Raw genomic sequence first — 72089 nt, forward strand, 5'->3', positions numbered from 1 at the left:
GTCCATCATACCTCTTTCATCTCAGTCTTTAATTCAGACCACTCTTGGTTCTTAAAGACTTGCTTTCTCAAAAAAAATTAAAATTGAAGGTGTCAAAATTTCTGGCCTTAATGCTCTGGGAACAATTTCTCCCTCACATTATTTTCATTTCTTTTTATGTGACACCTTCCTCTAGAAAGTAGTTTTGCATTCACACAGTGACTTAAAATGTCCTAGATGGAGTGGGAGTGGTATTTTTAGTCTAAACAGCACCTTCTAGTTCACTCAATGAAGGTAGTCACTTAATCTGCCTATTTACACAGCCCTCTTTGACAGGGATCTTAAAGACCACAGGTTAGTGGTAGTCTTCTCTACTCTGTTCTGATTGTGTGTGGATGTGCTTTTTTTGAGAACTCAGTCAATAAAAACCTATATCTGCAACTATGTAAAAATCTGTCTATACATATATCCATATTTGCTTTGTAATATGAAAGAGAGTTTGAGGATGAGCTAACTATATAATGAGAGTCTTTGGAACCACAGCATCATCAAAAACACGTAGTAAGTAAAAGTAATTCTGTTTTGTCTGGTGTGACAAAATTGAGATCTTTATTTTTTAAACCACTTAAAAATTACATGGCTTTTTCCATTTCAAAATGGAAATTTCATCACCTTGGCATCAGACTATGACTCCAAAGCCAGTAACGACTATATAAGGAACTGGGATAATGAAAGAAATCAAAGTTAAACATAATTGCTTTAAAGAGGGTATGAAAATGAAAATCCATTAGCATATTATTTGACCATAGTGGAGCAGCTAATTTGCTGTATTTTCTAAGTCATAAACTAGAATACAAAAAAAATAAAAAAGTCCTCATAATGAAGCCAGTCTGTGGGAAGTAATTAAAATATTAGCAAATGTTCACTTTCTGCATAGTTCTTTGCTAAAGATGTTAAGTGAGTCATGTATTTAATCCACACAACAGTCATGTTATGTAAGTACTTATAGATCTCCATTTTAGAAATAAACAGAAATTCAGTGAAGTTGGAAGTCTGTGCCAAGTCCACAGCTAGCAAATGTTGGTGTGTAGATCTTTTTTGCTGTATTCCAGTATTTCTCATCAACCGTTGGTATGTAAACTGTTGTAATTTTTGGTGTGCCTGTGAGAGGAGTTAGGGTCAGAGTCTTCCTCCTCCACCATCTTGGTCATTCTCCAGGAAATCCTTTTTGAAGGGATAAATGCTCAACCCAGGCCTTTCATAATTCTCACAAAAGCCCTAGAAAATATGAGTTCAAAAAAAGAAAATTCACCATATGAAAGTGTAAGCCAAATCAAAGCAAACAAACATGGACATACAATTATTAAACATAGACTATAAATAACTATGTGATTCAAGTGTTTAAAACAGAAAAGATAAAAATGGATGAGAAATAAATAACAAAAGTATCAAATTGGTTTGACTTTAAAATAACCTTCTACTACTTTATCTCCACTAGAAGGGCTATAATTTTAAAAGAAAAGAAAAGAAAAGAAAATGGCAAGCGTGTTGGTGAACATGTAGAAAAATTGGAATCCTTATACATTTCCATTGGAAATGTAAAATTGTATAGTCATTGTGGGAAATATTTTGATGCTTCCTCAAAATGTTAAACAGGGAATTATGCAGTTGTGGGGGCTTGGAAGTCTCAGTTTTGTATGGCAAGCCAGCACATGGACAGGCTAGAAACTTAAGCAAGAGTTGATATTTCAATTTTGAGTTCACATTCTGTGTGGCAGCAGGCTAGAAACTCAGGCAGGATTTCTGTGTTATAATCTGGAGGCAGAATCCTTCTCCTTTAGAAAACTTCATTGTTGATTGAACAACTGGGCACCATAGTCTAACTAATTTGACACATAAAATTAACCATCACAGCCACTTTCTGGTAGGAGCTTTCAGTACCATAATCCATTGGCCAAATCCCTTTCCTTTGTGAGAATGATGGTAGAAACACATTTTGAGGCAGCACTTTTGTCAGTCCATTATCCTGACTACCAGATGCTGGGCATGTAGCACGAGTTAGAAATATCCACCATTGGTTACTTGGGGATTTTTATTACTGTAGTATAATCTAGCATCTCCTACATGACACAACAGTAGTGTGAGTGTGTGATAATCTGTATTCAAATTAAGAAAATATGCCTTAAAATGGTGGCATTTTAGGAAATGCAAAAAGGTCTGAATCTACAATATTGTAGCAAATCAATCATACTAAAGACATTTAAGTGGTATTACTAGTGACTCTTAAATTTTTGACATTGTCAATGACCTGAAACTCATCAGACTGTGACCAGTTACATTTAGTTGAGGAACGTCTGAAAGAATATTTATTGGATGCAACACCATCCTCTTTACTTGTATGAATTTGTATATCTAAAAACATCACTGTGATATGAAAGACTTATCATTGATTTTAAATATTTGGGTAGTGTTAACCTACAAAATGAAGAAACACAATATAAGTTGGGTATTTCCTGTAGGACTTAATTATTCATCTGTATTACTGGGAAGAAGCATAGCGGGAAAGTAAATTACATGCTCCTCTCCTGCATGAACTCAAAAATTATTCATCAATCAAATAGCAATGTTAAATATGTTTCTTTTCTCAGAAAGCACAATTCCTGATTAAAGATCTACCATAAAAATGGACTTCTCTTTGGCCAGCATCATTGGTGTTATAGTCTAAGCAGCATAACAAAGGTCCCTGCTTCCATTATTTTGAGAACTTTCTTATCTAATATATTATTTATAGTATAGTTAAAAGAAATCATGAAACTATCTGCACAGTGGTTGAGCAATAAAATATATTTGGTAGTAAGTCAGTTCAAAATAGCTCAAATTCAGCTTCCCTGGTGACACAGTGGTTAAGAATCTGCCTGCCAATGCAGGGGACATGGGTTCGAGCCCTGGTCTAGAAAGATCCCACATGCCACGGAGCAGCAAAGCCCATGTGCCACAACTACTGAGCCTGCACTCTAGAGCCTGCATACCACAACTACTGAGCCTGCGTGCCACAACTACTGAAGCCCATGTGCCTAGAGCCTATGCTCCACAACAAGAGAAGACACTGCAATGAGAAACCCACGTGTTGCAACAAAGCGTAGCTCCTGCTCACCTCAACTAGAGAAAACCCGCATGCAACAACAAAGACCCAACACCACCAATAAAAATAATAATAATAATAATAAATACATAAAATAAATAAATAAAAATAAATAAATTGAAAAAATACAGCTCGAATGCGTGTTGAAGGCAGCATCCATAAAGACAGTGGGATCAGAGATGTGATTTATTTTATGCCTTGGAACATGTTCACTGCATACTTAGTAATGTGCTTGTACTAGCTTTCTTCCTAATATAGGGAGATTATTTGTGACAAATTGTAGGTAATATGTAAGTCATGTCTTCCTTTCAGTATGTCTGACTCTTCAGACTTTTTCTGTGTGTAGAAGAAATAAAAATTTTCAATTAATATTTAAAAATTCAACATCTCCAGAAATAGAACTCAAAAATAAGGGATGTAGGGGCCTCCCTGGTGGCGCAAGTGGTTGAGAGTCCGCCTGCCGATGCAGGGGATACGGGTTCGTGCCCCGGTCTGGGAGGATCCCATATGCCGCGGAGCGGCTGGGCCCGTGAGCCATGGCCGCTGAGCCTGCGCGTCCGGAGCCTGCGCGTCCGGAGCCTGTGCTCCGCGACGGGGGAGGCCACAACAGTGAGAGGCCCGCATACCGAAAAAAAAAAAAAAAAAAAAAAAAAAAAAAAAAAAAAAAAAAAAAAAAAAAATAAGGGATGTAAAAATGTTTTACTTTTAAGATTGGTCAAGATGTTTTAAATTATAATTAATGGGGAATCTCATGCACTGCAGATAGTAAAATACTTCCTTCCAGAATACTTAAGAGAAATATAGGATGTAAAAAAATATGCACAAGTGTTGACTCAAAAATTCCACGCATAGTAAATTGTTCTGAAGAAAATATAATGGAGAATAATACATATATAAGGATGTATATCACTGTGGCTTTCAAAGTTGTGAAAAATGAGGCAAAATCTAAGTAGTTACTTGTAGATATTAAATAAAACATGGGTTAGCATTTGGATAGATAAAATTTTAGACATAACGTTGGTTATCTTTATGGAAAATATGTATATCATCCCATTTGTGAGGTAATCATTTAAGTTTTACAGAATATAATCATACAAACATGTCACATTGGATATCAATCAAAATATTGATAGTATTATATGCAGGCAGTGTGAGTACATGCTTATATATAATTAGATTGCTTGCTTAATTCATTTAATCTTTTTCGTTAAATGATCATGTACTATTTTCATAACAAAATAACATTCTTACACATATAAACTGAGTCATCTACAGGTGGTCTCTAAGTTAGGCTAGAGACTGCATACTTAAATCTAAGCAGCCTATTTTTTATTTATTTTTTTGTGGTGAAAAATATAACTTTATTCAAGAATGTAAACCAGTAAGCACAGTGGAACAAAGTTCAGGTGATTATGATATATAAAGTTATGTCATTTTGCTTATATATCTTTTCCCCTCATTCATGTGTCACATATAGAATTATTCCCATTTATTCCAATGAGGATAAGAATGATGAGGAGGGAGAAGGGGATGTCAGAGTAGGAGAAGGGTAATTATATCTTTTCTTTATTCCAGGTAATTTCTTGATATAGAAATCCATGGTTAAATAAATAAATAAATTAATTAATAAATATAAACATGAAGTACACTGTATTCTGCAATGGAATCACTTTTCAAGTACGTGGTTTTAAAAAATGCTAACTATAAGGATGACAGAAAACACAAAATTTTTAAATAGAACCTTATTTCCAAAGATTGCTCTGCAATTGAGATAAATGCACTCAGTGAACTAATGGTCTTTATTGCTCTTCTTAATCTTCTTAATTCTAGTAGGAAAAATAGCCCATGTATGCCTTTGGGGCTTAACCATTCTGAACATGACTGAAAATTAATTTAGCAACTGAATCGATTCATGGGTAATCTTTTAATTTCACAATCCCTCATTTTCAGTGATTTTGGATGGTATTATAAAATGCAAATTGTTGAAAGATTAGAATTACTATACAGATAATGGAGGTAGTACATTTTTGTAGCCTTAAGACATATTTGATGTGTGTGTTTTTTCCATGTATAAAATAGATTTAAAGGCCTATAGCAAAGGCTTTCAAACTATTCCATGCAGAAAAGAAAAGCTGAGAAAATAGACCTTAGGGCCCAGCCTCAAATTCAATGACAAAAGACTCAATTTTATCATTGGACAAAAAAAAAAAAAAAAAAAAAAAGTGAAAGGCGTTGAGACTCTACCTTTAGACTCCAGTGGGTAGAGGCTCATGATTTTTTACTATAGTTGCCCGTAGAAAAATATACAGTGGCAATGACATGATTATTCTCCAGGCAAAGATAATGTGAAAAGTAGCTTTAAACATGACAATACATTTTACACTCAAATTAATCCTATCCTCTTAAACAAAGTTCATTAATAATTAAATGTGGGCTTCCCTGGTGGCACAGTGGTTGAGAGTCCGCCTGCCGATGCAGGGGACACGGGTTCATGCCCCGGTCTGGGAGGATCCCACGTGCCGCGGAGCAGCTGGGCCCGTGAGCCATGGCCGTTGAGCCTGTGCGTCCGGAGCCTGTGCTCTGCAACGGGAGAGGCCACAACAGTGAGAGGCCCATGTAACGCAAAAATAAATAAATAAATAAATAATTAAATGTAATGTAACCCTTAGAAGAGTTTATTAAGTTCTTTAAGATTTTGATTAGATCATTTTCACCTCCATGTCCTCAAGGCAGTATGTTTCTAAGATAGCTCTCTTCTGACAGGATAATACCTGTCTTCATCTGTGTATCATCTTTACTTGCAGCATCTTTAAAGGGAAGGAACAACCTACTTTCAAATTCGGATATCTTAGTTTAAATCTCACCTGTGTTATTATCTATATAAATTTGAGCAAATCTGTTAACTTTGCCTAGTCTCAGTTTCTCAACACAAAATGTGAGTATCTATGTCACAGTTATTATACAAATTTACTGAGATGGTTTACTAACAAATTTGTTCAACAAACATATATTGTGAACCTACTATGTGCTAAACCTTTAGTAGGTGCCTGAGAGGCAGAGTTGAATCAATCAGAATGAGGTTACAGGCATATAGGGGAGAAATACTTTAATATGTCATGCAAATAGTGGTAGGCACTGCTAAGATTCCAAAAAAGAAAGTATGAGAAAGAATTAAATGGTGTATACTGTAAAGAAGAAGAAAAGCTTCTATAAGGCAATGATATATAAGCTGAGACCTGAACAATATTAAGAGACTTCCAGGCAAAAAATGAGAGGTAACATATCTGAGGCAGGCCAGATGGTAACTAAGGTGAGAAAAAAACTTTAAAGTCAAAATAAATATTCTTCTTCAATGCATTGATTAAAAAAATGAGCTATCAAACCACAAAAAGACATGTTTAGGTCTTAAATGTATATTGCTAAGTTGCAGAAGCCAGTCTGAAAGGATATATACAATATAATTCCAATTATATGACATTCTGGAAAAGACAAAACTATAGAAAGCATTAAAAATTTCAGTGGTTTCCAGAGAGTTTAGGGTTGGCTCACTAAATCACAGAGGATTGTTTAGGGTAGTGAACTACCCTGTATGATACTGTAATTGTGACTATATTACATTATTTATTTGTCAAAACCCATTGAACTTTATATAAAAAAAAGAGTGAATCTTAGTATATGCAAATTTAAAAATATTAAGGAGTTCAGTGGAAAAACCAGCATGTAATTAAGAATGTGAAAAAATAATCTGACTGTATTATTAACGTGTGAAACAACCTCCTTAAATGGGGAAAAAGCTGCAGACCTAAGTGACTTTGGAAAGTGGAATCTATAAAACTAAAGACAAAAGATATTTTTCACAAACACTGTACTCCAGTTGATAAACTTATGTCTCAAGGGGATATGAATTAACAATTCAGATGCTTTTATTCATGTATACTGGAAATGAAAAAATAAGTAAATGGTTGGAAATTGTGATAGGTAAGTTTTTCACTGTTGTAGTGGAAGGGTACAGATAAGCAAGTGGAGGAGGTTGTAAAAATCAAAGTGATGATAGATTAAAATTGGAGATATCAGTAAAAACTCATTTTTAGCTTAATATAGATGCATACTGCTATTACAGAAATACGTATGGATATAAGTGTGAGCATATACACAGGTATTTCTGTGCTCCGTCAGCTGACAGAGTCTAGAAGTAATGATATTCCAGTAGTAATGAGTACATCTGACACCAGGTTTTGGTTTCTAATAGCATTCTGTAATAAATGGAACCAGAGGTTCTTGGAGAAATTGCTGGTTCTAGGACAGGGACAATAAATAAATAAGATCAACTTAGAGCATCTTGTAAAGCAAAGAAGTAAGGAAATGCACAGAAAAACAAATCAAAAGCAAAACCCCTCAATAATGGGAATATGTCAAAAGGAAACAGGAGCCAACAATAAAAAAACTACTAATAGCCAAAGCTGGAGGAATTTGGCCAACAAAATAAAGTAACACTGGATTAAAACTCAAAGTATAAACTAAATATCCAGAGTGTGTATTGACACAAATACATGCTATACATACCTAAATACATTACATGAATTGATAACTGGGGGGAAAGAGACAAAACTCCCAGTCAGAAGAATTCCAAATAATGTTTATATATACTCTTCCCTGAAGGAAGTGGAACACAATTCCTCACTCTTTAAGTGTGGGTTGTGTGGAGTAATTTCTTTCCAAAGAGGATAATTAAAAAAGTGAAAAAGAAGAGTAAATTTATGGTGGAGAACCCTGACAAACACTACTTTAGCCAGGTTATCAAGGTCAACATCATCAGTGATGAGTATTTTTGAAAGTAGATAAGCTTGATATAATGTGATCAGAAGAATATTTTCTCTCTGTGATCTTTCTCCCCCAAACCCTAATCTCAAGTGTGATCATGAAAAAAGAAAATCAGACAAATCCTAATAGAGGTCCATTTTACAAAATCCCCAACCAGTATCCCTCAAACTCTTCAAGGTTATCATAAATAAGGTAAGTCTGAGAAACTTTCACAGTTATGAGGAGCCTAAGAAAACATGATGACTAATATTTTTTTCTTTTCTTTATTTTTTTTTATTTTTACTGGAGTGTAGTTGATTTAAATGTTGTATTGGTTTCAAGTGAACGGAAAAATGAAGCAGTTATATATATATATATATATATATATATATATATATATATATATATATATATATATATATATATTTTTTTTTTTTCCTTTTTTAAGATAACAAAATAATGCCATTTGCAGCAACATGGATAGACCTAGAGACTGTCATACTGAGTGAATTAAGTCAGATACAGAATGATAAATATCAGATTATATCACTTATATGTGGAATCTAAAAAATAAGTCAGGGTACAAATGAACTTATTTACATGATGACTAATTTTAATGTAGCATCCTGGATGGAATCCTGCAGCAGAAAAAGGGTCATTTAGTAAAAACTAAGGAAATACTATCAAGGCATGAACTTTGATTATTAATAATATATCAGGATTAGGTCAGTAATTATAACAAATATACCATATTAATATAAGATGTTAACATTAGTGAAAAATGGCTGTGGGGTTTATGGGAACATTCATACTTCTCTCAGTTTTTACATAAATGTAAAACTGTTTTAAAAACTAGAGTTTATTTTTTAAAAACTGAAAGAAAGAAATTGGGAACATGGAAAGCTAGGTAAGGGTCAGGTCACACAGGGCTTTGTAGTCCATCAAAAGGTGTTTGGAATTTCTTCTCAGTGCAATGGGAAGCAATTGGACAATTTAAATCTGGTGCATGATACGATTCATTTATGATTTAAAATAATAATAAAATTCTAGCAGTAGTGAAGAATGGATTGTAATTGGAAGTAGGGAGGACAAGGACGTAAGGATTAAAAGAGGGGCAGCACAAAGGAAGTTCCTGTAATAGTACAAGATAAAGATGGGCGTAGCTGAGAAGATTTGGATGGAAGTACATGAATTGGAAATACATTTTGGATATAAAATGGAAAAACTTGGTTATAGATTGAATGTTGAGTTGAGGTAGAATGAATAATAACATAGATTTCTAGCATTCTGGTAGGAGAAAATTTACAGAGATATATACAACTATAGGAGAAAGTTGGGAGGAAAACATCCAGAATTTTGTTTTGGATATGTTAAGTGTGCAAAGTTTTGAGTCATGTAACTAAAGTTATCAAGCAGTCATTGAGTATGCTCAGAAGAAAGGTCACAATAAGAAATAAAATTTGGTAGTTAAGACATTGTAGATGATAGTCACAGATATGGAAATGAATGAAGTCATCTAGAAAGAGAGACTACAAAGCAAAAAGATGGAACCAGGAAGAACTGAAGCATTTGGATAGCACAGTAGGAGTTAGTAGGGAAAATAAAGAGAGATTGATAATCTGGGTACATGGAAACGTGTTTCAAGAGGGGGAAATGCTCAACTCTATTATATGCTGCTGTGAGTTCCAAAAAGATGAGAACAGAAAATGCTCTTTTGGAGGCCTGAATATAGTGTTCATTTTCATATTTTAAGAGCAGCTTTCACATAATAGTCTGCACAGGAATCATGCACTGAAGAGTGAATGGAAGGTGTGAGTGTTGATACAGTAGATGCTGAAAGGTTTCTTTCAGAAAGCTTGAGTGTGTTGTGGAAGAAGAAATAAGGCAGTAGCTGGGAGGATATATGAAATAAATGTGGAATGTTTTCAGATAGAATTACTGTTAGATATTTGAGAATACTGTGTTTCTTGAGAAAATGAGAGGTGACGAAATCGGAACACAGGTGAAAACTTTTGCATTTCATAAAAAGAAGAACACTTCCTTCACGGTAATGAGGTAAAAGGAAGTGAATGGAAGGAGAAGACAATGATTGATGCAGAAAAGAATACTTTAAAAAATGTTTGGTGGTGGAAGAATGGGAGATTTCCTATCTTAATTGTTTCTATTTTCTCAGTGCAGTGTTAAGGCATATTAATTAGCTGAAAATGAAAGCAGAGGGAGATATATGTTATTTTGGTATTTTGACTCAGGTATGCAATAGGTATTTTTTAGAGTCAACATACTAGAGAAATATAATCAACCATCTTGCACTGCCAAGTACTCTTTCAAAAAGGTAATTGTGACATTATAGAGACAATAACATTCAGGGGGTTTGGTGAAGAACAGAGAATGCAGTTGGTTTATTGCATCTCTGGTAAAGGTTTTGACAGAAGTAGAAAAGCCAAGTAGAGATGCGTGAATTAATAAAATGTTAAATATAAATATTGGTCATAAAATACCAGCTGGATGAAGTGGAAAGTAGAGGCAGAAAAAGTGTGTTAAATACTACATAAAATGTTAAGGGTCAATTGATTATAAATGACAGCAGATTGTATTAGTTGGGTTAATTAACAGTGGTTGCCACAACAAACAAACCCTCAGATTCTCATTGACAACACAACAAAATGTAGTTTATCTGACAAGAAAGGTTTGAAATGTACTAGTAAGGACTTTATTCCATCTAGCAACTGGTTGGTTTAGAGTCTCTAAATTTAGTGGTGCTATCATCTCAATACATGTCTTCCAAAGTCATTTAAGTAGAATAGGTAAGGAGTAGAAGATGCACATCCTCTCTTTACTGTCAATACTTTAAACAGAATTAACCACATGAACTGAATTGTTCTAAGGGAGTTTGTTGTATGGGATATTTGACAAACGCTTTCTAGGTTGCAGAGGGCAAAAGTTGCTTTCAATGCCAAAGTAAATTAGATAAGCTGGAAATATAGAAAACTATAGAATATTTGAATTCATTGTGTTGGTAATTTGAAGTGTTTGTTAACAACAAAAAATGTCCCTGGGACTGTGTGGCTGAGATAGAGGGGATGAAAAGGACTTTGGAGATAAGGTTGTTAGTAACTAAGCACAGATGAAAATTTAAATGAAGAATGTAGATTTCAGCAATCAGATAGGGAAGAGTAGGTTATAGGTTTTGAATAAACTTGAAAACAGCTGAGAATCTTAGAAAATGAAGAAATTTATGACCTAGAAGAGACACTAAGGGGATGAAAATGAAGACATTCCCACTCTCCACCATGAGATACTTTGGGTGTGAGAGGATGCAAAGTATCCTCTGAAGCAGGGATTTGATGACACATCAGAAGACAGTCAGATTTTAGTTAAGGCAAAATGATTGGGGAAATGTTCCAGAAAAAATATCTGAGAATACTAGGGAGCTTGTATAAACACAAGCCAGCATAGAGGTAGAATTTGGGAGGAAAAGGTGTAGTGAGATCAGCTGAAGAGATAGGGTGTGTGTAGGCCATTATGTGGCTGACATTTCAGGGAATAATGAATAATAAAAAAGATCTGAACTCTGTAACTGAAGTTGCCGTCTTAAATACTATAAAAACATATGAAAGAAGGAAAACTATGTTGAAAATAAATTGTATAAGAAATAAAATATAAATTTATTCTGTGATCACTTTTTGTGTTATTTCAACTTTTAATTCCTTTTTGCCTCTCCAAATAGTCTGCAAATTTTCCCAAAGAAGAGATCATATGAATTTCCTTATTTTTTTCTTAGCAATTATTGAATATTTTTGACATATTATGTATGTTCTCCTTGCTAAAATTAACTTAACAAAATAGTCATAGCTTAGATTTACCAGGCCATCCTTGGATTAATAGACCTTTTCAGTGACTAAAGTAACAATATAAAGGAAAGTCAATGTGATTATTTGAAGTCTATAATTTTCCTGAATAACTGAAGTGTTTATTCTGTTTTATTTTTCCCTCTTATCTCTCTCTCTCTCTCTCTCTCTCTCTATCTATCTATCTATCTCACACACACACACACACACACACACACACACACTTGTTTTCTATACACAGCCTTAGACAAACAAAACTTAAGGATTTGGTGTTTGTTATAGAAAAGGGGTATGTATAAACTTGATTGAAATTCTTTCCTCTCAAAATGAAATTATATTTGATTACTCAAATAAGGCATTCAAACTTCAAATCAGTTGATCTACTACTCTACAAAAATCATTTCTGCATTATAGCTCTCTTCTTCAAAAAGCAGGGGTAGTGGTGAAAAATAGGAAACTGTCAAAAATTGGGTGGAACCTAGGACATGTTCCAGTATGCTGTATAAGAAATGAGCTACATCAAACTGAAGATAATTATGGAATATAGAGGAGCCTAAATATTTCTGAAAATGAAAAAAACAAAAACAAAAGCCCAAAATTCTTTCATGTTCATAAACCAAGAAAATTTATGAGCAACATCTATCCAATTTTAACAGGCTCTCTATGCCACATTTATACTCACCTCCCAATCCATCATTGTCAAGGGTACCATGTTTACTGTTGGAAAATAGAAGGAAACACGTTTCCATGAAATTGAGAAATATAGCTAAAGCTGTTCAACAGTAGAATGGACTGTTTATACCAATAGAGAGGTCTCCAATCCTAGAAATGGTGAGGTCCACATCACCATGTATTAGAATGTAGTGGTGAATCGTTCACAGATTGATGGACCTAAGTGTCTTCTATTACAAAAAAATGTATTCAATAACTCGACTACAAATGCATGGCATTTCTGCTGGTTTTACAAGCCTCAAGTACAAGTTTAACTGAATAATGTGTGATTGACATTTTCATTGATTTGTTGTCAGCACAACATATGTTCAGAGAGCTCTTCTTCCTGTCTGAACTTAGAAGACTCCATGTTGAAGGTTTGCTTTGATCTTGGTTCCTCTGAAATTCATGCAGCTTCAAATCAATGTCTGCCTACTTAGAGGCTCAATCAAACCCAGGACTGCCGCTGATTGCTAAAGGGAAGAAAAAGGCTCCATAAAGAGAATCTCATGTACCCCTGCCCCAGCAGCCCTTCTCCTGTTTCTATGGAAACATTCACTAGACAGCAGCATGCTGTACTGTGCAAGTGAATAAGAAGGTATGTTCCATTCATCACCACATCTCCTAGAGTGCAACCACTTCTTAGAATGAAAGAATGTGGTGCATACAATTCTTTGTTCTGATAGATAAATTTTTCAGGAGAATGGTGAGTTCTCTTTAGAAATTCTGTAGTGTTAACTTTTTTTTTTCCCTCTCTCCCTTGAGCCTTTCCTTCAGAACAATTTATATAAGATTGGGGAAATGAGGAAGGAAAATAAGCCACATTTAAAAAGTGCCTACTGTGCACTAGACACTTTGCACATGTTTATTTTTAACATCTCCCCAGGAGGAAATGGAGATTTAGAATTTACATGCCTTGCTTAAAATGGCACAACTTTCAAAATGGAAAGCCAAGACTAACATCAGTCTAGGTCTGATTGTGAAGTGCAATGTGTTCTTTGTTCCTCTGGCAGAAATGAAAGCCTCTGGGAGCTAGGCAGGCAGATAGCGGGGAAAGGGCACAGGTCCAGGACCCAAAAGGCATGTTTTAGTCCTTTGCAGACAACCATCACTCATTCTGGGGTATAATAGAGGAATACCAAGCAAAACATATCATTTTATTAATACTAAGTGCTGTTCACTTTAAGGAAAAGCGCTTTGGAGAAAGGTTGACCTAATACATGGCCTCAGTATATCTTACCAAATCTATATAGTTCTATCAACATACTCAAATATTCTGAGATAAAAAGTGGTGATTGGGTAAATTCCTTATATTAGCTGCCTCTTTGTGAAATGTCCAAAGTGATGCATCACACTCCATTCTTGCCGTTGCTGATGTCTTTATAGGTGTTCAATCTCTTTTCTGGGTACCACAGCCTTAGTAGCCCAACCCTGTCCTGGATTTCTCATGCCCACTGGAAGAGAGGGATCTCTGGGTTCCTCCTACACTTCACTCAATTTACCTCACATGGTCTGCTCCAAGGAAGAGTCAGAATAGAGTTATGAAAAATGATTAGATCATGATTACTACTACTGCTTCAGGTTTCTTTGCCTATCAAAGCAGAAAATCTGCTTCTAACACCTGCATATCTTCTTCTTCTGAATGTGTGGGCTTGCCCTCTAACTCCAACCCTCTTCCCTTCTTTTAGTAAACTTCTGATCTCTTCTTCCCATTCATCACATATTCTCATTAGCCATTTTTCCATCTTTTCAGCTAAACTGTAAATTCTTTAAAGCCAAGGACTTTGTCTCATTCATATTTATATTACCAGTATGTATCAGAGTGTATGATATGCTACAGATCTTTTTAACTGTTTGTGAATTGAGTAGCACCATCCATGTTATTGGATCTTATATTTCACGCTGGATCCTCATAAACAACTCTAATCCTTTTCCACATGACAATTTTTGAAATGCGTAAGACACATAGAATGCAATCCATAATTAATCATTTGTTTTTTGATCCTTACATCTCCTGTTATTTCACCCATTTTTCTTATAGCATAGTTTTGAGTTTGTTCATCATTTTGATGGCCTTGTTTTCAGTGTTTCTTAAAACTATGGCAACTCCATGAGGAAGGTGAGCTGGGGAGGATGTGTCACAAGGCAAATTCTCATTCTCTTTCTGTTTGACTGTAGTCCTATTTATGGATAGCTATTTCTCAAAGGCAGATTAAAAAGCTGAAAATCTTGATGAGAAGGAGTGTCCTGTTTCTTTCACTTTGTCTCTACTGAGCTATTTTCTTATGGATTTCAAATTTCTTCCCCTTTAAGATATATTTATCTTTTGGTACCTGTGTCCTCCGTTTATGCCAATTTCCAGTTTCTCAGTTCCAACAAGAGCTTTTCATTTCAAATGCTGATATGCATGAGTTTTGTCAAGGTTAGATAATGCCTATTATTTATTTACACCTCTTCTTTTGATCAGACTACAGACAGCAAGCAAAAGGAATGCAATCTTCACTTAAGAAGTATAGCCCAAAAAATTCAGCTTTACATTAAAGGTTTTCTATCATCTTTACCTAAGGAATTTCTCTATCCTATATTCAAATCTAAATCTGTCGCCCCTCCATATGCACCACACTGTAGCCAGAAGTGCTTTATCTGTCTTCCAGCATGTGCATTTCCATCCATTTGATATGCTTATAATCATTTTCTCTAGAACAAATTAAAATATGCTCGATAAAACCTTATCAAAATTGTTTTCTTCATTTTGTCTATTCTCACTTTTTGGTGTTTTCAAAAGGCACCAAATTATATATATATATATATATATATATATATATATATTTTTTTTTTTTTTTCTCACAAGGTTACAATCCAAATGTTGGGGTTGAGTCATCTCAAAGTATCTGCTTCCAGGAGCACATAGTTATTAGCAGAATTTAGCCCATAAAGAGCTGTTGGACTAGAGGTGGCCCACAGCTCTACTTGGACCATGTGGGCCTCTCCAACTTGGCAGTTTGCTTATCAAAGTGTATAAACCAAGACAGTAGAGAAAGAGTTCTAGTAAGAGTCACTATCATTCTTAACCTAATCATGGAAGTGACAATGCATGACCCCTTGACAATTTCTGTTAGTTAAAAGTGAATCACTTGTTCCAGCCCACGTGGAATAGGACAAGATTAAATACCAGATGGTATCATTGGGGGCCATCTTAGAAGTCAGCCTACCATGAAGGCCTTGGGTGGGATCCTATATCTGGTTAAACTAATAGTGTTAAATATATGCTCGTTGAATTGAATTGATGTACTTTTTCACATTTTTCTCTTAGTGGATGATAATTTAAAGTGTGAAACTTTCAAGGTCATATTCATTAAAAGAAAAAATGCTTAAAGACAGCAAATCTTAAAACTATAAAAGTAGGAGGTCACTTACTTGTTGCACATTAATTCTATCTCATATTTGTTTCCATCAGTCTCTTTCCAACCATGCTAAAATTTCTATGTCTTTCTACTCTTCTTGATCGCCAATAATTCCCATCACCGCTGTAAAATAAAGGCATAAAAATGGAGTCTGTGCCAAATCCTTTTTGACCTATATGTGTTGCTGTTATCAATTCTGATTACTCTTTTTATTTTATTTTTGTTTTAATTTTTATTTATTTATTTTTAATTTGTTTTATTATTTATTTTTATGGTATGCAGGCCTCTCACTGTTGTGGCTTCTCCCGTTGTGGAGCACAGGCTCTGGACACACAGGTTCAGCAGCCATTGCTCACAGGCCTATCCGCTCTGTGGCATGTAGGATCTTCCCAGTCCAGGGCACGAACCCGTGTCCCCTGCATCGGCAGGCAGACTTTCAAACACTGCGCCACCAGGGAAGTCCCCTGATTACTCTTTTACATGTTCAATTTCTATTGTTTTATTTGCCTTAATGAATACTGCTAAAATGGTAGTAAAACCAAATTGAATTGAAATTCAGTGATAATAATACAGCATAACACTTTTCTCATTAAGGTTTCTCATACTAATATGAACTCCTGCATCTTTCAATTTACATGCAACTGCTTCCTATGCTAACTTAAAATAAAACTTGTTACAGGCATTATACAATGTTTGGTTATTCTGTATCTGAATATCTTAAAAGTCATAAAATGATGCCCAAGGTGTAATGACCTACTTGGACTTTGCATGCCCAGTTACTCATATCCACATTACTAAGCCACTTAACCTCTATTGGGAGGTTTATTTATGTTCTGTCTCAAAGTCCTGAGCCAGAACTGGTACTCAAGAAGGATTCTAAGGAGTTGTATGGTTTAAGCTTAAGAGTTTATTATTAAGCCTTGTAACATGGTATCTCAGTCTACACTGGGTATTGTTATAATCCCCATTTTTTTTTTAGTACATTTGTTCTGTGGGCCTCTCCCATAGAGAGAACTGCTGCCTTACACTCTGCCATTTTTGCTTCTAACCTGTAAGCTAAACTCTCTCAATGGCTGGTTTTCTTCCACTGAACAACAGTTTCCCTGTGACTAGATATCCAACATCAATTTCTCTCTCACTTTTAAATGTTCTTTTATACTGGATAAGTACCAAATTTTCTTGGCTAGGCTATTACCTCAAATATAGCAATACATTTGTATTTTTGATGATTTATTGATTTGTAACTTGGGAAGTTCATATTTCACTTTAATTATTTTAACATATACTCCTTTTCCTCAAAGCAGTAGAATCTTTTTGCTTTTAATTTGAAGTCTCTGATTTTAGGATGTGCCTTAACTCCAAGTTCTGCACTTTCTTTTCAGCCTCTGCCTGTTCAAACTTCAGCCAGTGGCCAACAATGAAAGCCTGGTCTCTAAGGCTCAGCCCTTTGTCCTGAGACATTGAAAACCAAGCCTAGCATTATACTGAGACATTTCCTTCCACTGATCAGTGGAATCAGGTAATACTTTACATACTGGAGCCCAGTTACAGACTGTCTGGGATGGATAGAGCCCTTGGACAGTATATTTATTACTTACAGATTGTGCTCTGCTTCATATCATAGATAATTCAAATAATAGTGATAAATTGAAATTTTTTTTATTTTTATATTACTCAAAGTCTTCATACAAGTGGTTGCTGACATTGATTCAGTGACAGGGAAACAGAGCTGAAGTCTGAGTGTTTCTTGGACTTTTTTTCTATTGTATCAAGATGGTCATTCCTGCTTTACTCATCACAGAAAGAAGAAAGGACTAGATTACAAAAGTGTTTATAGCAATTCTTCTATTTCTTCTTTATTAAGAGAACTCTGAGTTTGTTGGGAGCAGCAATGTGCCCAACTTAAAATAAACAGATAAACAAACAAATAATTAAAAACAAACAGAAAACAATCCTATATTTCCTACACTCTCTTGCAGCTGGATTTTGTGATGTAACAAAATTTTACATATGAGATACATACAGAAGTCACAAAGTAGGTTTTTTGGAAAAAAATAAGGATGAGTGTTGATTCAGTTAACACATACGCTTTTGTTATTTTCCTTTCCTCTTCCTCTTCCTTACTGCCAGAAACATTGGTATAAAAATTGAATTGCAGCCAAAGCTCATATTCAGCTGCCGTATCCTAGTTCAACTGTGCTGGTTGTTTATGCCCAGAAACCATTTTGACTGGCCAGGTATCTATTCTTATTAGTTCTATGGCCATGCCATACTGGTAGTTGTGAATATTGAATACCATGTGTGTTTTTGCCACATCTCTTGAATAGTCATCAAAAGAAGTCTCATGAGAATTGCAATCATCTCAGCACTTATACACTTGAGCCAATATACAATTTCTGTGCTATTTACTTACCAAATATTTTGTTATCTGAGTATAAGATGACAACACTTTTATCTTGTTTAAGTCTATGATGTTTGCAGTTTCTATTATAAGCTGAATATAAATGTTGACTGATAGTTACTTAAACATTGACTTACAGCCTCTTCACAGAACTCTCTTTGAGTATACACACAGTCTGTTTAATATACATATTACCTGGAGTGCTTTCATTCTAAATACCTTCAGAGATTAGAATCTGACTCCGAACCTGAGTCTAACCAGCTGTGTAACCCTAATCCCAATGTCAGATTCTTTATATATATATATATCTATATATATATATCTATATATATATATATGTATATATATATATATTACTGAAGCATAGTTGATTTACAGTGTTGTGTTAATTTCTACTGTACAGCAAAGTGACTCAGTTATACATATATATATATATTCTTTTTCATATTATTTTCCATTATGGTTTATCACAGGATATTGAATATAGTTCCCTGTGCTATACAGTGGGGCATTATGGTTTATCCATCCTATATATACTAGTTTGAATCTGCTAATCCCAACCTCCCAATCTTTTCCTCCCCCACCCCTCTCTCCCTTGGCAATCGCAAGTCTGTTCTCTGTCTGTGAGTCTGTTTCTGTTTTGCAGATATGTTCATTTTTGTAGTATTTTATATTCCATATATAAATGATATCATATGGTATTTGTCTTTCTCTTTCTGACTTACCTTGCTTAGTATGATAATCTCTAGGTCTATCCATGTTGTTGCAAATGGCATTATTTCATTCGTTTATATGACTGAGTAGTATTCCATTGTATATATATACCACATCTTCTTTATCCATTCATCTGTTGATGGACATTTAGGCTGTTTCCATGTCTTGGTTATTGTAAATAGTGTTGCTATGAATATAGGGGTTCAGGTATCTTTTTGAATTGTAGTTTTGTCTGGGTATGTGCCCAGGAGTGGGATTGCTGGATCAGATGGTAACTCTATTTTTAGATTTTGTGGAACCTCCATACTATTTTCCATACTGGCTGCACCAATTTACAATTCCACCAACAGTGTAGGAGGGTTTTCTTTTCTCCACACCCTCTCCAATATTTATTATTTGTAGAATTGTTAATGATGGACATTCTGAGTGTTGTGAGGTGTCAACTTTTTGATGTCTGCATTTTACCTAATTCCTTCTGGACAATAAGTTCTTTCTTCAACTTAAATATTTGATTTTGCTGTTTTTCTGAAGTCAAATATTTTCCTGCTCTGGAGCTCCTGCCAGTACATGTTTAGATACTTCGGGTGCTGAAGGTAAATTATACTATAGTCAGTAGTTTGTTAACTGAACACCTGGCTTATGTAATTTTCAGGTTTGATCCATAGTTAGCAGACCTAGAGGCTGTAAAGCATGACTTTGCATTTATAGATAATGCTTTTTCAAATATTTTGTTTCTATCCTGATGTTATCTCAATTATTCTCTTTTGCATAGCTCTGATGTAAGTTGGGTAGTTTGTATTATTTATTTTATTTAAAGGAGGAGGAAATAGAAACTTAGATGGCTGGTAGAAATCTTGTCAAATATAACATTATTAACCAATGGCAGAGCTAGATTAAAATTGTGGAAACCATCTAATAAACTAGCATATGTTTACATTGATGCATTTTGCATAATAGTAAAAAATAATAGCTGTAAGACTATAAATAATTGGATACATTTATTTAATAGGAACTCTAAGGTATGTATGATATCTCTCTTTTAATTTCTTATTATTTTAAAATAAGGAGATGAAATAGACATACTGGTTTTTGTTCTGACTCAAAGAAGATATATTTTCTGTTTGTAAGTTAGATATTTGGCAAATCATTAATGATAATTTCTTGCACATAAAAGTAATCCTCATATACTTCAGTACATAGTTAATATTACTTATTTTCTACAAGACATGCTTTTCAAAATGTGGTGTAACCATGATGTTAACAATGGAATGTATAAAAATTCATCATCTCCAAATTGGAAGATTTTTGCTATCACCATCCACAAGGGGTCCTATGCCAGAAACCTAGGGGTTAAGTTCTGTTTCTTCTTTCTCCTTACATATTCCTTTTAAGAGTAGTCACCAGATCCAGTGGTTTTTATTAAATATTGCTCCTGATAACTTTTTTCATGCTGTTCCTACTTTTTTCACTATTATTCTGATCTTCATCACATGGACCCACTTGAAAATATCCCCTAAATTTTGTTCTGCCTTGAGTTTTTTCCTCTTTTATTCTGTTCTCCACTGAACTGTATGAGTTAATTTAATTAACCACAAATCAAATACCTTTCTCCAAAACTTAAAGTACTTGAATGGGATATTTCACTACTAAGTAGAGTCTGTGCACACTTTCCATTATCTAAAAAAATGTCTTCTTCAACTCTCTATCTGTTTTTCCAAAGCTTCTTTCTATCTTTGAGTTTTAACCTTGAGCCACATCTAAATACATAGTACTTTCCAAAGACAACATACTGCCTTTTCTATTTTTCTTATTTTAACTCATATTCCTTGGGCTCCTCTTCCTCCTTTTAACTGTGTGCTCTTTGAATGTGGCTTCATCCACTAGGAAAGCCTGTCCATGTCTATTTTTGTTAAAAGATGTATTTCTCCAAAACTCTGCTCAACTGTTGCTTTTATTGACAAGATTTTTCTGACTTAGGAAAAATAAACACTCTTCCCTTTGTCGAATTCATGTGTCTCATGCATACTTTATGATATGTGTCACTGTGAATCCTATGTTGATGTTACATTTTAATCTAGTCCCCTTCTTCCTCCTGCTGTTTGAACTAACTCTACCAAACCAGTACTTACTTAAGCAATGTCTGATGCATGGCTAGTATGCTCCCAACAGCTAGTAAACATATGGAATGATAGAAAGATGAAAGGAAATAATTAAGTGGAGAAAAAAATTGCATAGCTCTCTTTTAACAGGGAATATTTAAAACAAAGTTGCTTACCAAAAGTGCAGATCAAGTCTATGTAAGTACAGCTACAGTTAAACTTTTATCTACCCAAGAAATTATTCTATTTATCACAAACTTCTTTATTTTGGGTGGGTAATATAGTTGAAAATTGATAGGCTCCATGATGATTTTAGTACATTTCTGGACAACATAGCGTCATTTTTTTTTTCAATTTTGTGATCAAAGATATTTTGTTAAGTAAAAAAGAAAATCAAGGTTCAGAATAGGAACTATAGTGTACTATTATTTACACAAAGTGAAACAAAATATGTGTCTTCATATGTGTGCATGTGTTAATTTGTTTATTAAAAAAATAGCTCAGAAGAGTTGTTACCTTTGATGAGAATACTATGTGGACAAGGACAAGAATGGGAGGAAGATTTAATTTTCACAGTTTTCACAGTGTACATTTTTAAGTTGTTTGTTTTATTCCATATAAATATGTGCATAATTAAACATTTAGTACTTGTGATATAGTCAGTCAAATTATGTTGAAAATAGAAAAAAAAAGGAATCAAATGAAGAGATAAGTTTTCAGATTATTTTTTTGAGCAGAACCACCCAAAGATTTACATCCATTACCAAGAATTATAGATGTCTTCAGGTTTAGTTTTTAACAGGACCACTAGACCTCCTAAACAGACCAAATAGATCTGTTTTGCTGACATTTCCCTCTGTAAATTAACTAAATTCACTCATTTGACAAATTGTTCTATCATCACATACATAGAGTTCAAACTTTCATCTCTAGGAACAATAAAGCAAAGTCACTGGTTCATTTAATCTGTAGAGACACTTTTCATGGATAAGTCACACAAACCTAGATGATGATTTCTTTTTTTCTCCATGACATTCATTACCTAAGCTCTTGCTTTTCTCAAGTTCTTGTTCTACTTGGTGAAATTAAACCAAATAAGATTGTGGGAAATGTCAAAAAGAAGGAAGATTATCGGCCAAAGATGGAAAAAAATGCTTTGTGTTAACTCTTCTATCAGTGGCAGATTTTTCCCAGCAGAGGCGTATTTCAGCATGAACTCAAAAGTTAACTTTTCTCTTTCTGACTTAGTTCACTCTGTGTGACAGACTCTAGGTCCATTCACTTCACTACAAATAACTCAATTTCATTTATTTTTATGTATGAATAATATTCCATTGTATATATGTGCCACATCTTCATTATCCATTCATCTGTCGATAGACACTTAGGTTGCTTCCATGTTCTGGCTATTGTAAATAGAGCTGCAATGAACATTGTGGTACATGACTCTTTTTGAATTATGGTTTCTCTGGGTATGCTAAAAAACACATATATATGGAATCTTAAAAAAAAAAAAAGGTTCTGATGAACCTAGGGGAAGGACAGGAATAAAGACGCAGATGTATAGAATGGGTTTGAGGACACAGGGAGGGAGAAGTGTAAACTGGGATGAAGTGAGAGAGTGACACGGACGTATATGCACTACCAAATGTAAATAGATAGCTAGTGGGAAGCAACCACATAGCACCGAGACATCAGCTCGGTGCTTTGTGACCACATAGAGGGGTGGGATAGGGAGGGTGGGAGGGAGACACAAGAGGGAGGAGATATGAGGATATATGTATACGTATAGCTGATTAACCTTGTTATAGAGCAGAAACTAGCACACCATTGTGAAACAATTATACTCCAATAAAGATGTTAAAAAAAAAGAAAATAAATAGTGAGAGTACTACATGTATATCCTAAAGGATAAAATAAACACCCATTAAAAAAGTTAACTTTTGATATGAGTTATAAAGCAGAGGTAGGTCATAGCTATCCAAAGTAAATCCATTGAGAAACATTGGCAAAGCAACCATTTCCTACCCCTTCATCACATCGTGGTGCATAAATGGGAATATATGCTTCTCAAGAGGACACTATCAGACTGAACTGCTGGTCTTTTGAATGGAGTTATAGCTTTGCTGGTGTGAACTCATTCTCCACAATGGTTTGCTAACAGCTATGAATCTCTATTCACTTCAGGGAAGCTGTAGTTCATGAAAAACTAGGCACTGCATATGAATGGATTGCTATTGACAACAAATCTTTAGCAAAGAAAGAAAGAAAACTCTCCTAGTCATAATACCTGCAGCTTAACCGAAGTATGACATTGCAATCAGTATACAAGGCTGAGTAGTTGGGCTCCTTACCACTCCCTTCCAGAAAGAATAAAGTCAATGATACTTCTTGGGTGAAACTTTCTTTTATTCCTCACACTTCTCCTTTGGTATAGGCTTCCCCCATGAATCTGGCTATAAACTGATTCCTTATGTCTCAGAGCAGCTCCAAATCCCAGATACAACATGATTTCTAACTCTTAGCAAAGCCTGACCTCTAATTACCGACTAAACTTAAAACATGGTCACAGGCTATTTGGTAATGCCCTCTTGAAACCAAGCAGAACCCTATGCCTCCCCGCCTAAATAAAAAGCCTCCTCTGTGTCCCCTGCCTCTTGCTTGTAGGAAAGCTGAAATCTCCCATGCCTCCCTAAGTCACAAAAGAGCAAGTTCAAGTAGTTAATGACTAGGACAATAGAGTCACAGACTCAATGTTTGATGCACATTCCTGAGTCATTTTACAGACACTATAACTTCACCAGAGGAAAAAAGCTAACTGCATGATGACCAGACTGCAGCCATGACATAAGCCAATCCATCTTGAGCAGTACTGAATCTATGGCTAGCACAATTCCAAGAACTGGCCTGAAGAGAACAGGATTAACATTATTGCTCATAATATTCTATATCTTTGCAGGCATCAAAATAAGCGTAGCTTTCTCTGCCCATGTATGTAATCAGGCAACTAAAATTATCAACATAGAGATGCTACAGACCCATGTTGGTATCTTCCACTCTAAAAATATGGTGCCCTATGTTAGCTTGAAGAATTTACAGAAGACAAATAGTGACCTATAGTCCCATAGAAATGGAATGATGTTCTGACAAGTGGGGATTTGTAAGCAGCTTTTGGCAGAAAGTGCTCTTTGCAGGAAGAGTTCTTTTTTTATTATTATTAATTTATTTATCTTATTTATTTATTTTTGGCTGTGGTGGGTCTTCATTGCTGTATGCAGATTTTCTCTAGTTGTGGTGAACGGGGGCTACTCTTCGTTGTAGTGTGTGGATTCCTCATTGTGGTGGCTTCTCTTGTTGCAGAGCATGGGTTTTAGGCACGTGGGCTTCCGTAGTTTTGGATCACGGGCTCTAGAACGCAGGCTCAGTAGTCGTGGCGCACGGGCTTCATTGCTCTGCGGCATGTGGGAACTTCCAGGACCAGTGCTCGAACCTGAGTCCCCTGCATTGGCAAGTGGACTCAACCACTGCGCCACCAAAAGCTCTCTGCAGGTGGTCCCTTTTGTCTTGTCACTTTAGCAAAGCAATATTGTAACTAACCTTAAACCAGGCACCATGCTCTACTCATCTCTGGCTCAGGCACACCTTTCAAATGTTTTGATCACCCAATACCTTGCCTAAACTGTTGGTTCTTTCCATAGATCTAAGAAGTGGAAATGAATAATAAGTAATTAACAGATGACCAGATCTCTTCCCTAGCTTTCCCTTCAGTAATCTCGTGAATAAATGTTGTGAACGAGATAGCATCTAAAGAAAGATCATGTGGAGTCTGCAAGCCTGCACACAAGCCTGCACACAGTGGGAGCTGTCGATGAGTCTGACTCCCTATCTCAGTGATTAACTGAGATTACTTCCCTTTTTCCCTTTAAAAACTTTCATGGCTGGGCAGAATCTTTAGTTGGTTTGGGGACACAAGTCTGCCTTCTCACCAGATTGCTGGTTTTCCAATTAAAAACAATTTTTCCCGTTTCTACCAACACTTGCTTCTCAAGTATTATTTTTTCAAGTGGCGAGCAGGCAGATCTGAGTTTGGCAACATGCTCACATATTTGAAAACTGTGGTCAAATAGTAAATGTTTAGGAATCCCTCCAACACTACCCATTCACATTCGCAGAAAAGACCCTAAAAGACCAGGACCATGTTACAAAGCAGATATTAAGATATAACTTCACATGTGTTATTTTAGAATATTCAGAAGAATATATCCTGTTCTTTGTGAAATAAGATATGATCTATAGTATCTAGGAACACCTACCCAGTTTAAAACACTTTTACATTTACTTCCTCCTTGAATCTTCACAACAACCTCAGTGACAAGTCAGGTTTTCCAAAAGCAACTCTGAAGCAGAGGTTAATAGACAGAAGTTAATATGATAAATACATCTCAGAGGAGAGGAGGCAGCAAGACAGGGAAAAAGAGAAGCCCAGCTGCATAGAGGCCCAAACAACCACTTAGACCAACTCCACGGTAGCTCTGAAGCAACAATGTCCCGTCAGAGTTACCTCATACTGGCCTGAAATGGCCAGGCCTGTTTCTAACCATTACTCATGTGACCTGTCCCTAGAAGGACCTGGCCTCAGGTAAGTGGCAGCTGAGGCGATCTTTGAAGAGGTGGCCAGCTGAAGGTTGTCTGCAGATACCACTATCAGCACCCAGGGCATTAAATCTTTCTTTGAAGGAGAATCTGGACAGCATGTTTCTATGTTCATTATAACCTCCTTTTTAAAATAGAAGACAGATTAAAAGAAGTTAATGTGTGTAAGATCTCTTTGCAAGTGGTGGATCCAGAAATCACAAAAGGGCTTGTGGATTCTAAGTTCACAGCTCTTGCCAGTAGGCCAGGTTTCCTCTTCAGAACTTAAAAAGCTGGGAACTCTTTAACAGCATGCTTTTTAAAACCACTTGTAACATCCTCCTTAAAAACCACCTTCCCTTCTTTCTATCTCAGCATTTCTCAAAGTAGTCATCATATTGACTGTTTTCCTTGTCTCAGAATAATCAGCTTCACTTCTATTTGAAAAATCCATTACCTGAATATTTCATTTACCCTATCTCTTCCTCAGTATATCTGAAAACTTGTGCCATCCATTATTCTTCCCATCTAGTCTTCCATTTCCCCCTCATGGCTTACTTTTCTCATCATATTTAACATACATCCAAGGTTTCCCACTTCTGAGAGAGAACTTCCTCTATGGTGTTCCTCAACCAACTGCCTCTACTTGTATCTACTTGAGGCCAATTTCTAGAATCTTTGAAATTTAGCTTTATCCTCACTGTATATATTCAAACTGTTTCTCACAGTACACTTATAATATCAAAATTTGCAAATGAAATTCTCTTATTTTTCCCCTTTTGTCTTCTTTCTGAAAAAGCAATCTTTTTTTTTAACCTTGCTTTTCACATCTTTGCATCTTTCATTGCCCCTCTCACCTTCTCCTCAATTCTCTGGCCACTTCTCTGAAGATTAAAATTCCCCACACTTCTCTTCTGGTCTCCTACTTCTTACCAGTGTTGCTCTAGTGGTGAGTACATTTTCATCTACATCTCAAGATATGATTACATTTTGTAGTTCATGACAGGGATTTACAGCTCTATTGTTATACATATGGAGTTAATTTTCAAATGATAGTGAAGTAATCTTACTATGCATTGAAAAAAACAATGCACTTTAATTGTTTAATATCTTTAAGTTCATTGAGTCCTTTCCCAATATTTTATTTTCCACCTATCATCCTAATTGTTCTTTAAGACACTGCAAAATCTCAGATAACTTGTTTTATTCACATATTTTAATTTAGTGTGTATGTAATGATCTTATAAGTTCCTTGAAAACTCATCATCTTGTAACCATCAGTGTATAGGATATAAAAGGTATTTAAAATCTTTGTTCAATGATTTAGATAAACAAAATATCATTGATTAAGGGGCTATATGGAAATGTTCCTTGACTGACATGAAATTAAGCATTTAACAAATATTTCTAGAGTGCCTATTATGTGCCAGGCACTGAGCAAGTTGTAGAGGACACAGAAAAGCAAGGAGATTTCTGTACCTCAGGAATACATGAATAGTGTGAATATAGACATAAATAATATATTATAATGGGGTTCTATGGTAGAACACTAAAGATACATATCTTATATGCCAAATTGTGTAATCATCAAAACTGCTAATTGTTCAAAGGTTAAAAGTGTACTATATTTCTTTCTATTTTCCCATTGTGTTTTGATTTTTATTTTATGCCCTCACTAATTTTTATTTTATGCCCCCAGTTTTATTCAAGATATTTCTCTGTATATATAATGTACAGCACACATAAAAACACATACATACACAACATATACACACACCCATTTAAGATATATGTTGTTCATAAAAATAATTGGATGGTGTTTGAACATGTATTGTACAATACAAATAAGCAGGTCAAATAAGTCATTGATTATAAGCACAGAGAATTATTGTATTAAACTCTTCTGCCAGCATTTTCTGCATACTACTGAATAGTTAAAAGTAGTATAAAGACTGGTTTATTAAATGAGTAAAATGATTGAATGAATATTATTTTAAAAATGAAAATGCTCAATAAGCAAATTCTCAAAATTGTTGAGAAGTATAAAATTATTAATTATAACAATATATTATACACACTGTTGATCTAAAACAAATAGACTGCTAGTTATTTCTCCAGCAAAAATGGGATTATTGTGGGCTTCCCTGGTGACACAGTGGTTGAGAGTCCACCTGCCGATGCAAGGAACAGGGGTTCGTGCCCCGGTTCGGGAAGATCCCACATGCCGTGGAGCAGCTGGGCCCATGAGCCATGGTCACTGAGCCTGTGCATCCAGAGCCTGTGCTCTGCAACGGGAGAGGCCACAACAGTGAGAGGCCCATGTAACGGAAAAAAAAAAAGAAAAGGATTTTTGGGGGTCAGCAAAGAATTGCATTTGGAGTCTGCAACCATGATGAGCCACGTGAAAGTCCCCAGAAAAATAGAAAGAAGAACTCTTCTGTGGGGGAAAAGGAATTTGAGAGGATGATAGTATACAGAGTATGTGACTTTTCATTGACTGAGTCCTGACAGTCTCTGGAAGAGCTCCTACCTGGAATGAAGAGAAAGTCTTTCCTCTTCCTGTTATGCTCTGCTATCACTTTAGGACATGAAAGCTCCCCTTTCTGGTCTCCCAAATTTATTTAATTGAGATTTCTGTCTATTAATTTTTTTACAACACATGCACACACACACATACACAATGGTTATTTTCATGATTATTTCTGGCTCAGTTTGCTATCTATGTAAAAATTAAAATATGTGTTTATTTTGTCAGTGAAAAAATGTTGCCTGCCATGTTGGTAAATAAAGGATGTTGCAGCCATCAAGCCATCACATTACAGCCACCTCCCAATGGTGAGCCCTGAGTAAACTCAGGATGGAAACAGGATACCTGCCATCCAGCAGTCAGTCACTGCAGCTATCCTTCAGCAGTGCACCCCGAGGAGACTCAGGATGAAAAGCACAGGATTCTGGCACCAGATAGTTGAGGTGCATATTGAGGGAATGATTTCAGTGAGCCCAGACTCTTGCATTTTCCCATACATACAAAAATGTTAAGTTTTTAAACTTGAGTTGTCTGGTTTTCTTTAATTAACAGTAATCTTTTAAAGTTCCAACTATTTGGTGTTTGTTGCAAAAAGTCCTACATATTCTGGCTCCTCCCTTTCCTCCTTGGAGCAGTCTCTGAGAGCTATCTGAGAGGCTGCATCATGGGCAGTTCTCAGTTTTGTCCACCAAATAAAACATCATTCTCATCTTTTAGGTTGTGCTTTTTTTTTTTCAGTGACAATTTCCTCCAGTGGTGAAATATAAATAACACTATCTTATTTTTAAACACTGTATCTCAACTAAGGGACAGAGCTTCATAGTGGGAGAACTAGTTCCACTAGAACTCAGGTGGTCAGAAATGAAAGATGGATGTCATTATGACAGAAAGGTATTCAGAAACATATCTTGTATTTAGGAACAAATCTTATGTGGCAGCATTGTGCTAGAACTGACATGCATGAGAACCAATAGTAAAGTAGTGGGAGCAATAATATATGAGAAGTGAACACTGCTCTTAATAAATTTACAATTCATTGGAAATACAAGACTAACAGCAAACAAATAAGCAGCCTTCAATTGTATTTAGTGTTTTTTGAGTGTTCACTGCAGTGCTTCTCAAATTTTTTCACCAAATTACCAATGATGACAAAGAAAGATAGCACATAACATCAGGGTGGTGCATATGTGTTGTGTTAGGGGCAGAAAAGAGAGAAAGAAAGAGAAGGAGAAAATGAGAGAGAAAGGGAACAGAAAAATTATTATTTTTTTTCGAGCAACATAGCTAAAAGAGTGCCAGGAGACACAGGTTGAAAAGAATGGACATTAGCTTTATATCCTATTCACACTTCCTATGTTATAACTCCTAAATCCTCTGCTTCACCAACCACCAGTAGTTAGATATGAATTCATTAAATAAGAATATCCTGCTTGATGACCTTCAGCATTAGCAAAGAAATAGGAATTAACACTGAGGAAAGGTGGCGTATGAAGATAAGTTTTATAATTTGCAGCCATGTTGGGATGGAATGAAATCCCTCAGAGAAGAGATCGAAGGTAGATGTTAGAGAATAAAATAAAATAGATTTAATAAAACTCTATCTTTATGCCCAAGAAATGAGGTTGAGAAGTATATCAAAGTAAGCTTGTTGGAGAATATTAATCACAAAAACCACCTCAACTTAAGTGATAGCATCTGTAGTTTGAGAGAGGATCAACAAAGAAAAGAGAAACAATGAGGGAGAATGGAGGAGATTAGTGGAGTCTCTTTATTTTGATCATATTGTTTCGTGTCTTCTGTGAGGATTCATTATAACACCTTAAGCATAGTCACCTCCACTACATTAAGTTTTCCTGGATCAAATGCAGATCTTGAAGTAATTCTCCCAATTCTTCAAAATATATATCTGTAGTTGTCAAATTGGCTTTAGAATTATTTGAGAGCTTTTAAAAATACAGACATCTGGGGCCAAACCCAAGGACTTAGTTCAGTAGTTATGGGATAAGACCTGAGAATTTGTATTTCTAACATATTCTCATGTGATACTGATGCTACTGCTCTTGGAACATCACTTGAAGAACAACTGCTACAGGGTCACTGTTGCCACTATAAAATAGACATATACCACTCCTGGGTCCAACTGAAAGTTACATTTCCAAAGAAGACTCTATTTGTCCAGCTGCACAAACCAGTATGCATTTTAGAATGCAAACTCACAGCACACAAATCTCTTAGCTAGAATACTTTAGAAGTTAAAAATTATTCAATCCTGGACCATTGTCTTCACAAATAAGCAATAAATTGATTCCAATAACCAGCTGCAATTACCTGTCCTTGCTCGTGCTCATACCCTAGGCCCAAATGAGAAAGTAATGAGGCCAAGATGGAGATCTCTTTTAAAGAAATCAACCAAATCACTTATGACAGTATAAGACTGAATTCTATTTATGTAACAGAAACATTCCCAAAATAGAAGGGCAAAGGTCACAAAGAATACCAATACTTGCCTTGAGCTGCATTTTCTCTATGACACAAAACATGCTATATTTCCTGTGAGCATCTCAACGTTATCTCCTCTTGCTTTTGCCATCTTCTCAGTATTGCAGAGGCTGGCAACCTGGAAAACATTTCCCAGACTCCCTTTCTCTGCAGGGCACTTGTTTATATTGTACCAGTGAGAGGCTCTTGCATAAGCCTTGAAAGAAGGAAATTCATTACTGCTCCTACAGTGGCAGCCAGGTGTCTGGCCCACTGAGAATAGGCATGGGGGCATTGGTGGAAGGCACGTGTGTGCACTTTGATGGAGGAAAGCTTCAAGATTTTACCAGTGATTTCCTATTTTCACTCAATTTGATGCTTCAGGCAGGTAAGATCACTGTTGGGTGTTCTATGCAGGTCCAGCATTTCCTTAATTCCTGTATGTGGGCAGAGTCATCCATACATTCTAGTGTATCTACCATTTTTTGACCTTCCAGATTTTTTGTCATACATTTGACTGTAGAGTCTATTGCAAATAATAAATTAATGGAGTCTCCTTACTTATATCTTAATACCAATGAAAGGCAGCTATATACACATAAAATAGTATCAAATAAGTTTGATTTTACTAATGTTTAAAGCTCATTGTGATCCTGGTGACATAAATAATAAATTATTACTATTCTTTTGTTTTCAAGACTTTGGCGAAAAATAACTTGTACCTGACTTTGGTGACAAATAACTTGTACCTGACTAAGATGCTTTCTAATTTACAACTATGTTTCCAATTTAAAAATTTTCTCTCTACCAGCTCAGCTTAATTCATCTACGTACTTGTAGATGAATGAACTAGAGATAAAACGTGGGGATCTTTCCAGTCCTAGAATCCTGAATCACACTTACTGTTGATGTTCCTTCACTTCCCAACATTAACAGTGCCAGCCTTTTTCACCACAGAATCATTATTTCATTCTTGAGAGAAAGTAGTGATTAGTCCTTTGTTATGAATCTCACAGTTTCAGAATGTATATTTCCAAAAAAGTTTCGCTTAAAAATACATCTAATAACTGCATAACCCACGTCCCCTGCATCAGCAGGCAGACTCTCAACCACTGCGCCACCAGGGAAGCCCCATGTACAATTTTTTTGAGATTTACAATCTTGATTGGTATTTTTTATTGCCCAAAATTACATCTATCTAAGACCCTTGAAATATTTTCTAAATCTAACATCATGGATAGAGTAAGATAGTACATATTCTGAGATTACAAATCATAGATTGTTTATCTCAGACTCAAGAGCTAGACTCTAAACTTTGCTGTCTTAGGGTCTCAATTTCTTGGGTTACATAACCCTTGTAAAACCACAATGCCTAGACTAAAACTTTGGCTTGACAGACATTTCCTGAAGCCAGTCCATCATTAAAATTTATACAAATGACCAAGTTCCAAGTCTGGTTTATCCATGCATTCTAGCCAGCACAAATAGCATGGGCACAGACTGCTCTGGAGAAGAGATTTTGAGACAAGATTCTAGCCCCAAGTGTTTCAGTAATGAGCTGTATTTCCTGGGCAATGTGATTAACTGCAGCTTCATTTGGTCTCAGTGTTCTGTTCTGCAAAACAAAACAGCTCTTTAACAATAGATGGAAAGTTCCAATACAATTATAGTATTTTACAACACCTATAATGATTTCATAATATTCACTTGGTATGGCTTCATTTACTTTTAAAATCAGTTTTTAAAAAAAGTCTTGAATGTGATACAATTTCACTGGAACAAACTTGTGCTGTTATGCACTTATTCTATTTTATAATTACAAGTAAGACTGATATTCAATCAAGGATACTTTGTTGTAAGCAAAAACCATACTCCTACATGGCAATTAGTTCACAGTGGTCCCTCTATAATGATAACCTAGGCTAGTGATTAATCACTTTCAAATAAATACTGCCTCTATTTAAAGTACATATAACTGGCTTTCACAAAAGCTGTGCAATTCAAGATACTGACTTACATTTACCATGACAGTTGGATTTGGATTAATTGTCACATTTCACCAGATATGTGTTGGAAATAGCTGCAGAATCTCCTAAAACATTCTTGTACACCTAGGACCAATACAACCAGTAAGCTATCATCCAGGCACTCTACAATTAGTGCTTGACACCCTGCATTAGACAACAGAGAAACACTGTCACTCAACCCAGGACTAACTTTCTTCTTGAGGGTGACCTTTTCCTTTAAGACAAGTTCCTTGATGGTTCCTGACATTTGGAACAAAAATTTAAAAAATAATAATAATAAAATAAAATCTAAAAAGGTCAAAAGTTTTCTAAAATTATGTTGTGTAAAATGTTTATATCTTGCTAAGCGACAGCTGAAGGGCTCTAGGTATTGTAAAATGCAAACACTCCTTTGCATTAATGCAACACTAACTTGGTTCCAGCTTAAAAGTCAGGAACACAAAGAGATTTTGTTCCCATAGCAGCAACTATATTTTTCATTCTCTGTAGATGATTTGTGAGATTAGTAACCTGCCAGCTAAAAATAAATTCAAGTATCCAAAGGATTGTGAAAGGAGAACTGATATTGTTGTGAAAATCTAAGCCCTAAGCATCACCTATGTGAAGCAAGGAATCATTTTAGTTCAATTAAACTAAAGGAGATGAATAAATTTGAGAGATCCACAATACAACACTGTACCAACAGTTAGTGATATTGTATTGTACACTTGAAAATTTTGTTAAGAGAGTAGATCTCATGTTAAGTGTTCTTACCACAATTAAAAATATATATATAAAACAGAAGAAATTTCTGTTTGAGCATCTGTCACTCAGTATTTACCAATCCCAAGTACAACAAGAGGAAATACATTTCTCCTGAGTTTATAGTGGGGATCATTCTCCATAAAACTACTATAATTCCTATCTTCAATACAAAATCACAAAAAAGGGATTGATAAATTTATCAACTAGTCTATAAAGTAAACAACACATTTGGTTTACATTTCCTTCCCATCTGGGAAGCCAATCAGTTCAGCAAAATCAAATGAATTTTCTAACAGACATTGCATTCATTTGTCCATTCATTTGCTGGATACTTAAACATTGGATGCTTAAAAGATGAAATGATAAGTAAAAGGATGAATGCCCCAAAAGGAAAGATAGGAAGAGCATAGATTATACACCATATAACACCATATATATTTAAAGTAGCCTCTGGCCATCCTCTACAACACCTTTAGCAAAGCACACTATATACCCTCATCCTGCTTAGACCAAAGGACTCCTGCCCTAGGCCTCTAAGGCAGAGCATTATGCGTGTAAGGGAGGCATCTGAATCTGAGGTGTGTGATTCAGGAGAAGCACAGAATTCCAGTAATGAAATAAAACATAGGGATTACAGGTGAGGAAACTGAGGCTCAGAGATAAGATTCAGCTGATACAAAGTCAGAATTGGCAGTAGGAAAAAATCTTTTTGAATTCAGGCAATAGATAAGAAAGAAAAAATAAATCGGGTTGGGGGACAATGGGATAAGAAGTTATGTTTGGATGATATGCCAAAATATTGAGCTGGGTTGGAGGGAATGTGTGATTGACCTATTTATTTTCAAGGCCATTTTTTTTAATGAAAATGATGATATGTAGTGTAATAAAAGAGAGAATATGAAAAGAGAGAATTTAAATGAGAGAAGAGTTCATTAGGCATAAAAGAAAGCAAGAAATAAGAAAGGAAATAACACCCATTGTAAGCAGACTACACCTAAAAGAAGTGATGGCATTGGATATGAAATATTTTATTCAGAGTTATGTGAAATAATCTATTAAGGGCATTTTTGCTTTGTTTATATATATATATATATATATATATATATATATATAGTTTATCATTTATTTCTTGTTTGCTTCTAAGCTAAAAGAAATGGAATGCAAACAAAATCCTCAAGGAGAGATGAAGGGAAAGAAAGAAAGACTTTTTTTTTCTTTTTATTGTGACTCTTGATTCTATTTCTAAGGCTAATTTAATTCTTCATTTATCAGAGCTGAGTAATATGGCTTTTTATTAGCCATTCCCTCTATGCAGCCATTCATGTATTTTTAAAGAATCAAGAGGGACTTCCAAGCTTTTACAGACAAATTTAGAAAGGTTCAAAATAAATAACTCTCGATGGGAGTAATTTTGGTTATTGGAGGAACAGTTTCTTAGAATTACCTGCTGGGATTTTTTTTTTTAATTTATATAGCATCTCTCCTCTGACAAATCCTGAGAGCTTCCTCCCCATCAGCCCCTCCCCTTGTCAGTGACTCTCACTTGCCTGATGATCTACTGTTACCTATGGAATTAGAAAAGACCTTTAGGTATATAAGGGAAGGAAAAAAGTACTTAAAACCTAGATGAATTATAAAGTAAGAGTTGAAGTTTTGTTTTTTCTGAATTCAACATTAAAACTAACAAACAAATGAAAAACCAACAAAATTATAAAACTTCAAAATACTTTGATTGATTTTTTTAATTGAATATTTAAATTTTTAATTGAATATTTTTAATTGAATATTTTTCATTATCAATGTATTTGTAAGACTAGCTTAAAGAGTTTTAAAAAGAATGAAATGAAGATACTTTTTATTAAATGATGCACAAACCATCTCATTCTGCCTGGTATGAAAACAAATAACATAGAAACAATTTGTTATTGTTAACAATTTGAATAACACAAGTGAGTCAAGAGGGACAAATTTAGGAGATGATCAAAAATGGAGATAAATGGGTCCAATGGTGAATGCATCCTGAATTGGATGGGATTTCTAAGTTCCAGCCGCTTTTTCCATGTCAAAATTTGAGTCTACCATTATTAAAAATAAGCCCACAATACAGGTTTAAATGTAAAATCTTACATTTAAAAATAATGACAATTAAAACACAGCTTTAAAACTACTATGGTATTATACAAAGTACACCTCTGGGCCAAGTGAGTACTGTAGGCTACCAGTTCTTAACCTCTGTGTTAAGAAAATAAAACAGTTTTGCTTTATTTTTGTCTCACCTTGGCTCTTTCAAGTGGCTACCTAATTTGAGTTAGGTATACATAGTAATAGGTATGTAGAGAACCCAGGATGATACCTTTCCAAGCTGACTGAAGGAGAAAAAGATGTACTTGCTTTGGTCTAAATGAGGGAGTCCTGAGTTTGTTTGTTTGTTTTTTTTTTTTAGTTGCTGCAAGTTCATTTATTTATTTTATTTTTTTTAATTTTTTTATTAGTTTCTGCTTTATAACAAAGTGAATCAGTCATACATATACATCTGTTCCCACATCCCTTCCCTCATGCATCTCCCTCCCTCCCACCCTCCCCATCCCACCCCTGCAGGCGGTCACAAAGCACCGAGCTGATCTCCCTGTGCTCTGCGGCTGCTTCCCACTATCTATCTACCTTACGTTTGGTAGTGTATATATGTCCATGCTTCTCTTTCGCTTTGTCACAGCTTACCCTTTAGTTTTTCTTTTTTTTTTAACAATGCAAAAATTTTCACAATAAATTTCGAGGACTTGGCAATGTCAAGAATATTAAAACAAAACAAAAACTAATTAAAATGCCATATGCAATTACCATAATTAAATAAAAGGGTCTAAACACCTTTCATTAAAAAATGAGCTGTCCTTTTAATTTAAAATCAGGGATTATTAACGATGATCACAACAAAAACTTCTTCCAAACTTTTCCTCATTTTTTTTCCCCTCATATTCTTGCCACAGACAAGTGACAATTTAGACACCATAACTGTTTAGAAAGTGTTTTGAAATTTCTGAAGAACTCACTCTACATTAGTAATTCTCAGTCAGGAACAATTTTGCATTTCCCCCTTCCAATGAAATTTGGCAAGGGAGGAAGGGAGTGGTTGCTATTGACATCTACCTGTAATAGGGTAGCCACCAGAGATTCTGCTAAATTTACTACATTTCACAGAACACTCCCCTTAACCAAAGAATTATTGAGCCTAAATGAACAACAGTGCTGAGGTTGAAAAACTGCTTGTGCATAATTGGTCCTCTATTGACAGGAAAGGTTAAAGTCAGTGCAGATTAAAGGAATAGTCAGCTGCTGGCACTTGTTCCCTTACCCACCCATGTCAGTAATCACCAGCCACTCCACTACATCACCTTCCCTATCTACACACAATTCTCTTACTTTCAATGGGCTTATGACAGAATTATTCCACTGACATCCAAACCAAGAAAACACTGCAACTGTAAGTTTAGGAATAAACTGATACAGATTCTTTTCAAATATCAAATGTGTATACAAATTATCTTTTTAAATTATAAATCTACAATTAATGAGTCATTGAAACAATTATTGAATAACTGAAATAATGAAACATAATTGTTGAGTACTTTTTTCATTATTGAAATGAAATTCACATAACAAAAGGTAACCATTTAAAAAAGTGAACAATTTAGTAGTATATAATAAATTAACAATATTAGGCTAACATTACTTTATTTTCAAAACATTTATCATCCCCAAAGCAGAACGTACTCAGTTAAGAAGTTACTCCCCGTGTCCTCTTCCCCCTCCATCAGACCCAGGTAACATCAATGTGCATATTCTGGCTATTTCATATATACAGAATCATACAATATGTGATCTTCTCCCTATGGCTTCCTTGTTACCATGTTTTTTAGGTTTATTTACATTGTCACATATGTCAGTATATCATTCTTTATTATACCTGGATAATATTATACTTTATGGATATACCACAAGTTGTCCATTCATCCATTGATAGCAAATTGGGCTGCTTACACTTTTTGGCTATTGTGAATCACACTGCTATGAACATGTGTGTATATGTATTTTTGAGAATTTGTTTTTGATTTGATTTTTTTTTCGTTATATCCTAAGGTGTGAAATTATTTAGTCATATGATAAATTTACACTTAACTTTCTGAGAAAATGCCAAATTTTTCTACAGGGGCAACACCATTCATCTCCACCAGCAAGTTTTGAGGGTTCCAATTTTCCACATCCTTGCTAACACATTTTTTTTTGTTTTGTTTTGTTTTGTTGGGTCTTTGTTTCTGTGCGAGGGCTTTCTTCAGTTGCGGTGAGTAGAGGCCACTCTTCATCGCAGTGCATGGGCCTCTCACTGTCACAGCCTCTCCCGTTGTGGAGCACAGGGTCCAGACGAACAGGCTCAGTAGTTTGGCTCAATGGGCTTAGTTGCTCTGCGGCATGTGGGATCTTCCCAGACCAGGGGTCGAACCCGTGTCCCCTGCATTGGCAGGCAGATTCTTAACCACTGCACCACCAGGGAAGCCCCTTGCTAACACTTTTAATTTTCTGTTATTTTGACTGTACCCATTCTGGTGGATATACCTCATTGTCTTTTGATTTGTATTTTTCTAATGACTAATTATGTTGAACAGCTTTTCATGTGCTTGCTGACCGTTTGTATATCTTCTTTAGATAAATGTTTATTCAAGTCCTTTGTTCATTTTTAAGTTTGTCTTTTCATTCTTGAGTTTTTAAGTGTTCTTTTTATATTCTGGATATTATACATTTATCAGATATATAATTTGCAAATATGTTCTGCTCTTATGTAGGTTGTTTATTCACTTTATAACAACCTTTGATAAATATATATATATTATTTTGATGAAGCCCAATTCATCTATTTTTCCTTTCATTGCTCACGCTTTTGGTATCATATCAAAGAATCCATCACCAAACCCAACGACATGATCATATACCCCTATGTGTCTTTACAAGAGTTTTATAGTTTTAGATCTTATATTTAGGCCCTTTATCCATCTTTGTTTAATTTTGTATATGGTATCAGGTAGAGGTCCAACTTCATCCTTTTGCATATGGATATGTAGCTTTCCAGCAGTTGAAGAGGTTATTCTTTCCTCATTGAATAAATGGCACTTTTGTCAAAATTAAATTGGCCAGAGATGTAGGGGTTAGTTTCTGGATTCTGAATTCTACTCCATAGATCTGTATTCTACCTTATGCCACTACCACACTGTTTTTGTTATTATAGATTTATAGTAAATTTTGAAATCAGGGAGTATGAAGTGAGCACCTTTATATGCAGGGCACTGTGTGAGGTATAATGTAAAAGTTAAAAGAAATGAAAGCCTAATATCTGTCTTTTTGGGGATACTATAAAAATAAATTTAAAATATAAATGCAAGATACCATAGAGCTAAATACCAAAGTGTGTTGTTCATACATTCAAAATTATAAAGTCAAATAATAGAAAGAGACACAGTAAGCCAAAATGGTTCAATGTATTATGGGTGAAGTGGGAACTCGTATCCACCTTTAAGGAAAGGTTAGAATTTAGATGATGAAAGAGAGGAACCTGGATTTAAATGTTTGTAAATGTTTACATTTCACTTTCTCCATATCTTTTCTAGCTCATAATGATCTGATATTACTCTGGCTTTTATGAAGTAGGAATCTGACAAATAAGTAAGATCAGGAAAACTAGCTTCTTTTGAACTATGCAGACAATTGAGTAGTGCAGAATTTTAGATGCTAAAGATCAATGAATATTGTCAATATTAGTGGTATAAAGAAGAATACCTTCCCATCAGACCCTGATTCACTTTTCAACACCCCCATTCTTCTCTGGTTTTGCTGGAAAACTCAATGTTCCTCAAGTTTTCTTCTGTAATTATTCTTCTTCCTTGCTTGGCAGGACTTCATTTTTTTCAAGCCCTCTTATTCTAACATATCGTAGTAAGGGAGTAAATGTTGACTCATGTAAGCTAAAAGTGGTCCATGAATTTGTTTTTTTAAAAGAAGGTGACCAGCAAGTTCAGCCTTTCCCAATTTTTGCTTTTACTTCCCAATATGTGGTTAAATTATGGCTGGTTTCTTCTGTTATCTTTGATTATAATTAACTTCCTTCCTTCCTTCCCTCCCTCTCTTCTTTCTTTCTCTTTCTTTCTTCCTTCCTTCCTTCCTTCCTTCCTTTGTCTTTCTTTCTTTCTTTCTTTCTTTCTCTTTTTCTCCCTTTCTTTCTTCCTCTCCTCCTTCTTCTTCTGCTCCTTCTTCTTTCTTCCCCCCCATTCTCTCTCTTCTCCCCACCAATCTCCTTCCTCCCTCCTTTCCTTCCTTCCTCCCTCCCTGGCTTCCTGCTGCTGTCTTGCCTTCCTTCTTCTCTCTTTATTTTTGGAATTCACTTGCTTCTCCATGTATCTCCTTGCTTCTACCACAACTCTGGGACTTTTCTCACTCACATAGGAGTGGTTAAAACACAGATTTCAAATAATACTTTCTTCCCTGTACTTTCTGAGAATGTAATTAGAAAAGGTGGGTTAATGTGTCAGTTGTGACATGTTATGCTCAAATAATTTTCACTTTAGTCTATATCAAAGTCTCCATCTTCTCTTCTAAAAGGTGATGGAGAAAACCATTGATGTCACTATTGTCCTAACTCTGCATCATCCCCGAGAGAAAGTATGTTTCTTAAATTGATTCTGCGGCTCATAGAACCAAAGAAATTTTTGAGCTAGATAAGACAGGCTCTCTCACACTCAAAACAAACAAACAAACAAAAATAAAAAGAAGAAAATACAGAAAGGATTTAGTCAATGGACTTATGGCTGCCTACTCTTTGAAGTAAAGTTTGGAAAATCAATCACCAAACTTGGTGAGTCTTTTTTTTTAAGTTCTAAATATTTTCCTATTAATAGATACTACGAGTCTATTTTCTGTCTCGAGGGAGAAATATATATGCATAAGTGTGTGTATATGTGTGTGTGGGGTGAATACATCTGTGTATGGTATACCTATTAAATTAAATGTCTCTGAGGTGAGCTTTTTCAAACAAACCACTAAAGTGGCTAGGTTAATAAAAATGTGAGTTCCAAAAGAAATGGTTTTGAGTAAGACTCAGATAATTGAAGGGAGAGTATCCCCAAGGAATGTATTTTTAAAAATCCATTCTGGCATTTACTTGAATTTGTATGATAATAGTTACCAAACAGAATTGGTCTTCTCTTACTTGACAAATAGCCTTATGAATTTCCAAAGACATTCTCATAACCATGAGCTATGTAAAAGCATGTACATTTAGAATGAGTTATAAACATCTTGGGCAGCTTTGGGCCTTAGAGGCCATGGAGGGTTGATGGAACAGAAAGGGAGCACTAATTTACTGTAATGTTAAATAGTATACCGAGGTGTCTGTGACCCAGCTCAGGAAATACAGAGCTAATCTAAGGCAGAGACTCCTGAGGATTGTACTCTAACTGCAAGTGTAGACAGAATGTTTGATGCCACTTTGTTTTCTATAATTCCCTCATCCACACATAACTGAATAGCATGCTGGGGTTGTAGACACACAAAGGCAGCCCCTCCATGCACCATAGCAGCAGGTGATGTTAGGTGTTTTGCAACTGCATTGGTACATCTTAGTAAATCCATCTGTGCCTTAGTCCTCTGTGGAGCAGAGTACCTCTCTGGGTTAGTTTCTCTCCATTGTAACTTACTCTTTTTTATTTGGACTATCTGTGTAGTTTTGACAAAGTTGCTAAACCTTTCTGAATCATAGGTTGCTGAGCTGTAAACTGAGAAACTTCACCATGATGCTATTTAAAGCTAAAACACAGGTAAAATCCTGTGTAACTGTTCTATGACCAGGGAAATGAGCTAATGCTTGTGTTTCAATTAATTTAATTAAAATTTAGTTCAAAACTTACTGCTGAGAATGAATAGCAAGGTCTTTTGGCATAATTTTCCCAGTATAGTGGAGCTGACTGCCTCAAAAAGATACTCTATCTCACTGTTGTGTCATAGAACTTTCTATATTGTTAAATAGATATTCTATATCCTTTCTGTGCAATACACTTGCCACTAGCACCTATAACTAGTAAGTCCTTGAAATGTGGCTAATGTGAATAAGAAACTAATTTTTTAATGTTAAATAATTAAATTGAAATTGAAATAGTCACATGTGGTCAGTGCCTACTGTGTTGGACAGCACAGATTCTAGCCTTTATCTCTTAAAAATCTTGATACTATATGCATTATGAAGCAACTGTTGTGTAGTATCTTCTCAACCATAGTTTAAAAAAAAAAGAAAAAAAAAACAAGAAACACTTAGTATCTTAGTTTCCCCAGTTTATCTTCTTACTGTTGTTTAGTATCTCTATGTACCAGGGGCTGTGGTTATGACTTGCTGTAGTATGTTATTTAAGACATGGTCTACGGTCCTCAGGTAGTGCATTGCCTGCTAAAAACAACAGGAATGTTTATTAAAGACCATATGACACTAATGTGTTGCTTGATACAGGAAAGTATGGGGTGCTACAGGAATACAGAGAAAGGCATTTACATCTGACTAAAATGAAATGCTTCCCCAAAGAGGTAACATTTGAATTGAGTTTGAGAAATAAAAAGAAGTAATGGGATACAATCAGTAGAAAAACTGCCAGCAATAAACACTTCGAATTTCTGGATAAAACATAACAAGATAGTTTTAATAGAATAACTATGTCTACAAGAGAAAAATAAATAAGAAAAGGAACTTCCTAGCTTTTGAAAAGGAAAGGAAACTGACAACTAGATTAGTAAATACATGTACTAACACTACAGCTGGACTATATTGACCCTGGAAGATATTGCTTTTTTTTTTTTTTTTCTTTTTTTAATGTTGAGCCTTCTTTTAATTTATTTATTTTTATTTGTGGCTGTGTTGGGTCTTCGTTTCTGTGTGAGGGCTTTTTCTATTTGTGGCAAGTGGGGGCCACTTCATTGCGGTGCATGGGCCTCTCACTGTCGTGGCCTCTCTTGTTGCGGAGTGCAGGCTCTAGACGCGCAGGCTCTGTAGTTGTGGCTCACAGGCCTAGTTGTTCCATGGCATGTGGGATCTTCCCAGACCAGGGCTCGAACCCGTGTCCCCTGCATTAGTAGGCAGATTCTCAACCACTGTGTCACCAGGGAAGCCCCCATGGAAGTTATTGCTTTTTGTAGTCTAGAGTCTTGGGATTTGAAATCTTCTTTGGATACTAGACAAGGTCATGGGAGTGGAAACAGAGACTCCATAAAACCAGCATCACATAGAAAAGGGCTGCACCCTCAGTGAAAGGACCCTGACCTTTCAGAGAGAGTCAACCGAGCACTCTCTCTAAGGCAGTGATTCTAGACTTGGCTTCACACTAGCATCACCTGGTGGGGTGGAAAAACAAACACACAACAAAGGAACCAAAAAAAGGGATGTTAAGGCTAGATCATGGGGACTAATTAAATAAGAATATCTGTGGGCATCCATATTTATTTAAAGCTCCATGGGCAACTCCAAAGTGCAGCCAAGTTTAAGAACTGCTGTTGGAGGTGATCTTCTCTGGGAATTTAGAACCCCAAATATCATGCAAAGTGGGGATTTAAATTTATTCTGATGCCTTGAGCATAAAATCGTAATCAGAAATGCTAGCAAGAATATCTTTATGGGCTTCCCTGGTGGCGCAGTGGTTGAGAGTCTGCCTGCCGATGCAAGGGACGCGGGTTCGTGCCCCAGTCCGGGAAGATCCCACATGCCAAGGAGCGGCTGGGCCCGTGAGCCATGGACGCTGAGCCTGTACATCCAGAGCCTGTGCTCCACAATGGGAGAGGCCACAACAGTGAGAGGGCTGTGTACTGCAAAAAAAAAAGAAAAATCCTAAATTGTTGATACTCCTAGGGCTTCTGGCAAAAGCACCCTGAAGAGATTCAACTTGGGATACAAGGACTTCCCCAGATAAAAGCAACTTTTCCAAAGCTGGAGTGAAAAAAAAAATACTAAAAAGAAAAACAAAACAAAAAGCACACACAAAATATCTCACCTTCATTCTTGTTTTTCCCCACACAACTTGGCAGAAAAATGTGTTTAACAAATATATATGGATATGGATATAACAATTGTTTTCTATCTCATAGGACTATGGACAGGATTTATGATCAGTCCCAGTGCCCTTTGAGTAGCCCTTTATTTCTCTGAGTTTCCTGGTACCAGGTTTTCTTTTTTGTTTAGTCCTTCAGTAAAGTCAAAATATTAAAGTCACACTTACCTTAGAACCACATTCAAAACAGTTCTTACATTGATTATAACTTTCCACATCCATGTTATCTACTGAGGGGATCAAAGCTGTCTTCACACTCTCAGGTAGAGGTGCTGGTTATATATTCCCAACTCCACCTGATTTCAGTGTCCCTTTAATAACCATCCCCACTAATCATGTTTATACTGACAGAGACAACCAAGAGAAAGTTGAGATATATATTTTAAAAAATCACAATAGAAGACTTACGTGTCTTACTTTCCAGGGTTGGTGGTGCATGGGTGGCACAGAACATAAGAAATTAATGGTAATCCTGCCTTCATGGTGGTTTCAAGTCATTTCTTTATACCAATCTTTACTTCAATGTTCTTAACTACTGTTCCTTCAGCATCAGCCTCCTCTGCAACTTTAATTTATTCTCTTTTGCACAAATTTGATCTTCCCATGAACATTTTTTCCCTCTTTCTTGCACATGACAACTATTATTAAGGAGTTTTGCATTCAACTCTGAGCAAGGAAAATTGGACTTTCCTTATAATAGCAGTAGGTCTAGACTCTTGAAGTTTACCCCAAAGAGTTTCCACAATGGTTTATCCCCATCTCTGTACATGACTTTTGTAATAAGTGTAACTTCCTTGCCTTGACAGTAGGGTAAGGAACCCAGTAAATTACTTTATTTTATTTTATTTTTTTAGCTAAAGGTGATAGAATACATTTTGACACTCCTAATGTTCCTTTCATACAGAAGAGTACAATGCATTTACTTATGTGTACTTCAATAATATGTTACACATCAAGAAAAAAAAAGAGTGAACTATGTGTTCTTTGCTTATAAAATGGATATATATCAAGGAATCAAATGCATAGTATTTTACAGATTGTTCTTCTCCTGGCTGTCTTAGAAAGTTTGTTGTCAGTCAACCAAGACAAAAATTATTCACTAGGTGCTTTTGACGTACAAGCCACTGAGAGGAACACAGAGACTCATATTCAATTAACATGAAATGATGTTTCATAGATCAGACACAGTATTAGATAATTCCCCAGAATATATACATATAAATATATATGTGTGTGTACATTTGAATGAACATAATTTATCATTTATAAAAACATGGAGAATTGTAAATATTGTTATTTAAATAATTCAAATCATAGGCATTTCATAGGCATCTTTAATATCAGTATATAAAAGCTTAATTTTTTTTGATTGAACTGTTGTTCAGTTGCAGATTGGTGTAATTCCATAAGCTTCAACCGTAGGTCTAATAATTTGAAAGAAATTTATATTATGAGCACCATAAGTCCATTCAGAGATTAGTTAACAGACAATTTTCCCTTATATAGTTAAGCATAAAAATGATTAAAAGTCATAAAATTATAAAAAGTGTATTAGAGTGGAGGACCTTCAAGATTGCAGAGGAGTAAGACATGGAGTTCACTTTCCTCTCTACAAATTCATAAAAAATATATCTACACATGGAACAATTCCTAGAGAACACCTACTGAGCACTGTCAGGAGACCTCAGTCTTCCTAAAAGGCAAGAAACTCCCCACGTACCTGAGTAGGGCAAAAGGAAAAAAAAAAAAAAAAAACAGAGACAAAATAATACGGATGGGACTGGCACCTTTGGGAAGGAGCTGTGAAGGAGGAAAAGTTTCCACACACAAGGAAGTGCCTTCACTGGCAGAGAAAGGGGGTGGGTGGAGGAGGAAGCTTTGGAGCCACAGAGGAGAGCACCTCAACAGAGATGCAGAGGGCAAAGCAGAGAGATTCCTGCACAGAGGATTGGTGCCAACCAGCACTCACCAGCCTGAGAGGCTTCTCTGTTCACCCATTGGGGCAGGTGGTGGCTGGGATCTGAGGCTTTGGCTTAGGATGTCAAATCCCAGGGAGAGGACTGGGGTTGGCGGCATGAACACAGCCTTATGTGGGCTAGTACACCACAGTTAGCTGGCAGGGAGTCTGGGAAAAGCTCTAGACCTGCCTAAGAGGCAAGAGACCATTGTTTCAGGGTGCATGAAGAGAGGAGGTTCAGAGCAACCCCTAAATGAGCTTCAGAGATCTGCACGAGCTGCAGATACCAGCTCAGACACCAGAGATGGGTGTGAAATGCTAAGGCTGCTGCTGCAGCCAGCAAGAACCCTGTGTGAAAGAACAGGTCAATATCCACACCTCCCTGGGAGTCTGTGAAGCCCGCCACTGCCAGGGTCTCACGATCCAGGGACAACTTTTCTGGGAGAACACATGGTGCACCTCAGGCTGTTGCAACATCATGCCTGATTCTGATGCCACAGTCTTGCCCCACATACCGTACCATTCCCTCCCTCCAACATGAAAGGTCCAAAGCCACCTACTCACCCGCTACTTTAACCCCATCATGTCTGGGCAAAGAACAGATGGCAGAGTCAGGGCCAAATCCAAAGCTGAACACCAGGAGCTGTGCAAACAAAGAAGAGAAATGGGAATTGCTCCGTGCAACCTCAGGAGAAGCAGATTAAATGTCCACAATCAACCTGATGTACCCTGCATCTGTGGAATACCAGAATAGACAACAAGTCATCCCAAAATTGAGGTGGTGGACTTTGGGAGCTACTGTAGACCTGGGGTTTGCTGTATGTGACTGACTACTTGCTTATTTATATGTTTGTCTTAGTTTAATTTTTAGTGCTTGTTATACTTAGTGGATAGGTTTATTGGTTTGGTTGCTCTCTTCTTTTATTTCAATTACATTTTTATTTTATATTTTAATAATATTTTAACTTTATTTTATTTTATTTTTCTTTCTCTTTTTTTACAGCTTTATTAGAGTATAATTACTTTACAATGGTGTGTTAGTTTCTGCTTTATAAAAAGTGAATCAGACCTTCCCTGGTGGCGCAGTGGTTGAGAATCCGCCTGTCAATGCAGGGGACACAGGTTCGTGCCCCGGTCTGGGAGGATCCCACATGCCATGGAGCAGCTGGGCCCATGAGCCATGGCCACTGAGCCTGCATGTCCGGAGCCTGTGCTCCACAACGGGAGAGGCCACAACAGTGAGAGGCCTGCATACTGCAAAAAACAAACAAACAAAAAACAAAAACAAAAAAACAAACAAGAAAAAGTGAATCAGTTGTACATACACATATGTTCCCATATCTCTTCCCTCTTGTGTCTCTCTCCCTCCCACTCTCACTATCCCACCCCTCTAGGTGGTCACAAAGCACAGAGCTGATCTCCCTGTGCTATGCAACTGCTTCCCACTAGCTATGTATTTTACGTTTGGTAGTGAATATATGTCCATGCCACTCTCTCACTTTGTCACAGCTTACACTTCTCCCCCCCATATCCTCAAGTCCATTCTCTAGTAGGTTTGTGTCTTTATTCTCGTTTGCCCCTATGTTCTTCATGACGATTATTATTTTTTCTTAGATTCCATATATATGTGTTAGCATATGGCATTTGTTTTTCTCTTTCTGACTTACTTCGCTCTGTATGACAGACTCTAGGTCCATCCACCTCACTACCAATAACTCAATTTCGTTTCTTTTCATGGCTGAGTAATATTCCATGGCATATATGTGCCACATCTTCTTTATCCATTCATCTGTTGATGGACACTTAGGTTGCTTCCATGTCTTGGCTATTGTAAATAGAGCAGCAATTAATATTTTGGTACATGACTCCTTTTGAATTATGTTTTTCTCAGTTTCTTTCTTTTTTATCTCACTTTTCTTCTGAGCCATGTGGCTGATAGGTTCTTTGTGCTCTGGTCAGGTGTCATGTCTGAGCCTCAGAGGTGGGAGAGCCAAGTTCAGACATTGGACCACCAGAGACCTCCTGAAACCATGTAATCAATGAGAAATCTCTACCTCAACACTAAGACCCAGATCGACTCAATGAACAGCAAGCTACAGTGCTGGACTCCCCATGCCAAACAACTAGCAAGACAGGAACACAAGACCACCATTAGCAGAGAGGCTGTTTAAAATCATAATATGTTTACAGACACCCCAATACAAACCATCAGAGGTGGCCCTGCCCACCAGAAAGACAAGATCCAGCCTCATCCACCAGAACACAGGCACTAGTCCCCTCCACCAGGAAACCACACAACCCACCGAACCAACCATTCCCACTGAGGACAAACCCCCCAAAAAGGGGAACTGCAAACCTGCAGCCTGAAAAAAGGAGACGCCAAAAACAGTAAGTTAAGCAAAATGAGAAGACAGAGAAATATGCAGCAGATGAAGGAGCAAGGTAAAAACTCACCAGATCAAACAAATGAAGAGGAAACAGGCAGTCTACCTGAAAAAGAATTCATGGTAATGATAGTAAAGATGATCCAAAAACTTGAATACAGAAGGAACAATAAAATAAATTATATTAAAAATTATTTACAAAGAATCAATAACAGAATAACTGGCAGAAGAACCAATAAGTGGCCTAGAAGATAAAAGAGTAGAAATAACTACTGTAGAGCAAAATAAAGAAAAAAGAATGAAAAGAATTGAGGACAGTCTTCAAGACCACTGGGACAACATTAAACACACCAACATTTGAATTATAGGGGTCCCAGAAGAAGAAGAGAAAAGAAAAGGAACTGAGAAAATATTTGAAGAGATTACAGTAGAAAACTTCCCTAATATGGTAAAGGAAATAATAAATCAAGTCCAGGAAGTGCAGAGAGACCCATACAGGATAAATCTAAGGATAAACACCCCAAGACACATATTAATAAAAATATCAAAAATTAAATAAAAAGAAAAACTATTAAAAGCAGCAAGGGAAAAGCAACAAATAACATACAGGGGAATCCCCATAGGTTAACAGCTGATCTTTCAGCAGAAACACTGCAAGCGAGAAGGGTGACAGGACATATTTAAAGTGATGAAAGGGAAAAAACTACAACCAAGATTACTCTATCCAGATCCCATTCAGATTTGACGGAGAAATTAAAAACTTTACAGACAAGCAAAAGCTAAGAGAATTCATCACCACCAAACCAACAAATGCTAAAGGAACTTTTCTAGGCAGGAAACACAAGAGAAGGAAAAGACCTACAAAAACAAATCCAAAACAGTTAAGAAAATGGTAATAGGAACATACATATTGATAATTATCTTAAATGTAATTGGATTAAATGTTCCAAATAAAAGACATAGACTGGTTAAATTAATAGAAAAATAAGTCTCATATATATGCTGTCTACAGGAGACTGACTTCACACCTAAGAACACATACAGATTGAAAGTGAAGGGATGGAAAAAGATATTCCATGCAAATGGAAATCAAAAGAAAGCTGGAGTAGCAAATCTCATATCAGACAAAATAGACTTTAAAATAAAGACTATTATAAGAGACAAAGAAAGACACTGTATAATGATCAGGGATCAAGCCAAGAAGAAGATATAACAATTGTAAGTATTTATGCACCTGATATAGGAGCACCACAATACATAAAGCAAATGCTAACAGCCAGAAAAGGGGAAATTGACAGTAACACACTCATAGTAGGGGACTTTAACACCCCAGTTTCAACAATGGACGAATCAATCAAAATGAAAATAAATAAGGAAACACAAGCTTTAAATGACACACTAATGAATATGGACTTGATACTTATAGGATATTCCATCCAAAAACAACAAAATACTCTTTCTTCTCAAGTTCTTATGGAATATTCTCCAGGATAGATCATATCTTGGGTCACAAATCAAGCCCTGATAGATTTAAGAAAATTGAAATCATATCAAGTAACTTTCCCAACCAGAAGCCTATGAAACTAAATATCAATTACAAGGAAAAAAAACAGTAGAGTGTACAAACACATGGAGGCTAGACAATACACTACTAAATAACCAAGAGATCACTGAAGAAATCAAAGAGGAAATCAAAATACACCTAGAAGCAAATGACAATGAAAACACGACTGCCCCAAACCTATAGGATGCAGCCAAAGAAGTTCTAAGAAGGAAGTATAGAGCAATACAGTCCTACATCAAGAAACAAGAAACATGTGAAATAAAAAAAACTAACCTTAGACTTAAAGCAATTAGAAAAAGAACAACAACAACAACAAAAAAACAAAGTTAGCAGAAGGAAATATCATATCATAAATATATGATAAAGATCATAAAGATATCATATAGATCAGATCAGAAATACATGAAAAAGAAATGAAGGAAATGATAGCAAAGATCTATAAAACTAAAAGTGGGTTCTTTGAGAAGATAAAAATAAATTGATAAACCATTAGCCAGATTCATCAAGAAAAAAGGGGAAAAGACAAATCAACAGAATTATAAATGAAAAAGAAATAACAAGTGACACTGCAGAAATACAAAGCATCATGAGAGTTTACTACAAGCAACTATATGCCAATAAAATGGACAACCTGGAAGAAAGGCACAAATTCTTAGAAAAGCACTACCTTCCGAGACTGAACCAGGAAGAAATAGAAAATATAACAGACTAATCACAAGCACTGAAAGTGAAACTGTGATTAAAAATCTTCCAACAAACCAAAGCCCACGACCAGATGGCTTCACAGGCAAATACTATCAAACATTTAGAGAAGAGCTAACACCTGTCTTTCTCAAACTCTTCAAAAATATAGCAGAGGGAGGAACACACCCAAACTCATTCTATGAGGCCACCATCACCCTGACACCAAAACAAGACAAAGGTGTCACAAAAAAAGAACTACAGGCCAATAACACTGATGAACGTAGATGTAAAAATCCTCAACAAAATATTAGCAAACAGAATCCAGCAACACATAAAAAGAATCATCCACCATGATCAAGTGGTGTTATCCCAGGAGCACAAGGATTCTTCAGTAAATGCAAATCAATCAATGTGATACAACATAATAAGAAACTGAAGGATAAAAAACATATGATAACCTCAATAGATGCAGAAAAAGCTTTCAACAAAATTCAACACCCATTTATGATAAAAACTCTCCAGAAAGTAGGCATAGAGGGAAAATACCTCAACATAATTAAGGCCATATATGACAAACCCACAAACAACTTCCACTAAGATCAGGAACAAGACAAGGATGCCCACTCTCACCACTATTATTAAACCTTGTTTTGGAAGTTTTAGCCACAACAATCAGAGACAAATAGAAATAACAAGAATCCAAATAAGAAAAGAAGAAGTAAAGCTGTCACTGTTTGCAGATGACATGATAATATACACAGAGAATCCTAAAAATGCTACCAGGAAACAACTAGACTAATCAATGAATTTGGTAAAGCAGGATACAAAGTTAATGCACAGAAATGTCTTGCATTTCTATACTTTAATGATTAAAAATTTGAAAGAGAAATTAAGGAAACACTCCCATTTACCACTGAAACAAAATTAATAAAATACCTAGGAATAAACCTACCTAAGGAGGAAAAAGGCCTGCATGTAGAAAAGTATAAGACACTGATGAAAGAAATTAAAGATGATACAAACAGATGGAGAGATATACCATGATCTTGGATTGGAAGAATCAATATTGTGAAAATGACTATACTACTCAAAGCAATCTACAGATTCAACACAATCCCTATCAAACTCCTACTGGCATTTTTCACAGAGAACAAATAATTTCACAATTTGTATGGAAACACAAAATCCTTGAATAGCCAGAGCAATCTTGAGAAAGAAAAATGGAGCTGGGAGAATCAGGGTCTCGACCTTAAGACTGTACTACAAAGCTACAGTAATCAAGACAGTATGGTATTGGCAAGAAAACAGAAATAAAGGTCAATGGAACAGGATAGAAAACCCAGAGATAAACCCACACACATATGGTCACTTTATCATTGATAAAGGAGGCAAGAATGTACAATGGAGAAAAGAGAGCCTCTTCGATAAATGGTGCTGGGGAAACTGGGCAGATCATGGAAAAGAATGAAAATAGAACACTTTCTAACACCATATCCAAAAAATAAACTCAAAATGGATTAAAGACCTAAATATAAGGTCCAACACTATAAAACTCTTAGAGGAACGCATAGCAAGAACACTCTTTGACATAAATCACAAGTTCCTTTTTACCCACCTCCTAGAGCAATGGAAATAAAAACAAAAAGAAACAAATGGGACCTAATGAAACTTAAAAGCTTTTGCACAGCAAAGGAAAGCATAAAGAAGACAAAAAGACAACCCTCAGAATGGGGAAAATATTTGCAAATGACAAAGGATTAATCTCCAAAATATGCAAGGAGCTCATGCAGCTCAATATCAAAAAAAACTCCACAACCCAATCCATAAATGAGTAGAGGACTTAAATAGACATTTCGCCAGGAAGACATACAAATTGCCAAGAAACACATGAAATGATGCTCAACATCACTAATCGTTAGAGAAATGCAAATCAATACTACAATGTGGTATCATGTCACACAAGTCAGAATGACCATCATCAAAAAATCTACAAACAATAAATCCTGGAGACATTTTGGAGAAAAGGGAACCCTCTTGCACTGTTGGTGAGAATGTAAATTGATACAGTCACTATGGAAAACAGTATGGAGCTTCCTTAAAATACAAAAAATAGAACTACCATACGGCCCAGCAATCCCACTACCTGGCTATACCCTGAGAAAACCATAATTCAAAGAGAGTCATGTATCACAATGTTCACTGCAGCACTATTTACAATAGCCAGGACATGAAAACAATCTAAGTGTCCATTGACAGATGAATGGATAAAGAAGATTTGACACATATATACATTGGAATATTACTGAGCCATAAAAAGTAAATAAATTGAATTATTGGTAGTGAGGTGGATGGACCTAGAGTCTGTCATACAGAGTGAAGTAAGTCAGATAAAGAAAAACAAATACTGTATGCTAACATGTATATATCGAATCTTAAAAAAAAAAAAAGTTCTGAAGAACCTAGCACCTGGACAGGAATAAAGATGTAGATGTAGATAATGAACTTGAGGACATGGGGAGGGTGAAAGGGCAAGTTGGGAAGAACTGAGAGAGTGGCATTGACATATATACACTACCATATGTAAAATAGGTTGGTAGTGGGAAGCAGCCGCATAGCACAGGGAGATCAGCTGAGTGTTCTGTGACCACTAGAGGGGTTGGATAGGGACGGTAAGAAGGAGATGCAAAAGGGAGGGGATATGGGGATATATGTATACATATAGCCAATTCACTTTGTTATACAGCAGAAACTAACACAACAATGTAAAGCAATTATAATCCAATAAGGTGTTAAAAATAAAATGTTAAAATGAATACTAGAATAGATGGCCATATTGATTTATGTAGTGTTTCAAAAGGTGTTTAAATCATTGTCTCTCTAAGGAAGTGCCCCCCCCCAACACACTCATACACATACCATGTGTCCTTTAGATACAATGACATTTGAAGAGCCATTAGCAATATGGGTAGAAGTAAATGACTGAGCTATAGTTGTAAAGATACTTACATATAAAAGGATTTGTATGGCTACAACTCATTCCATGGAACTGTCTTCACTGTTAGCAAATAATTTTTATCTTCCAAGTCTCAATTACTTCATCGGTAAAATTGAAATAATAATTTGTTCTGTCCTGCAGAACTTGTGAAGTTCAACTGTTATAATTCTGTGTGATAATGCATATATAAGTTAAAACATTATGTAAGTGTAAGATCTGGCATTGAAAGTTGCTATATGTATATGCATATGTGTGTGTATATAAACATATGTAATTATAAAATGGTATAGATTACAGTCATATCCTCACTATATTTAAGTGATTGCTTTTCCTAAGATTTTCTAGAGCAGCGTTCCTATGAAACATTCTGATCCAACGTTATGTTTCTGGTCAATCCATGTTATCACGTTTTTGTTGCAGTTTTTGGCTTCTATGTTATAGTCACTCAACTACCAAAGGATCTTCTAAGTATTCTGAAGGTACTTCGTGATGGTACAGTCAGTTTTCACATGACAATTAAGAAATACTAGTAACACACCTTAAATGTCCTCCTCAAATCCAAGACCTTGTCTTCCCAAAATGATCTCTAACGTGGCCATATACATACATAGGCCACTCTTGGGGATTTTAGTAGATGAAGACATTGATTTTCAACTCATTACCTCCTCTTATTGAGTACTTTTGTTACTGTTTTTGTTTTTTGTATTTTATTCATTTTTGAATCTCCAGAAAATACAACTTGTTAACTTAACCATTGAAAGGCCAGGATCAAGATTTGTATATTTGGTGCTTTCCATTCCCCTAAAATGTGAAGGATTTTTTAAAATATTTCTTATTTATTCTAAAGAACAGAAAGTTTGTAACTCACATTTCATCCTTCATCAGATTTGTAATAAAGCCATGCTCTATTTTCATCAACATCACCTTTAATATTAGATTTAACATATGTATATTCTCTGTAATATACAATCGTTACATACCTAGAAGTATTGGCATAAACTCTAATAAATATGAGATCAAAATACAGGAAAGTGGATCATTTAAAACATTCTATTTATTAATATGACTAACATTATAAAAGTAGCATATAGCAGATACCTATTGTTAAGAGAAATCAGGATAATAAGAAAAACAATAAGTGAATGAGTGAGATGGATAGAAAAAACAGTTTCTCTAAAGGATAAGAATAAGTCCAGGGAGGAAATTTGCAGTGCCTTAGTTACAACAGTACACATCATGCCCCAGTCTTGGAAAACAGGTAAGTTAGCACTGTCAGCCTCTACTTGCTAGGATGGGCTGGACTCTCAGTAGTTATCATCTACAAGTCTTGTTGTTAAAGCAATTTAAGAGTGAAAAAACATATTAGTTGAACCCTACGGGAGGTGCTATTTAGAAAGGAAGGAGCTAAAACAGTGCAGAAGTCTGCAAAGCTAATGAGTACTCTGAGGAGTGGATCTCTGTAGGGGAGTTCGTCAGGTCTAGTCACTTACTGTGTATCATTTTAAAATTTACAACAGAATAGGAGTAAATATATGCTCTTCCTTTGTAAGACCCAGCCTAGGGGGATATCAGTGCACCTGAGAATTTCATGTTTCCACAAATATTCGTGTAAAGCATTATATTAGTGAGCATGGTAGAGAAAAACAATTCATAGATGTACAAGACAACTTGCAAAGTGAACATTAGACCCTACATTAAAGAAAAAAGACATTTAAAGAGTGTGCGTGCTTTAAATTCAGAAAAAAAAGCACAAATACGCCACTTCCCATGTCTACCTCTGTCCTCGATTCCTGTGCTCTCTGCATGGTAGCATCATCCGTGGCCTTAGTAACTGGATGTGCTAAATGGTTGTGGGGGAGGCTTAGATGATTTATTACCAGTAATAGTTCAAGCATCTTTTGCTAGTGAGTACATTAGTTATATTAAATTGAAGTAGGGTAGGATTTACATTAAACACTTGTATTGAGATACCCTAATTAGAATGAGAAAGAAAATAGGGAGTTTGAGCTCATCAGGAAATAGACCCACTTTGAATAGGATCATTGGAAACATAAAATACATTGGAACAACAATATAAATGTTTGTAGTGACACTGCCAAGAGTTTGACTATTTCTCTCTCAGCCAGGCAGACCTCTTTACCATCTTTTGAAGTACTTTCATTCCTTAAAACTCTCCTTGGGACTGAATGTCCTTCTTTATGATAATACCTCTACTACCTCTATCATTTTCACCAAAATTTAATCCTCATCTTTTGCTGTATTTACATGATTACAAGATAAATCTCTACCACTTCTTATACAGAATATATTATGAGTGCCTTATCATTGGACTTATTATACTGGTGTTGTTATTGTTTATTTATCTCTTATAAGACTACCAGCCCCTTGAGTTTTGAATTTTGCCTAATTTATATCCAGATGCACAAAGTTTAATGTAAGATTTTGGATACCACCAGTAGATAGAATATATATATATATATATATATATATATATATATATATATATGTGTGTGTGTGTGTGTGTGTGTGTGTGTGTGTGTGTGTGTGTGTGGTATTCTTGATTTTATGTAATACAAAGAATCCAAAAATTTTTCTTAAAATAATTTTCTATTGGGTCTCATTATATTTTGCTCATCACAAGGGCAGATAGTACCAGATTACATCTTTTATTTTTCAATCTTTCTTTTCTTTTTTCTGAAATGAGTTTGTAAAGTGATAGTGTGCTTAGCGTGTTCAAAACTGAGACTTGGTGATCTGAAAAGACCAGTTTCTGTCTCTGAGAAATACAATAGCAGAGGTTCCAGTCAATCAATAGTAATTGTCCAGCTGATCCTAAAACCTGACCTTGGCCCACCATGGGCTCTCTTGGCTTCATCATGTCAAAGCAACAAATCTCAGTCCCTCTTCTGATGACAAGAGTTCTGCCTTACAGAATTCAGCAGAATCTCTCACCAACTTCCACCATTTGCAGGTAGGTTTCCTTCCACTCCAGCTCTTCAGAAAGTGATTAGAAACCTTCCTAAAACATGTAATAGACTGTTACCAAACTACTGTTAACATTAATTTTGTGGCAGTTAATTTAGCCAGAAATGATCACTAATATAAGTATAGCATGGTAAATAAAAATGTGTATGTCTTCAAATGGGCACTAATACAAACTAGCAATTTATATATATATATATATATATATATATATATATATATATATATATATATATATATATATTTTTTTTTTTTTTTTTTTTTTTTTTTTTTTTTTGCGGTATGCAGTCCTCTCATTGTTGTGGCCTCTTCCGTTGTGGAGCACAGGCTCCAGACCTGCAGGCTCAGTGGCCATGGCTCACAGACCCAGCTGCTCCACGACATGTGGGATCTTCCCAGACCGGGGCAACCACTCTCAACCACTGCACCACCAGGGAAGCCCTGGATATATTATTTTATTGCCCATGTATGAGTGATAGATTGAGCAAAGGAGTTAAGAATATTATTTGAAGCCTGTGTTCAGTAACCAGCCCTGGCAATTATTACTCCACAGGGCTTTCATAGATGATTTTGAATCCCTAATAGTAAATCCTTTTATAGTATGGTTTTGGAGGATTGAAGAGAGAATGTATTTCAAGGGTTTTTGCATAGTAAGCACTCTTATTAAGTTTGATTCTATATGATTTTTTTAAACACTTAATCTTTATTTAGTTCTTACTATGTTTTAGGTAATAAGCTGAGTTGTTTACATCCATCATCTCATTTTATTCTCACAATATATTATTATTTTTTCTCTGTTTTGGATACCTCACTGAAGGTTACATATGTTTAGTGACTTCCTAAATTCTCTGAACTAAGGAGTGATTGATATTCTACTTTGAATACAAATTATCTGACTCCAAACCCAAATCCTTAACAACTGTACTGTAAGCACGTGAATGAACATTATACCTCTTTAAAGAGAATCAATTTATTGCATCTTCTTACTTTAATAGCTAGGAAACTTACAAGCAGATTTTATCTATTAGTAATTCATAAATTACTCTTTTATTCCTGTCTCATGTTTTTGTCTGTGTTTCTTTAAGCCATCTCAAATTATTTATGAAGAAATAATACAAATAAGGAATTAAATAGTCAACCCATAAATACTTACTGATACAATTGTCCAATGCATTGAGAAACTCTGTAAGAAATTGATAACTCTTTCTTTAGTCAATACTCCTGCAGCAGAGTTAAAGAGTTATGTACATCAATACAGATAAAGTAGTGTAGGAAATAAAAAGATGGAATTGTGTCAATGAAAAAAAAGGAGCCCCCCAAAAGCAGTAATTTGCAATGCAAAAAGCATTGATGCTGCAGTTAGGGGCTTTGATCTAATTCCTTTGATTCTGACCTGGGCATAAGGGTCACTGCCACTGAGTAGGAGGCCAGTTTCCTCATCTGTAGAATGTATAAAATTTATTCATCCGATACCAGCACCCTATTCATATTACAAAGTGAACTTCTAAAATAGATGTAAAAACTGTAATGAGCCTTTTCTCTTTACTGTTGTCATTTTACTGTTGTTTTGGGTATTGTATTTAAACAATGTTTGAGGTTCTCTTTAGTATTCACATATTAAGATCATGGATCCTAATCTGAATTGTAAATTTATCCTACTTTATCCTGATCTTTGTGTTATAGAAGAACTTAAACTACACAGAGAGCTTGCCAAATATCAAAGAGCAGCCAACATTCTAATTCCTGGAATACCCAAAATATAACAAATTTGGAGAGCAAATGAGGCATGTGATGTAACAGTTGTATTAAGTCTCTTATAAATGGACAAGGAAGAATTGTTTAACCAGCTTATATCTCTGTGTGTGTGTGTCTAGCATAATTTGAATTGCAGAATCATACATATTTAATAATTTTGATCTCATATCAAAAGTAGGTGTTATTAAATATAAGCACACAACAATAAAACACAAGCAGTAAAACAATAAAAATGGCACTTTGTTTCAAAATATGTGGTAATAAATCATAAAGAAAATTTTAATTGCTTTAGTAAATATTCATGGAGCAAGACATTGGGGTTCATACTATGAACTATTTCTAAGAGAGTCATTGGGTAGGAACATTTTCCAGCCTGTTGCTAAATGTGATGTGGGAGAAAATTGAGAAGAGATATCCCACAGTGAAGAAGATGTCTTAAAAGATATCTGTGCCTCTTTATAAGACCTTTACCTTATTTCCCACTTTGGCAAATATATGAGAGCTCTAAATTACACTGCCTAGAAAAGTGTCTGAATTTTCCGGCATTTCTTAGAATAATTTCAAATATCACATCTATCAATAGCTAGTAATTCCATGCGTGTAGGTGGGTGGATGTTGAATGGTAAGAAAAACATGCATATAAGTATATAATACTTATATAAGATAAAGAGGTTTAAGCAAAGTTGTGTTTCTTGTTAAAGAATTCCCGTAAATGTCTGCAAATTCCATGAAAGCAAAAAATATATCTGTCTTTTCATTTATGTATCTACAATGTCTAGCAATGTTTATGGCACATAGCTGTTACTTAATAAATGGATTTTCATTAAGAGAATAGTTGACTGTTTAACTGACCTAAAGAATTAATGTAGTCTGGGAATGGAGAAGTAGACAAACCAAGATTACTCGAGGGAAAGTCATAATTAAATAGTAGTTTTGAAAAAGACAGGTTGAGTGATAGAAAACCAGATTTTTGTGATCTTGAGAGCCAGGTAAAAAGGTTTCAAATTGATTTGGTGGAAATAGAGAGCCAGTAGAGAGGATGGCAAGGATAAACTGAGAGACAAAAGTGGAGATTGTTAACAATGACCAAGGTGGGTATTCCATTGATTACAGTCTTGTTCCTCTCAAAATTCTTTTCTGTAGTCTTAATTGATTTCTCTCTCTCTAGAACAGAACAGAATAATGAAAACATAGGAGGCTGGGAAGAGGTTTATTTGATTGAAGATAAGAGAACAAGAAAGGGAATAGGTGGGATAAAAGAAGACTAGAAAACAGAAACTGACAGTCTGTGATGTCCGTATTGTATTCTCACTGCTACAGCTTAACTGGGGAGTAGCCCACTGTGCCAGGGGTCCCTCAAACAACACTCAAGTTAGACGATTTCCTGGAAAGACTCTGAAGTTTTTATACTCATGTTCACTCTTTATTAGAGCAAGAGAATATAGATTAAAGTCAAAAAAGGGAAAAGATGCATGAGGCCAACTCTGGAGGAAATCAGTTGCAAACTTCCAAGTGGAATCACATGGAATGCATTTAATCCTTACAGTAATGATGTGTGACAATACACACAAAATGTTGCCAACCAGGAAACCTCATGCTAATCTACATTTCCAGAATTTTTATTGTGGAGGGGTGGGGGTCGGTTATATAGGTATGCAGCACTTGTGTGACTGACCTCAGTTACTCAAGTTTCAGACTGTTCACTATAAATCATACTGTTAGTATAAACTATCTGGAAAAAAACTAGTGCAGTGTGGCCCCAGGTCTCAGGCATACAAAAATACTCTTATTGAATGGAATATTTCTGGAGCTTTGTTCCCAGGAACCAGCCAACTGCCAGCCTGAAAACAGACATTTCCTAGGAATGTACAAGGTTTGAGCAAGCCAGGCCTGCAGAGTTAACCCTTTCCTGGGTAGTCATATTTTAAAATCTACCTGTGCAATCCCCTGTGCAAATTGAAAGGTAGAAGAAATTGTAAAGAGAAAGCGCCCAGTCTACTCAAAAATTTCTTTGGAAGCAAAGTAAGCAGTAAGAACCCAATACTATAAAAAAAAAAAGTAAGTTAAAATAATTCCAAGTAATTCCAAGTAACTGCCTCCACTTTACAAATTGAATGGAAAATGATTTAGCAAAATCCATTTGCTATTTTATTGAAACAACAATGCAAGACAGTCAGTGAATACCTAGTATAGTCTGTCCTTTTTGTGTCCATTCTTGAATCATGAGAGAATTATAAGAGATATAAGGTATTATTGTAGCTTCTATGGATGCTGTATTTATGCCACCTAAGTCAATGGCAGAAGATGCAGTTAAAAAACAAGCTAGCAAATATGTCATTACTTTTAAACACTTTCTTTTCATTCCAACCTACTAATGGCACTATGCATTTTAATGCCAGCTCAGATTCCCTTCTGCTACTTCAGTTAATATTAAAATGTATGGTCCAGTAGCAAACACTCAACTTTATTTTTTAAATATACAATTATGGAAATATAGATAAATATAACATTCTGCCTAGTGAATGTGTCTAAAGGGGACACAAATTAGGAAGTAATGGGAAAACTGCTATGATTCTTCCTTAGGAAATCTAAGCAATGTTGAAATTTAAGGACATCTGGGAAATAAAATATAAATGTGACTCCCACATAGTCATGCAAATATATCAAGGGCGACAAAAAACATTCTACTGCCTAAAGTACAACGTTTATCCCACAATCAAACTCATATTGTTTTTCTTCTTCTTTGGAGAGGAACATGTCTAAAAATTATATACAAGCCTAGCTAGAAACTGGAAGTAATTCATATGGACCAGGCTATAATTATCCTTGACTCACACCCATTTAAATTAAGATTATTCAGATAAGAAAGGGATGTTGGGCTTTTCACATTTTTGCACACGATAGCAATTTATGTAGAAATGCTTATTACCTACATAGCATCTAACTAAGGATTTTGAAAGACAAATTTCACCCCAAATTACCTTCTCCACTAGGTTGATATTATGCCTTAATTTTCCCTGTATCAATCCACTGGCTTCTCTTCTTTTCATAATCTGAATGGAAATCCATAAGTAGATATCCCTTAGTGCATAAGGTATAATGACTTTATTTTCAGTTTTACTTCAGTGTCTGGTTGTGAACATTGGTGACAGTTATAAAACACCATGAGTATCAACATTGGTTCCTAGTTCATCTATTAAGTAAAATAATAAGTTGAGAAGAGTTTTTTATAGATCCTTGGCTCTAACTTATAAAGTGACTTACTTTCTCCAAAGACTTTCACCAACCTGATATGTCTCCCTCATGTAATATTTTCTTCCCATTAGGTAAAGAGGAAACAAGGTTTTTTTGAGGTGGATGCACAAGCATATTCAAATAAAATACATCCTATTTAGTTTTTGATGTTAGGGCAAATCACAGGACAATTAAGAGCAACTAACAGGTGGTCCTATCAAACAAGCACTGTAATTTTATACCACTCTCCTGTTTCCCTGCTTTGAGATCAATCTCTGAGAATGGAGAGACCTCATTTGTGAAGAACACTTCAGAAATGAAACCTCAGGGTGTTTATAAGAAGGAAAATAATGAGTGTGGAGAGCCAGTGGTTTCACTCTTTGAATTAAAACAAGTTGAGAAAGTTTGATCATGTTTCAAGATTTGTGAAAATGTACCTAATTATTATTTTTAAACTTTGTTTGTAATACGTTTTATGGCTATTACTTTTAGCATGCATCCCTTGATTTAATAAAATTCTATAGTTAATTAAAACTAAAAGCAAAAAGGTTGTTTTCATAAACATGATTATAAATGAAATGTGTATACTTTGTACATGATACTATACAAATAGAGGGCTGCTGTCATTAACTGGTGTCTCTATATTGTCTACCTGAAGCCAAATGTCACCTGAAACAACATTTTCCTCTTACAACTTCAAACCCATTATTATTTATTGAGCACTTACTCTGTGCTAGCACTTCCATAAATGTTTTGCATGAACGTTCTCATTCAATTCTTAGAACAATATGAAAACAATATAAAAATGAAGAGCATATTATCCCTACTTTAAGGAAACTAGAATTCAACGAAATTAATGAAAGTGCCCAAGGTTATTGCCCAAGGCAGGTCACAGAGAATGGGTATAAACCCAGGTGTGTCTCTGAAGCCTGTGCTCTGAGCTTCTGAGCTAGGTTTCTTTTCATGAACTTTTCTTGTGACTATAACTTTATAATTTCTGCTCTGAGTCCTGAGTCCATGAAGCAGGAAGATAAGATTTGGATTCCTATTTATGATGAGCAGGTAAAGAAAATGAAGCTCAGAGGATTCAAGAAGCAAAACCAGCATTATGCACTATGAGGGCATTGGAAAAACCACTCTAACCAAATTCTACTAATCCAAGGTCCAGAGCTTTTCCCATTTGCTCCACCACTCTAGACTATTCTTGTATGACATTCATCTCTCAAGATAAAAGCATCATTTCAGCGAGGTTTCCCATTTCCATCTACCAGTCATCTCTGATTTAAAGCCAAAACTCCATTTGTCAATAGTTTCCACTAAATACTATGAAAAATGTGATGATGAAAGGACACATTCCTTGTGCTCAAACCAGACACATAAAGGAACAAAGATAATAAAAGAAAAAAAAAACTAATAACTGCTATGATGGGGGAACATAACGCATTGCTGTAGAAGCACAGAGAAAGGGACAATTAGGTCTCCAGCTTGCAAAAGTTGACATCTATTATTCTCTTACACTAATTAACTGTTCTTTAGGAAGAAAGGAGGAGGAAGGAAATTTAAGTAAATACAGAGGAGTAAGTTGTGAAACTTTCCTGGGCATGGTATATGTATAAAATTATAATGTGCACAATTTTCCAGGAAGTAGTACAGGAATTTGGAGGAATGAAGTGAAAAAATATGAAACTGGGATACCACTGTATGGTGATGACATTTTATCAGAGAACCTGTATGACCTACTTCTTGTTGCTTCATTGGATGGAAGCTATAGAAGACACAAACATCTCTCAAGTGAGAAAATATTCTAGAGTCCTTCAAAATTATGATACAATAAATTTTTATCTAAATTTAGCAATTTTGTAGAAGTGAAAAAAAACAGCTATTACATATTAAGTTGTTTATTTTTTGAATTTCAAAGAATTTGTGCTCAGTATGTTCTTGGTGAGCATAACCCAAGAAGTAGGTAAAATATTGGTATTGACAAAAATATGTTATACACAATAAATAATATCACCACAGTGATACAAATGTGTTGCATGTTTTCATCTGTCATTCAATCCATTAAGGCAAATGGAAAAACAGGAGAAGTATTGTGAAAAGGGAGAAAGAAGAGACAGGAGTGAGAGAAAATTTGGGCTCAACAGAATAGAAAGTATGAGATCGGAAACAACAACAAAATTTGTAAATAGGCATGACCTGGCCCACTAAGGTAGAACTAATATTAAATATTGGTATGAAACTTAATGCCTGTTTCAAAATCTGGTTGAAAATATGTGTCTTAAAAAAAATCAAAATAGGCATTCATTTGTATTGTACAGAAAAGAAGTGTCAATAAAATTACAAATGAAAACATGTGCCATTTAAATGAACTTTCACTTTCAAAAAGTGTTTCTCTTAATATAATTAAATAGAACATTTAAAAAATCTTAATTAAAAGTCTCATCTTAAAAATCTTAATCTTAATTCATCTACTACTATTACATTGTTTCTACTGCAGAGATTACCTATTATCAGGGAAGTGTATGCATGTGTGTATGCAACACACATGGGCATGCATGTATGCAGAGTTTATTGCAGCTAGTTAGCAGTACTATTTACATTAAGAAGTATCACACTACACTTAATAAGTTGCAGACAATGTGGAAGACATTATCATATATTATTTATGGTAACAAACGCTCATGTACACAACAATACAAAATATGTTTCTCAAGCTCCAATTATTGTCTTTTGGGTCACTTCAGAGAGAAAAGTTTCTGAGTTGTTATTTAGGAAAGTCAGTATTCATACCAGCTGCCGAAAGAAACATCACAGATTAATTGCACTGTCTGGAATGTGGTAAACAACAAAATTAATGAGGGAGGGTGAGGGGGCAGCCAATGGTCTCACTAGCACTATTCCAGAGTTGTGCACATCTGGAAATTGTCTTTAAGCAGGGTTGAGACTGAGACATTTAAAAAAAGGCATATTTCTAGATACCAAGAAACTATCCATCCCCTTCCAAAAATATATCTTCCATCTAGCTCACTAAAGCCTGTGAACCATTTTTTGTTTGTTTTAAGGTGCATACTGGACTCTGTGGGGGTACCACAGAGATGCCACTTCCCACTTCAGAACTGGAACACTCATTCTCCCAGTTTCTGAAAAGTTGACATTATGAAATTTCAGCTGAGTCTCTCTCTGGAAATTGCACTACTCAGAAGACCACTGACTTGCCCAAGGTTATGGCTCCTTGATGAGGAGCAACCTACATCCAATGACGGGCCAATGAAGGGGTATAAAGACTTGGCTTCTTGGCTTTAAGAAAAAACTCTAAGATTATTCCAACTCCAGAATTCTTCATGGAACCAGATGAAGGATTTGTGATGACTACATCACACTCTGCCTTGTCCTACTTCTTTCGCTCTCCTGTTTTTGATCCCAGAGGTACTCCTCAGTTACATTTTGTCCACAAATCTCAGCTTCAAAATCTTACTTGGGAAACCTGACCTAAGAAGGTGACAATAATGCCTGAGGAAGACAACTTTAAGGTGGATATTTGGAGCAGGATCAGCCACCAGCCAAAGGCAAGGAAAATTCCATCATTGGTAGAATGTGAAACATTATTAGTTCCTTGCCTGTACTAGCAACACAGTTGTTGAGACTTTAGCCCTGGTAAAACAAAACAGGTCATATGCACTAGTAGGAGCATATCTCAGGTGTTTAAGAAATTATGTGTAAATATTAGTCATCATGATAGTGGAACTAAATGGTTCTTACTAGGGGTTTTGATGTATTAGGTAAAGAAAATACAAGGTAGAGTCTGATTAATCACCAACTGAAAGCTAAGAGTGAAAGCTGGAAGGCTTCCTTGGTAGCATATATACTGAAATTCTCTTTTTCAACAACTGGGAAACAGCAAAAAATATAGTTTGGGAGCAAGCTTAGGATGTAAGTATATAGGAGTAAAGTTTAGAGGAGATTCAATTCTCAAACTTGGAATATGTTCCTTACTACGTTCAGGTTCCTAATTAATGAGTGGGATTCAGATATGTGATTGGGTTATCTGGATAAATTCACTCCAAAGTATTAAATACTCAAATACTTCTGAAGACTTAGAGCCCATATAAGAGGTCCACTACTTCCTGTTAAATGCTGGACCACACAAAATGTCCATAATTCAGAGGTTGAGAAACCCTGCTGTAGGTATAAAGAAAACAGAATCAAAATAAATCAAAGGTGGCTCATGAAGAGGATGTGGGCAGTCATTCCCAAATAAGTCATAAATTATGGATTAATTTCCAGGTTAAGTCCAGTTTTCCATATCCAGAAGCTTTTGACTGTAAGAAACATTGGGTTTCCTGGAGGAAAGATATAACAATGTCAGAGGTAATGTATAATGTAATGATTCTCCAAGTCATTCCCCAAATATATCTGTGACCATTTACTCAGGTAACTACATGCTGGAAAATAGGAATACATAGCATTATGAAGATTTCTGGACAGAGAAATCAACCTGATATTTCTATCCAGAGACCAAAAGAATCATGACACTAGTAGAAACATATGGGAGGCCAGAAAGTAAACAAAGTTTTGACACGTGTTGGGGTTTCAGTGTGTCTGCTATTCCCACAGATCAAGCTAGTAATTATTTTCCATGTCCTCAAAGGTTTATTTGAAATGAATATATAAAAGCATTGGCCGAACTCTAAAATTGGCTACATGGTCTGTATAAGAGATACTGAAGAAGTGGAAACCTCTATAACTACCTCTCTTCAAAGCCAATCAAACAGTAAGCCAGAAACAACATCTTATCCCAGTGAGAATGGTAGAAATTATTTTCACTTTAAAACATAAAGGAGGGGTTTCCCTGGTGGTGCAGTGGTTAAGAGTCTGCCTGACAATTCAGGGGATAAAAGTTCAAGCCTTGGTCAAGGAAGATCTCACATGCCGCAGAGCAACTAATCCTGTGAGCCATAACTACTGAGCCTGTGCTCCAGAGCCTGTGAGCCACAACTCCTGAAGCCTGGGCACCTAGAGCCCATGCTCTGCAACAAGAGAAACCACCACAATGAGAAGCCCATGCACCACAACGAAGAGTAGCCCCTGCTCACTGCAACTAGAGAAAGCCTGTGCACAGCAACAAAGAGCCAATGCGGCCAAAAAATAAATTAATTAAAAAGTAAATAAATTTTTAAAAAAGATAAAGGAGGATTTTAGGCCAGATGTTGTAATGGGACTACTGCAGGAAGCATAGACAAAATGAGAAAATTTATATGAAACAACTATCTTCAAAACAATAGATATCAAGAAACAAAAGGGCAGTATTTCCTGAGATACAGGAGAAAAACAAGGAGAGCTCTGAGATTGCCAAAGTTCACTGCTTTGAAAGTACAGGACAAGAAAATGGAATTCAATAAAAATGAAAATGGAATTGCAAAACCAGATAGACCTAGGAGGATAGACTTGGATGAACAGTGCAAGAGGAAATAAAGAGCAGCATAGAGAGCTAATTCTGGAGATCTGCAGATAAATAACTCCAGAGATCTGCAGAAGATTCTCCTACAATAATCCTCAGAGTAATGGTCACCACATGTATATGAGAAAGTTACCTGAAACCGAGGAAAGAGCCTCTTGAAAGGATAAAAGAAACAGTGTCAAATGTTAACATAGAGGGGTAAAATTGCCTATCTCCATTACTCAGATTGCAAGCCTTATAATCCATGGGGCGCAGAGTAGTCTAATCAGAAGGTTTTGGAGGGGACCTTCAAGATATCAGAGGAGTAAGATGTGGAAATCACCTTCCTACCCACAAATACATCAAAAATACATCTACATGTGGAACAACTCCTACAGAACACCTACTTAACACTGGCAGAAGACCTCAGACTTCCCAAAAGGAAAGAAAATCCCCACTACCTGGGTAGGGCCAAAGAAAAAAGAAAAAACAGAGACAAAAGAATGGGGATGGGACCTGCACCTCTGGGAGGGAGCTGTGAAGGAGAAAAAGTTTCCACCCACTAGGAAGCCCCTTCACTGGCAGAGAAAGGGGCTGGTTGGGGGTGGGGGTTTACTTCAGAGCCATGGAGGAGAGCAGAGCAACAGGGGTGCAGAGAGTAATGCAGAGATATTCTCACACAGAGGATTGGTGCTGACCAGCATTCACCAGCCTGAGAGGTTTGCTCACCCTCCAGGGTGGGTGGGATCTGGGAGCTGAGGCTCGGGCTTTGGAGGTTAGATCCCTAGGAGAGGACTGGGATGGTTGTGTGAACACAGCCTGAAGGGGATTAGTACACCACAGTTAGGTCAGAGGGAGTCCAGGTAAAAGCCTGGACCTGCCTAGGAGACAAGAGACTATTGTTGTGGGGTGTGCAAGAAGAGGGGATTCCTTATCTGTCTGACCACAGGAAGCAAAACACTGCTTAAATGAGCTCGAGATGGACATGAGACACAGCTATCAACTTGGACCACAGAGACGGGCATGAAACACTAATGTTGCTGCTGCAGCCAACAAGAATCCAGTGTCTGAGATACAAGTCACTATCCACACCCCCAGGCCCAGAAGCCTGCACAGCATACCACTGCTAGAGTCCCATGACCCAGGGACAAGTTTCCTGAGAAAACACTTGGTGTGCCTCAGGCTGTTGCAATGTCATGCCAGCCTCAGCTGCCACAGGCTTTCCCTGCATTCCACTTATAAAAATTGTACCCTTCCTTTCCCACAGCATGAGTGAGCAGGTGCCCCCTAATCAGCTGCTCCTTTAACCCCATCCTGTCTGTGCAGGAAACAGTTGCCTGATGGCGATCTACACGCAGAGGCAGGGCCAAAACCAAAGCAGAACACCAGAAGCTGTGTGAACAAAGAAGAGAAAGGGAAATGTCTCTGTGCAGCCTCAGAGGCAGTGGATTAAATCTGCACAATCAACTTGATGTACCATGCATCGGTGAAATACTGAATAGACAAAGCATCATCCAAAAATTGAGGCAGTGTACATTGAGAGCAACTGTAGACTTGGGGTTTGCTGTCTGTGACTGACTTGTTTCTGATTTTTATGTTTATCTTAGTGTAGTTTTTAACACTTTTTTATCATTGGTGGATTTGTTATTCATATTGTTACTCTCTTTTATTATTATTATTATGACTTTTTATTTTAATAATTAAAATAATTTTATTTTAATAATTGTATTTATTTTTAAATTTATTTAGATTTTATTTCATTTTTCTCCCTTTTCTTCTGAGTTGTGTGGCTGACAGGGTCTTGATGCTCTAGCCTGGTGTCAGGCCCGAGTCTCTGAGGTGGGAGAGCAGAGTTCAGGACATTGGATGACCAGAGACATCCCAGCCTCATTTAATATTAATTGGTGAGAGCTCTCCCAGAGATCTCTGTATCAATGCTAAGACCCAGCTCCACACAAAAGCCAGGAAGCTCCAGTGCTGGATGCCCCATGCCAAAAAACAAGCAAGACAGGAACACAACCCAGTACAAGAGAGGCTGCCTAAAATCATACTAAGTTGACAGACACCCCAAAACACACCAGCAGACACAGTATTGCTCACCAGAAAGACAAGATCCAGCCCCAGCCATCAGAGCACAGGCACCAGTCCCTTCCCCCAGGAAGCCTACACAAGCCACTGAACTAACCTCAGCAACTGGGGGCAGACACAAAAACAATGGGAACTACGAACTGACAGCCTCTGAAAAGGAGACCCCAAACAGAACAAGTTAAGCAAGATGAGAAGTCAGAGAAATATGCAGCAGATGAAGGAGCAAGGTAAAAACCCACCAGACCAAACAAATGTAGAGGAAATAGGCAGTCTACCTGAAAAAGAATTCAGAGTAATGAGAGCAAAGATGATACAAAAGCTTGGAAATAGAATGGAGAAAATACAAGAAACTTTTTACCAAGGACCTAGAAGAACAAAATACAAAACAATGATGAAAAACACAATAAATGAAATTAAAATTTTTCTAGAAGGAATAATAGCAGCATAACTGAGGCAGAGGAACGGATAAGTGACCTGGAAAATAAAATAGTGGAAATAACTACTTCAGAGCAGAACAAAGAAACAAGAATGAAAAGAATTGAGGACAGTCTCCAAGACCTCTGGGACAACGTTAAAGGCACCAACATTCGAATTATAGGGGTCCCAGAAGAAGAAGAGAAAAAGAAAGGGACTGAGAAAATATTTGAATAGATTATAGTTGAAAAGTTCCTAAACATGCGGAAGGAAATAGTCCAAGTCCAGGAACAGCAGACAGTCCCATACAGGATAAATCCAAGAAGAAACATGCCAAGACACATATTAATCAAACTATCAAAGATTAATACAAAGAAAAAAATGTTAAAAGCAGCAAAGGAAAAGCAACAAATAGCATACAATGGAATCCCCATAAGATTAACAGCTGATCATTCAGAAGAAACTCTGCAAGCCAGAAGGGAGTGGCAGGACATATTTAAATTCATGAAAGGGAAAAAAAACTACAATCATGATTACTCTACCCAGCAAGGATCACATTTAGATTAGACAGAGAAATTAAAACCTTCACAGACAAGTAAAAGCTAAGAGAATACAGCACCACAAAACCAGTTTTACAACAAATGCTACAGGAACTTCTCTAGGCAGGAAACAAAAGAGAAGGAAAAGACCTACAAAAGCAAACCCAAAACAATTTTAAAAATGATAGGAACATACATATTGATAACTACTTTAAATGTAAATGGAGTAAATGCTCCAACCAAAAGATAAGATTGGCTGAATGGATACAAAAACAAAACCTGTATATATGCTGTCTATAACAAACCCACTTCACACATAGAAACACATACAGACTGAATGTGAGGGGATAGAAAAATATACTGCATACAAATGGAAATCAAAAGAAAGCTGGAGTAGCAATTCTCATATCAGCAAAATAGACTTTAAAATAAAGACTAATACAAGAGACAAAGAAGGACACTAGATAATGATCAAGGGATCAATCAAAGAAGAAGATATAACAATTGTATATATTTATACACCCTCATAGGAGCACCTCAATACATAAGGCAAATACTAACAGCCATAAAAGGGGAAATTGGCAGTAACACCAAATTAGTAGGGGACATTAACACCTCACTTTCACCAATGGACAGATCATCCTAAATGAAAATAAGTAAGGAAACACAAGCTTTAAATGACACATTAAATGAGATGGACTTAATTGATATTTGTAGGATGTTCCATCCAAAAACAACAGAATACACTTTTTCTCAAGTGCTCATGAAATCTTCTCTAGCATAAAACATATCTTGCATCAAAAATCAAGCATTGGTATATTTAAGAAAATTGAAATTATATCAAGTATCTTTTCTGACCACAATGCTATGAGACTAGATATCAATTACAGGAAAAAACACTGTAAAAAAAAAACTAACACATACAGGCTAAGTAACACACTACAAGATAACCAAGAGGTCACTGAAGAAATCAAAGAGGAAATCAAAAACTACCTAGAAACAAATGACAATGAAAACACAAAGAAACAAAACCAATGGGATGCAGCCAACAAGAAAAACATCAAATAAAGAATCTATCCTTACACCTAAAACAATTAGAGAAAGAAAAATAAAAACACCTCAAAGTTAGCAGAAGGAAAGAAATCATAAAAATCAGACCGGAAATAAAAACGAAATGAAGGACACAGTAGCAAAGATCAATTAAACTAAAAGCTGGTTCTTTGAGAAGACAAAAAAAAATTGATAAACCATTAGCCAGACTCAGCAAGAAATAAAGGAAAAAATACTCAGATCAATGGAATTAGAAATGAAAAGTAACAAGTGACACTGCAGAAATACAAAGAATCATGAGATATTACTATAAGCAACTATATGCCAATAAATGGGACAACCTGGAAGAAATGGACAAATTCTTAGAAAAGGACGACCTTCCAAGACAGAACCAGGAAGAAATAGAAAATATAAACAGTCCAACCACAAGCACTGAAATTGGAACTGTGATTAAATTTTTCCAGCAAAGAAAAGCCCAGAACCAGATTGCTTCACAGGTGAATTGTAGCAAATATTTAGAGAAGACCTAACACGTATCTTTCTCAAACTCTTCCAAAATGTAGCAGAGATAGGAGCACTCCCAAATTCATTCTACAAGGACCTCATCACCCTGATATGAAAACCAACAAAGATGTCATAAAAAAAAAATGACAGGCCAATATCACTAATGAACATAGATGCAAAAATCCTCAACAGAGTACTAGAAAACAGAATCCAACAGCACATTAAAAGGATCATACACCTTGATCAAGTGGGGTTATCCCAGGAATGCAAGGATTCTTCAATATCTGTAAATCAATCAATGTGATACACCTTGTTAACAAGTGACAGGATAAAAACCATATGATAATCTAAGTAGATGCAGAAAAAGGTTTTGACAAAATTCAACACCCATTTATGATAAAAAACACTCCAGAATGTAGGCATAGAGGGAATATACCTCAACATAATAAAGGTCATACATGACAAACCCACAGTCAACATCATTTTCAATGGTAAAAAATGGAAACTATTTCCAATAAGGTCAGGAACCAGACAAGGTTGCCCCTCACACCACTATTATTCAATGTAGTTTTGGAAGTTTAGCCACAGCAATCAGAGATGAAAAGGATACAAAAGGAATAGAAATCAGAAAAGAAGTAAAGCTGTCACTGTTTGCACATGACATGATAATATATACAAAGAGAATCCTACAGGTGCTACCAGAAAACTACTAGAGCTAATCAATGTTTTTGGTAAAGTAGTAGGATTCAAAATTAATGTACAGAAATCTCTTGTACTCCTATACACTAATGAAAAATCTGAAAGTGAAATCAAGGAAACTATCCCATTTACCATTGCAACAAAAAGAGTAAAATACTTAGGAATAAACCTAC

The sequence above is a fragment of the Mesoplodon densirostris genome, chromosome 14 (genome assembly GCF_025265405.1).
Source record: "Mesoplodon densirostris isolate mMesDen1 chromosome 14, mMesDen1 primary haplotype, whole genome shotgun sequence".
Taxonomy (NCBI): Eukaryota; Metazoa; Chordata; class Mammalia; order Artiodactyla; family Ziphiidae; genus Mesoplodon; species Mesoplodon densirostris.